We start from the raw sequence: 72,089 nt of genomic DNA on the forward strand, positions 1-72,089 counted from the left end.
ATTTTCGTTCAATTCCATATAATATTTTTTTTCCATTTATATTGAATTGGCAGGTTTTGTTATAATTCCATGATAACGAAAGTTACTTTTCCTGTTAGAAGGATGTAACTTCAACTTATTCACGTGGCCAGATCGTGGCTTGGCATTCTGTTCTCAGGGTTGTACTTAATGTTTCGAAATCATGACTAGCGGGGTAAGATCGGCAACATAAAGCCACATTAGAAGCAAAGGATAAAAATCAAACAGATGATAAATGAAAACATGTTTGCATTTGTTATTCATGTATATATGTCTTTGAACTTGCATTTCGTTGTAATAATATTAAATGGGTGTTGGATTTGTATTTCTTTGTTTTAATAGTGAATTCCAACTTATACATTGTTAATAACATAATTTTATATACGTGCCTATCTTGCCCCATTACTGTTGCCCCTATACCAGGGGCAACTTTAATAAAAATAATTAAAATAATTACAACTTTACAAAAAGAGAGAAGTTGCCGATCTTGCCCCTATACCCGGGGCAACTTCGTCAATTTCTCTCTTCTTGTAAAGTTGTAATTATTTTAATTATTTTTATTTCCAAACTGATTTTAACCAGTTCTATAGTAAGGTAACATTCCAATAGACAATATGCAAAGCTTTTTTTTCAGTTTACAGCAGTATTTATTACACAAAATTTAAGTAAAGCTTAACATGCCGATCTTGCCCCGGTCTCCCCTAAATAATATCGGAACAGACAAAAAAATTACACGAAATTTTACGAAAATTATAAGAATACCGTAATACACTGATGTAAAATGGCAAGCAGATTAAGTATAATGTTTGTTCCCTTTAAGTACAGATTCTCCCCTTCGAAAATTGTGTAAAAGGGAGGAGAATCCGTGAAAATTTGACAAGCCCTACCTCCATCTCCGCTCCCTATTGACCTTTAACCTCCAAAATTTACTAGCAGCAACGTCTTATATATAGAAATAAAACATTGAACACTGGTCGAAGGTTCGCGACTCACCAAATGGCCACGTGAAGTTTCTTTGGCTTTCTTCACGTCTAATACCTAAATAGGGGCCGATTTCCCATAGAAAACCCACCTATGGGTGCCTTAACCTCCCTTTATTGCGTGGAGAATTGTCCTACCCTTATTAATAAATTGAGTAAGGTTAGAATTATCAAAACTACATTTATTGTTAAGTCATCTTCCTTACACACTGCCCTGATACCCAATCGAGTGCAGCGAAAATTAGTTATTATATAGCGATACGTGATTGATATTATAAATTAATATTTTTTCAATCATTTTATTGAAAATACTAATTAATATTTATTATAAATACATGTACTGTATAAAGCTTAACATCCATACATGAGACGATAACTGCTAATATAACAGCTGAGGATCACTAAATACAAGATAAAAACTGTCGTGTCGTTGAATATTGAAGTACAGTACTATAACACTATACAACACTCAATATTATACAAGAAATAAATACCGTTTTGTATTTATGTACACTAAATTACAGAAAAACATTCTTAAAGATCAACTGTTTAAGAATCAACAAACTCATAATTTTCATTGAAATGATTGGTACCATTTGAGTAGAACCAGATCCAGACACGCCCTGCAATCTTCTACGATATCGTGGTTGGGTGTCTGAATGATTCTACCCAAATATTCTAATGCTAGAGATTTTAAAGATGGTCGATAGGGGAATCCACGTCTATCTGGAAATATGATAGACGTGTCCACAATTTTCTCGTGTATCAAACGAAGAGCTTTCAGATCGTTTTCCAATTCGTGTCCGATTATTATTGTGTCTTTGTTAATAAAACTTAACAAAGACCGTCTCATTTCTGTAAATGGCACTAACAATTTACCCATCATTTCCGAGCATTTCTTCTTATGCCCGAGTACAGGTGACTGTGGCAAGACGTTCGTTTCGTATATTAATGAACCATCGAACGACAAGAGAATGATCTTATTGATTTCCATCCCGAATTTTGTATAACACATTTCCGTATCCAATACAACGATGTTTTTTTCTATGAAATCGCATTCTTCTGTAGAAAAGAAAACGTCTGACGGCCTACATTTCGATGTGGATATGTGATAATTATTAAAGAAACACCCCATGCTCGCTTCTTCTTTCCTACAACAGGCGTATATTTTATGGTTACTTTCTGCATGGACAGTAATTAGTTTCTTTGGATGGTAAACGCAAATGTCGTCCGGATCGTCCATCCATATATTAAAATACGCGTGACAACGAATGCATAAGCGTTTATTTTCATCCCCTGTACAACTTTCCAAACGTGAAACGTTATAATACGTTTGTCCAGTTGTGGACGAACGTAATGGAAAGCCGTAGTCTTTCAAATCTCTTGGTTTTAACATTATATTTTCTAAAAATCTATAGAATTGTTCCAAGTACCCGTTGTTGTATTTTGTCTTAGACGCATAACGGTAGATGCTACATTCGAAATTTGAACCACTGGCCATTCTGGTATCTTGAGTATCTAAAAAATAAACATGAAAAAGAGAATTACTTATATTTTTATGGTAAAAGTTTATTCTTACTGCATAGGGCTTTTTTTTTGTAATTTTGCTGTCTTAAGACACCTGTCCAGTAGGCGTGTCCTAAACACATGGAAATTTTTGGGGGCGACGCGTATAATAAGAGCTATAAGCGAAAATTCATCGGATTATTTACCGACTATGCACGATGGAAGCCAACATTGCTTAACCTTGTTTCGTCGCGGAGCGGCACATTGTACGGCGGACACGTACGAAGAGTGTCACGTGACATTTGTCGGTGCCGTCCGGTCGCGTAATATATCATAATATACTACTGTATAATATGTATTTTGTAATAAGAAATGACTTGTCATTATGTTACTGGAGTTAATCTTTATCTATGTGCACCGAATTTTGGGCCAAGACTCGTATATAAAGAGTTACAAAAAAATTTCAAAGGACGACTTACCGATATTCAAGGCGATCAAAGCTACTCTTTTATACAATCTTCTCTGTATAGATGATCGTTAATAATTAAACTTGAAGTAAACGTTGTTGACTACGAAGAGGGCCAAAGCCGAGGCACAGTTGACTACTCCGAAGACACAAAGGAAACTACACGTAACAAGAACAAAGAATGTGTTCTTAAATACTATACGAAGCGAGTGGCATTAATACAGATTCACGGGCTAGCCAATAGAAAAACCCGTTTCATTTGAAACGAGTTATTCTATTGGCTTGCTTGTTCAGTCGAGTAACGCTTTATCCGGGTAACTTTTTCAGGGTACTATACGTTCGTAAAGTCAAACGAGTTAAACGCCTTAGTAACGAATCGTTCAAATAGTAATAGTCTCGCCCAGTGCACACGCTCTGCGGTGATGACGTTTCGAACGAAACTCTAACGTTGGTTCACTTCGTTAAGAAAATGGCGGCCGACGATATCGATGTTTCTAAATCTACTCGAAAGTTTAAACTGTGAATTAAAAGGTGAAATGATAGAAATAACTGTCCATCCGAAGCAATCTAAGAAAAATATTTCGGATAAGGCTATATTAGCAACATTCATATCTTGGATTTTAGAAACAGGCATCTATATATATAACCCATTCAACGGGTATCCGTCTGTCCGCGTAACGGTATGATAACGGGCACTAGAGGCGCCCTAGCGAAGATTTTAAATTAACAATAAATTATTTTTATTTGTAATAAGAATTTATTATTTATACCACGGAATGGTATAAATAATTATTATATGCCTCGATTAACCTTGCGCTGCACGTTTACGACATCCCGTCACTCGGTGAACGTCGCGCATTGACTCACGGGAAATTTGTTGAAAAAATGGCAGATACATTTAAAATCGGCGTTTATAGGCGAAATTAAACTATTTTAAAGTATTTATAGAATGTTTAATAGGTAGAAATATAGATCCGTATGACGCTATTGAAACGGTAAGATTTATCCTCCGATTGAAGAGGTGGCGACCCCCCTCTGTGCGAACAATAAATGTCTAATGAACCATACCCCTACGCGCCACCCTTCCCGAGATACAGCGCTTCGAAAATTATTCTACGTGTCACGTGACCACCTGTTTGACACAATTTACCCCGCCAATGAGCGGGTCGGCAAATCCCCGAGTGTGCGCCAGCGTACGTTAGTTTTTCTTTTTTTTCTTTTTCGCGCGGTAGGCTTACTTTTGACCACGGTGTTATGTGACCGGAAATGACGTAGGCGATTTTTCAGGAGCTTATATCTCGCGAAGGGTCGCGAGTAGGGCTATGGTTCCTTTGACTTTATTGTTCGCACAGGGGGCTACAGTTTGGGGGGTCGCCACCCCTTCATTCGGAGGGTAAATCTTACCATTGGGACTTTAACGCAGCTGTAGAACATATTGATATAAACGAAAAAGTGAAAGGAACTGTGCCTCATGGAAATTTCTAAAGAACGCCCACTAGGGGGCTACTAGTTTAGTTATAAACGAATCGTTCGAAAAGTCTAACGAAATAAGAATAACGATGACGTTATTCTCGTTTAACTCATTCAACTTTACGAACGTACAGTACCCTCAATAAACGGGAGCTCTATTTTTAATCTCTAGCGCACAGAAATGATATAAATATATAGTATCTGTGAGTTAAATGAAGCGGATTTATATTTATTTTGAAAAAAATAATAATAAACACATTAAATGACCCATAAACCCATTTAGCTTCAAATGATATTTAGACAGTAAACTTTGATGCCTGGCGACAAGCCTGTGTCCCATCAAAAATGCCCTTTTATGAATAAAATATCACGCTGAAGATCTGCATTTTATATAAATAATATCGAAACGTAGACAAAAAAATTACACGAAATTTTACGAAAATTATAAGAATACCGTAATACACTGATGTAAAATGGCATGCAGAATAAGTATAATGTTTGTTCCCTTTAAGTACAATTCTCCCCTTCGAAAATTGTGTAAAAGGGAGGAAAATCCGTGAAAATCCCTCCATCTCCGTTCCCTATTGACCTTTAACCTCCAAAATTTACTAGCAGCAACGTCCCATATATAGAAATAACCCTACCAAGTTTCAAAATTTTTGGTATATTCAGTGCTGAAATATAATGCAAAATAGACATCAACACGCAGATCCAGACAGAATTTTGTAAGGGTTTTTCTATACTTTTTGGTATCATAAGGGTCAACACATCGAGAAATGAAAAAAAAAAAAATGGAGGGGATTAAGATTTTACCGATCGTCATCCTTTTCTTCTGGTGTATACAAACAGAAACGAGTATTCGAGTGACAAATACAATTTTAATTTCCAGCAAACGATTACATTTTATATTTATTTAAATATATATTCTTATCATAAAACTTTGAAGCTTTTGTTACGTTTAGGTTTACTTGTTTATTTGCCAGCAGTAAGTGTAGAAATCACCATGGGAAGCACCTTTCCACAATAATTAACAAGCTGATTTGTATTTGCAAACAGTGGCAATGGGGGTACATTTATTCCTAAAGCGAAGGCTGCGATCGACAGTGCAACTGCAAAGAATTGTAACGGAATGAACGTAAAAAACTGCAAGCCTGCATTTAATATAGGATCTAGATTAAATGATTGTCTCTTGACGTCGCTCGAAGTATCCTGTCGAGTTTCAACCTGAAAGACAAAGAAATAAGTCTTAATTCCCATTCTTTAAGCTTTGAACAGAATTGAAGTTTTTACTTACAGAATTCACTCCGCCGATTGTCAACAACAAAGTAAAGCCTGCAACACAAANAATCCCTCCATCTCCGTTCCCTATTGACCTTTAACCTCCAAAATTTACTAGCAGCAACGTCCCATATATAGAAATAACCCTACCAAGTTTCAAAATTTTTGGTATATTCAGTGCTGAAATATAATGCAAAATAGACATCAACACGCAGATCCAGACAGAATTTTGTAAGGGTTTTTCTATACTTTTTGGTATCATAAGGGTCAACACATCGAGAAATGAAAAAAAAAATGGAGGGGATTAAGATTTTACCGATCGTCATCCTTTTCTTCTGGTGTATACAAACAGAAACGAGTATTCGAGTGACAAATACAATTTTAATTTCCAGCAAACGATTACATTTTATATTTATTTAAATATATATTCTTATCATAAAACTTTGAAGCTTTTGTTACGTTTAGGTTTACTTGTTTATTTGCCAGCAGTAAGTGTAGAAATCACCATGGGAAGCACCTTTCCACAATAATTAACAAGCTGATTTGTATTTGCAAACAGTGGCAATGGGGGTACATTTATTCCTAAAGCGAAGGCTGCGATCGACAGTGCAACTGCAAAGAATTGTAACGGAATGAACGTAAAAAACTGCAAGCCTGCATTTAATATAGGATCTAGATTAAATGATTGTCTCTTGACGTCGCTCGAAGTATCCTGTCGAGTTTCAACCTGAAAGACAAAGAAATAAGTCTTAATTCCCATTCTTTAAGCTTTGAACAGAATTGAAGTTTTTACTTACAGAATTCACTCCGCCGATTGTCAACAACAAAGTAAAGCCTGCAACACAAAAATTTCCATTGTCCATAACACAATTTTAGTATATAAAATCGAAAGGAATAACGTAAATGCACGACACAAATGACGTCTTTACGAAAAATCAAACACTAAAATCCTACTTATAACACTTACCGATAATACAGAAGAGGTAGAAGTTGCTCATCTCGTAGTTTGTTTATTATCTGGACGATGTCGAAGAGAAGTGATTGCCTCTTCCATTCCAATCTACTTTTATAACAGAAAATATTGGCAACGGGGACACGCTACGTGTAGTTCACACGTGCCGAAACAACTGTGATCTAATATTGATAATTATACAGATGTCGCTAATATTGCATCCCAGAAATCGTTAATTAATTTAGGTATTTAATTGTTTGGAAAATATTCTTATCGAATCTGTAGAGATGAAGAAAACGTCACACATTTGAGAGGAGAGTGAAGGGGTTGTCTCCACCCGCAGTGTGGTTTGAATATAAAAGTTTTGTATGGTTTTCAGCAGTACCGTTTCTTATTGGGTACTTCACCCGGAGACGAAGTTTCGCCCACAGGCCTATGGAGTGTGAAACAAACAACTAAATTCGAATACAACAGGCTAATATTGTGTTAACTAAAGGGCGAATTTAATTTCCGCAAAATGACAATGGTAATACTGAAAGTATTACCATTGTCATTTTCACTTGTGTCAGATTGTCTGAGAGTCCCTACAATTTCTTTCCGTGTAGTATCGTTATTGGCCAGATCTATCATAGCCTAAGTTTGTTACAACTAAAAATTATTTTCCGGTATTTACATTGTTATATACATACAGTATCTTTAATTAATATTATGACATTCTCTAGTCAAACAGCGTACGTGAACCTGTATTAATATAAACTGGCGTATTTATTAAAATATCGAATAAATTGTTAACAGATGCCTTTTTAAAATAACTTCGTTTGTATTTCTGCAGTTTGATTTTGTTTTAATTATTGCTTGATGTTCTCAACGGCGTCGGAATCTATAGAAAAACCGAAACAGAAAGCGTTTCTGTGCATTGTATTTATTATATTTAAAAAAATATTATTTATAAATTAAAGATTGTTTTAGAAAAAATGAAACTTGAATATGTTCTAGCAGTGCCGTAACTAACCATTCCTGTGCCCTGTGCAATAATTTTCATTTAGGCCCTTAATTAATTAGGTTTGGGAAAATAATAAAACAAATACATGCATTTTGGGCCCCTTCCAAATAGGCCTTGTGCGGGTGCACCTGCTGCACCTGCCTAGTCACGGTACTGTGTTCTAGTTTTCTTCTGTAAATTCAACTATTTGTGTGATCAGTTCAGTTCTGTTGGAAAGAATAAAAATTACCTGTCTCGAAGATTTGTTTACGTGTTAAGTAAAAAAGGGAAATCAGTTTAATCCTACCGAATTTACCACATGATGATAATAATCGAGTGGCCGTGTGTATTCGTTTGAAGAAAACACAAGTAAAACGTAATGCGTTCGGAAAATAAAGTTCATAAATATAACAGGAAAAATACAAGACAAAGAATATTGTGTTCAAAATCGAAGAAATTCATATTTAAAAATTCCATAAGAGCGGATGAAGAATGGTTTTCTAGATTTTCTAGGAATGTGTTTTATGTGTAACAGTAGAACACAGCAATGTGTATTCGGCACAGCTGACGACCGTGTTAGTTGTTGGGGAACGAACCGAACCCATTTTTAAAATAACGAGATTCTGTAAAAATGCCGGCATAACCAGTTTACTAGGCTGGAGAATTAGATTTAGTTTAATTGTAAACCTTCTGTCCTTAAAACGCTACCGACAGATGATAAGTTCCCCGTGTGCTTATTTAAAAATCTGGATTTTAGTAACACTCGACGACCGTTTTACGAAATTAGATCTATTCACGAACACCTATTATAAATGGGAACAAATAAGTAAATATCATTTTAACACATAAAGTACGAGCGCATTTATAAATCATGAATTTGGAATGTCGTAACACTAAAAATAAATGTTGTAATGTAAATAAATTCTGAATAAAAAAACTTTCAAATGGCGCTGAGAAAGTATTTGTACACGTTATGGATGGTACATATACGTGTACGTAAATTCAATATGTTAACCGGAAAAATCATTGTTAACGTTGATAATTGTTAAACCGAAATTACACTTGTCGATTCAATTACTAAACAAGAAAAAGTTGGTTTACGAACAACTGATAGAAGGATTGAAGGACCTTAATTAATTCAAACCAAAGAAACAAAGAATTAGTTAGACTGCTTTACAGAAATTGTGATAAATGTGAGGATTGAGTTTAAACTCAAAAGTATTTCTCTCCTAGTTTATTGATATAAACGGAGTGGACAGTTAAACTTTGTTTTAAAACTGCCTTTAAAAAATATAGTCATATAACGTTCGGAATTTATATTAACTTAAAAGAAACACGCGGTTATTGTGGCTATGTTCATCTCGCATCTTACCCCGTAACATTCGTAATTTCTTACGCAAGTAATTCTACGTTCGCAATTACAACTCCGATAAAGTTAATGATATATTTTTAATGACCGTCGAAGTATTATGGATAATCAATCGTTACCGTAATAATCGGCAGCTGGCATTTATACAGAAGAGACGTGGTGTTAACAGGTGAAAAATCAAATATATGCCGCAACGTAAATTAAGTATGCAATAAGTACGCGTTCTCGTTTATGAAAACAATTAAATGCGAGAAGAAAATTTGGAATATTTTTAACTAGAAAATCATTATGTAAGTAGATAGTTCCTCTTCGTGTTTGACAAGGAACTACGTGATTAATAGTTCGGTCTTTTGTCTGAGTCAGGCCGGTGGAAGACCCCATGTTAATATGTTACCTTAAAGGCGGCTATATACGTTAAGTTAATCCTGAAAGGATTGACCATGCATGCCTGACCTTGAGTAATTCCTGGTAGTGTGTGGGGGGAATTTTAATATTTAGAAAACTTCTCAATTCATTTCTTCCGTTATCATAAAACATCTCGATACTCGATATCATTTTCTTTTACATTTTAAAAAAATGTATTGTTTTAATATCCAAGTAAATTAAAACATGACAACTTAAAATAAGACAAAGTTTAATAAATTCTTTTAAATTATTAAATTATAAAATTAATTTGCGATAATAATGTTTACAATTTGTACTAATATCGGACGTGGCTGAGAATTATTAATATATATTCGTCTATAAAATTTAATCCATGAATTTATTTGGTAGTAAAATCGACTTGCCATTGTCTTTCGCTGATAATTGATGCTTTTTAACAGAATCTATAGCCCAAAATTTCTCTTGAAAAATTAAATTTGTGATCAGTGCTACCCAAATCACTACTACTACTACTATTTACACCATAGACTTCTATGCATACTTTGTTCCCGCGAGTTTTAATACAACTTGTTGCCAATAAACATCCAAGAACAGCCAGTATGTGGTCATCAGATGCCATGGCCACATACTGGCTGAGAGACAATAGCGTAGCGACTAACTGAGAGACAATAGCGTAGCGAACATAACTGGCGCCCGGGGCACGATACTATATTGGCACCCCCTTCCCCTCCAGAAACAAATCTTATTTTCTTGGAAACCATTTGGCGCCCCTCTGCGAGTGGCGCCCGGGGCAAGCTGCCCCACCTTAGCTACGCCTCTGTTGAGAGCTTTTCTTCTTCGTTTGTGGGCGATAGGAAATTCTGAAGTTCCTCAAGGTCAGGCAGTTTCAAAGGATTAACTTAACGTGTATAGCCGCCTTTAACATGGTGAAATGATTACATTTATTTATCATATTCCTTTAATGTGGAATATTCTTAATCAATATTGCTTTTCTTTCTCTTAAACATCAATACATACGCTCCTAAATAATAAAAATGGCGATGGCGCCGAATGGGTATGAAGTAGCGCCATCTGGTGAATAACTGGACTTTGGATATAATAATAATAATAAATTATCATAAATAAAAAACAAAGTAATTTTGTTATACATTAGCGCCATCTGTGGAGAAAGAAAGGAAACGAACAAACTTATAAACCCGCAGATTTCGATGTATGAATAATATTTTGTATTTTCTCGTCCATTTATGATTAATATTCTGAACGAAGACCTTCATAAAACCTTTATTATAATTAATTGGCCTATTTCGGAGTAAAACCCAAAAATAAGCATTAAAAAATATCCAATTTTTAATATAATCCTTCTATGATCGAAGTTTGGAAGCGCCATTTTGAAATCGAACCGCATTCGAATTGTAAATAATATTTAATTAATCGATAAAATAACATATTTTATTACATTTATAACTTAAGAGAAGGGCGCCACCACGGGGCCCACGAGACTTAGGGCCCAATCAGAGTGGAAGAAATGTTTTTGCCATTCTGTGTTTCGCTTTTGAATAATTATCCGCGTTTAGGGATTTTAGTAGATTCGTCCTATTGCAATTTTCCCCACGACTAACCACAAATGAAGCACCTGTGGACTTAACAATAGGGCAATAATGTTCCGTTAACAATAGGGTTATTGTGACATAAGTATGACGTCTTTAACCTTTTTAGAATTTCGAAAATTGTAGAATATTTAAATTCTTACTAATGTCTATTTGACACACGTACTTCCGGTTGTAATTACGTATTATCAATAATGTCAGTTTATGTTACAAGGTACTGTACTCCGCTGTACATTTGGAATATACATTCTTAAAATTCAAGCCAAGTAAAGTTCGATAACTAATCCAGTAATACGACACTCCACGGGGTGACATATGAAATTTTTGTGTTAACACTTGTTCAATGAACGACTGATTTACAGTACGTATATACTGTTAGCTAGGTGTTTGTTGCACGTGCAGTCAGTAGCACAGACCAATACAATCAACCAATTAGTGTACCAAGTATGTTTTTACTGTACAAGTACAGTACATACATACAAGGGCAGTAATCTGACACCCACCATGCCGGTCTGATATGTGTGGGACTAGAGAGAGACTACTGTACTTCCAATTCTTATCGGGCTGCAATTATACATTCCCACTGTCGTGATTGTCTGTCCGTCCGTCTTTCGTTAATCTTGAGAATGGAGTTAGTTAGAAAAAAATCCAGATTGGATACGAAAAGCCGATGACTAATTTCATATCTGATCTGGCATAGGTGATTTTGAATGACATTGAAGATGTAGTATGTGTCATAGGTAATTTTGAATTTTTGTTAGGTATGCATTTTCAAAACCTCACAGATGAATATAATGTGTAAAATATACCTGTAATGGCTTGCATTTAGCAATAATTATAATTATATCAATTATAATCACCAGAGATATTTCGTGACTGTACGAAGGCGTGCAACAACTCCAGTTACAATATTCAACTTATCTTATTCCATAAAATAAATTGAATATTGTTCTATTTTGTTTATGAAATATTGTGTAATATTAAATATGTATATAAATAAAAAAAAAAAATGTATTGAGAAGCTGTATTAAAAGAATTTGCGTAAACATTTCTTTTTGTTCATTAACAAATGAAATTTTTATAATAAATTACAATTACCAGTTACAAATATTATACAGTGAAACCTGTATAATTGCACGGTTTTCCTGATTTGGGAGGTTTCCGTCCTGGACGGGTTCCGCCGTACTTCGGCATCCGTTTTAAAAATGATATAAAATAGAAGGCGCCATCTCTTCTTCTCCATTTTCGTCGTAAACGGACACGGACAGTTCCGCGTGGTCTCGCCTCTCTTGGTCGGAATCTATCAAAGATTTCATTCTGAAATAAAAATTTAAAATTTTAGTGTGTAATTATATAAAACTTTTCACTAGTTTTGTAACTGTCAAATATAATTGATTATTCTTCATTCAAATCTGTCTTACATATTGTTACATAAGTTTATTGTTATTAAAAATTACAGGAATGTAGTAAACACTTGTCTGTGGAAGAAGGTAATGGAAATAATTACAGGCCTCATGTATCAATTTTGGATGAATTACTTGGTTTTAAAAGTATATTTGACTTTTTTATTCTCCTAAAAACTGTAAATGAAATTTCTTTTACAGTTTCTTGGGAGTTTTAAATTCCAAAAAATTTCTGTATTTTTAAGACTTAATGTTACAGAATGTGCTCTACCCAACCTTTCATTTCTTTGCACATTTGGCGTCTTCTTCAGAGTTGTAAACTCTCTTAAAAACTACAGGTCTTGGCAGCGTTATTTATCTCAAACAGTTTATGTTTATTAAGGTGTTTACATAATATTCATCATGCAAATGTTGAATGTTCTTTTAACACCCTAGAGTCTATGTCATGGATGGCAAATCTTTTTGAGTCCAAGTGCCATATAGTAAGCATACTTATCTTTAAAAATGTTTGTGCGTGCCAAAGTTCTAGACTTTGAATAACTGTGTTTAAATAAATAAGATGAATATGCTTTAATTAGAGTAAATGTAAACAAGCTAGTTGAAAAAAGAATGATCAGGTAATAAACTGAAAGGATGACTGAAAAAGACAGATGATAAACTGAAATTGTACAAAAAGTTGTGTGTCAATTTGGGAATGTGTGTCATAGTTTAGCCACCCTTGGATTAGATGATCAAAAGAATAGCTTAGAAGCAGTGAGAGAAGTTTGCTAACTCTGACTTGCAGTGTTATTGATGCCGTAGCCAGTGTGCAACGAGCATAGCCAAGCTCACAATGTCACTCAACTAACTAACAAATAACTCTTTGCATTAGTTCTAACAAATGCTGCTTTCATTTGATCACCTGGTACGTCTTTTTTCATAATTTGTCTTTATAAATTGTGACTGTGACGTTAATTGTGTGTGTTATATCTGTATTAGGGTTTCTCATTTCTTGGTCTTTTGGTTGTCCCAAGATTCCGAGAAAAAGTAAACTGTTTCCCAGAATACGATTAATTACTTTTAAGATATAAATTCATTTTTTAAGTAACTTAGTACGTCCTGCAACCTCCAAAATAATAATAATAATAATAATAATGCTGTGTAAAATATGCATAAGAAATTACTTTTGAATTACGTAGAAATTTTCACAAATAGAAAAAATTTATTAAACTTTGTTGGAAACTGCTTACAAAAAGAAATGCCTAATACTGTATTGAGTTGAAAATATAAAAAAAAAATGAACTTAGATCAAACTTCTAAGTTAGAAGGTAATTTTCATTATTTAAATAAAACATAATACAAAATATTTTTGTAAATTTTTATAATAAGATTTTAAAAAGCAAAGATGATCAATACTCCAATTACTCAATTTGATTCTTATTTTACTAAAGAAAAATCTTGCTACTGAGAATGCCCTTTTCGATTCAATTGATGTGGGTGGAATAATCTTTAATTCATTTAAGAGAAGACAGATGTTATGTGTTTTTTTCACCCATAGCCTGGAAGATTTCTAGTTCGTTTTCGAGATGCATTGTAGTACTTTTGTCGTCTAGTATTCTTGATTTGTCTACCTCGGCTGCTTTAATAGCAGCATCAAGCTTAGTCCGATAATTCAGCAGTTCATTTGGCCTTAATAATTGGGTTTATGAAGAAAAACTTCATACTTGCATACTTTTTACTCGTTTGTATCCTTGCCCAATTTGCACAACCTGGCATAATGCAGTTATTAAAGCTAATAGGCATGGTTAAAAATTAAGACAGCATTGATACAATTATTCAAAATATTAAAGGACAAGTAAAGAATTTTTGGGATCCTGCCACAAATAGGCTACATATTGATTATTGACAATCTGTGGCATGCCTTAATAAGCAAAAATTTAAAAAACTAATAAGCAGGCTTAAAATTAATAAATACAAATGTATTCTGAAAGTTTATGAGTTAATTATACCTTCTATTTGCAAAATTTCCTCAACTTTAACACAAAATAAGAAAAATGTGAATTTTTAAGAAATTTGCAGGATTTCCCAGGTTAAAAAAAAGCTGGGATCCTGTTGGAGAAACCCTAATCTGTATTAACTGAAGAAATATTGCTAACTGTATGTGTTCAATACAAGATTAATCAATTAAATTTAACTTATTGATAATTTTTTATGCATAATTTGGAAGATTTATTTTGCATTCATTGTGTTATAAATATATTTATATCTTAAAGCTTGAAAAAATTTTAGTTTCTTTTGAGATAGATAGATACAGAAGAGTGCAATAAAAATAATGATACATCCATCTTACAAGATCATAATATCAGTTAAATGTTACCTTCAAATGATTACACATCATACATATAAAATGGAGGAGACATCACGATGTCAGTTATTATTTTTCAAAAACTATTGCTTTTAACTGTTTTCAATAGTTCAACTAGAAGTGTCATTCATGATATCATAAAACGGTACTCGGTACCTTTTTCCTAACAATTGTGAATCTTTGACCTAATCATTTACATCTTATTTATAACAATACAGACTAATATTCACCCATTTTTACAAGTGGCTTGATACAATATGAAATATTATCAACTAATTAAAATATACATGAAATTTTTACTTACGTCTGTGACTTTCTCTTCTCGTACAAAGGTATAAGCGGTAACCATAATATTTTGGAGCCGTAAACAATCATGGTTGGTTCCAAATTAAAGTTTGCCTTGAAAATTAACAACGTTTATTATTAGTATTGTGTGTCCAACACAGTATCTAGTACTATGCTAGACCTGGGTCAGAGCATAGCTTCAAAAAAGCAAAAATGTAATATTGCTGTGTGTGTGAGTGGTGTTTTTGTTTGTTTGTATTTAAGAATTTCTTAACTGATATACATCACATTATGAAAAACAACCATTTTAAACACACATCTTATTGTTAAGACCTAACTTTTGTATATGTGCAAGAGAGGACTACAGTTACAGTAAGTGATCTATCCATTCTCCACGAGTGAGTTCTGAGTATTCACTAATTCTTCAATTTACATATTTTATATGTAATGACTTTGTTTGCCAATGAGATGTCTGGTGTATTATTATTATTACTTAGTTATGGTATATTTTGTGTGTTGTTTTCTAAGATCATCTGCAGTGTGTATTTGTAATGCAATAGTTGAGTCCATAATAGTTTGTTTGTGTGCAGGCTTTTCATGTTTGTTGTTTACTTATGTCAATGTAAGTTTTTATCACATATCTTGTGATATGTTGTTGTTTTATATGTGTACGTTTACACTTTTATACCAAAAAAATATATCTAATATTAATAAAGAGCAAATTGTTTTCAGTTATAAGAAACGGAAGTATAACCATTTATTATGGCTAAAAGTATTAAACAGGACAATTTTAAAATGGTCAATCGTTTCTACATTTTCAAATCTTTCAAACATCTCTGCTTTTGATTTGTATCAAGAAAGACAAATTATAAAATAATCTCACAACCTTATGATCTTTCTCTTTTGAATCTGTATCTGATAATTAACTAATAAATATAAAATAATGTTAGTTTCTTTTATTATGGTGTGAAAACTTTGAAAGTCATTTTTCTACTGGTTTAAAATCTAAATTCAAAGATTTAGCATTTTTATTTTCACTGGTAACGACTTTTGAGTCAAAATTCATTTGTAAAATGGATGAGATCACTTCATACTTTAATAATTATTATTCTTGTATATGTCTGAATGATGGTCACCCAATACAGTTAACCCATACTATATGCTTGGCAATCTTTAGAAAGGGAAATAGCTGGTATGTAGGTCAAAAAACGTTGATAGCATAAAAAGCAAAAAAATTCTTTATTAACATTGATATTGCACAATGCTTATATTAAATACCTTTAATAAACAAAATGTCATGTTATATCTGCATATATCTTATAAAGCTATTGCCTTAAACACTGTCAAGTGTATGGGAATAGCTTTATACTCTTTAACATCACAATTTAAAAAAAGTCAAATATTTTACACGATGTATCATAAACCTACACCTAGATTTTTGATGTTTCATGATTCTTGATATTGCATGATGAGTGCCTCCTGTTATATACCTTTGTGCAATGCTTGCACAAAGGTATATAACAGGAGGTACTCATCATGCAATGTTTTGCCTTGTCAATCTTTCTTTTGTCATGGTACAATGCACTCATGACAGTTGCTATCAGTCAGTTTATTGACTTTCACTGCAATTATTAAGGACAATAACTTTTTTGTTATTTACTTCCTAACTTTTCCTTTGTGGTAAAACCATCATCAGCCTTAATATTTTACAAAGATTACAAATCTTTGTAAAATATTAAGGCTGATGATGGTTCTTTTCTTGAGAAAGTTCATACCATACAGCCTATATTTTCTTAAATGATGAAACAGACATTTCGTCTTTTCAGGTGAAAAAACTGTAGTACAGCTCAATTATTTGGTATAACTGTAAAAGTGACTCATTTCCTTCTGCTGATTTGTCGGCCATAATTGATTTAACTGCCAACATAATGGCACTAAAGTTGCCAGAATTAAAGATGCAATTTATCTTATCTGCCATTTAAAATTATCACAATTGAGCTAAAATTCTCATACATATATACACATATAAAATTATTAATCTTGGTTCTTTCTCAATTGAAGGAATTTGAGAATGTTGTTCTGGTTTGCTTCAGTCGTAATAAAATACACAAAATGTCTTCAGCATATATATTGGTGTTAGACTCATTAAATGAAGTGTTTATGTGATAAAACCAAACTCTAAAAACGCTGACAAATTGAAAAAGTGGCCTGTGTGCTGACAGAGCATATATAATGCTGATGGTTGGCAACTATGATACTGACAATGAGCTATGCCAGCTCTCAAAACCTATTTAAATTTTCATTCTGCTATTTAATTAGAAAATAACAACGATTAAATACAACATATAAAGATGAAAATTTTATTAATCTGCAATGTATTTTATGCATGATTTATCGTTAATATTTTATAATGTAAAGTATTAAGAGAATTTTATTTTGTATAGCTGTACGAGGGCTGTTCGGAAAGTTCGCGGCCTTGCCTATATGCGGCGCTGCGATCAATTTAATTTTTGGCAGGAATAATTCAGCCATCTTTGCTAAAGATACGATACCAATTTCCGCTTGATTTTTCAAAAAGTTTTGCCATGACAGCTTAGCAGATAGTCAATGTGCACATGCTTTGTCAAAAATGGAGAAGACGGAGACTCGTGCGGTCATAAAATACCTGACGAAAAAAGGGTTGACCCCATCTCAAATCAAAGCTGACATGGATGAAGTTTTAGGAGAGTCTGCTCCTTCGTACACCACTGTGAAAAAATGGACAGCCCTTTTTAAATCCGGCAGAGAAAGTGTGGAAGATGACCCTTGCAGCGGACGGCTGTCAACTGCTGTCACTGAAGAAAACATCGACAAAGTTCACGATTTGGTATTAGCAGATCGCCGTTTGAAAACGCGTGAGATAGCTGAGACAACAGGCATCTCTGTCGACCGAGTGCACCACATCCTAACCGAAGATTTGGGTATGACGAAGGTCTCAGCAAGGTGGGTGCCGCATCTGCTGACTGCCAAGCAAAAACGTGTTCGCACTTTGATGTCAAAAAAGTGTTTGGACTTCTACCAGAAAAACCCACAGGATTTCTTGCGTCGGTTTGTGACTACTGACGAAACGTGGATCCATTACTACACTCCTGAAACAAAAGAACAGTCGAAGCAATGGAAACACCACAGTTCGCCACCACCAAAGAAGGCAAAGACAGTTCCATCAGCGGGTAAAGTGATGGCCTCGGTTTTTTGGGATGCTAAAGGCATCATCTTTATTGACTACCTAGAAAGAGGAAAGACCATTAATGCTGTCTATTACTGTGAACTTTTGGAAAAACTGAAGAAAGAAATCGAAGAAAAGAGGCCACACTTGAAGAAGAAAAAAGTTCTGTTCCACCACGATAATGCACCTGCACATTCCGCCAGAATCACTGAACAAAAGATAAACGAACTTCGCTTCCAATTAGTTCCACATCCACCGTACTCACCTGATTTGGCCCCCAGTGACTTCCACCTTTTTCCAAACCTAAAAAAATTCTTGGCTGGAAAGAGATTCCACTCAAATGACGAAGTCATCTCTGAAGTGAACGAGTATTTTGCACACCTTGACAAATCGACCTATTGTGATGGCATAAAAAAGCTAGAACATCGCTGGAATAAGTGCATTGCTAACAGAGGAGATTACATTGAAAAATAAAAAAAGTTTTAACATTATTTTGTTTGTTTTTCTATGTGAGGCCGCGAACTTTCCGAACAGCCCTCATATTTGGTTGTTTTCTTTTTCATTTCTGTTATCCTAAGTTTTGGGAGCTGCTTTTGTTTAAATCTCAACACTTCACAGCTTATTAATCAATCTGTGGAATCAGATTTGTCCATCAGAATATTGTAAAATTTTTATATGAATTAATAGAATATCTTTAATGTTTTTAAAAAAATTAATGTAAAGCAGACAAGATATGCTTTAATATACACTTTGCGCTTGTCAACTTTTGTTATTCAACACTGCAATAAAGTAAAGAATTTAAGATTTCCTCCTCTCTCCTAATTGAATTAATTCAAAATTCAACAAACACAATTAATCTTAAGTTTAAAAAGTTTAATACTAGTAAATAATCTAGTTTTTTTCTTTTGTTTCAAGAACTTTAGTCCATGGTTCTTTTGTCTTTTTAATAAGAGATATTTGGTTAAAGAGTGCAGTTATATTTTTCAGGTAAAAAAAACTTGGTACATTATACAATAACAAACTTACCTTAAATTTATTTATAAACTGCTGTAATGTTTCTTCTTTCTGTCCATAAATATTCCAACAGTCCCATACTGTATATGCTAAATCTTTTCTGAAAAATAACTTTTTCCATTAATTAAAAAGCTAAAATTAAAAATTGTTTAAAACTTGTTAAAATGCTTCATTAAACCTTATAAAAACATATGTGGATGTTAAAACCCACATATATTTTTTCTTGTACCATTCATCCAATTTACTAGTAAGAATTTATAAGAAAAGTATGACATGAGGAAAGACATGATGGTGCGACTTGACTTAACATTTGTAAGTTTCAGCTGATTATGTAGAGAATTGTGAAATACATTGTGAAACGAAGAGAAAAAACAATCTAGCCATACTGGTTTTTTTTTATCTTAGATGTAACATCAGATCAGACTATAGATTATTTATGACCTGATCTGAGTTACATTTGGATAAGAGAAAAGAATGTAAGGAAATTTCATATTTTCTATGTATTAACACCCAGAAAATATAAAAAATATTTTCTATATTGTCTATGTGTTTCTATATTTCTATGTCACATCATTCTCTGTCTGATGTCTTCAGTCCCTTTAGAATCAGTCCAAGATATTTATTGAACAGAAATTAAATTAGTCCAGACCCAAGTAGCAGACTACATTTAAGAAATTCATTTGGGTTCTAAAGATTGATGATAAAATCCATATCAATTAGATAATATCATATAGTTCTTTCTCAAATCATCTTAGTAATACAATTTAAATCATTTTATTAATGTATATCTGCCAAAACTATAGTTTCTGACATGTTGTAGACCTTTTCCAGTAAATATAAATAATTCCCAAAATATTATTTGTTACCAATGTAAATTCTGCATTATAATTCCTATTATTTAATTTTATTTTTCATTTCTGTTGGTTTCATATAAAATTATTTTTCATACATTTCTGTAATTATATAGATTTTGACTGTATTTTATTTCATTATTGATAGATAAATATTTAAAGAATTGTTATACTTGTGTAAAACAGAAATATATTTCAATTTTATTTCTAAATAATCATTAATAGTTTATTATTTACTTAATTACTGTTACTTTAATTTAATCAAAAACACTTATTCTCACCTTAATTTGTATATTAATGGCGATGCAGGTTCAGAAAGTAAAATACTTGGTTGTGAAAGGTCAATAAAGTAATTGGAATATTGAGATTTTTCAAAATCTTTCAAAATTTTCAATAATTCAAATACTGCCTGCAAAAATAATTTTTATTACCAGACAAATTATCATTGAATAAACTATGTCAATAAAAATAATATCAATAAGATTGAATTTAATCTTTGAAGATAATTGTGAAATGAACACAGTTGCTAAACACAGTGAAACCTCTCTAAAACAGACACTTGCAGGACCAGAGAAGTGTCCACCCAAGAAAGATTTTTGAAAAATTATTCTAAAATTATCCTTTAAACATAGCTTGTGCTATTTTACTTGCAAATTTATAATTTTTGAATGTTATGTGTATTATAATATGATGAACAACTACCACAAGAGGGTCAGTACAGTATTACTTTTTAAAAATTCAGTCATGATTGTTTGTAGCAATCTGTCTCTCTTTAAGCATACTTAAATCTTGTGCTAACTATGTATTGTCTATGTCTTTTCTATTGATGTGAAACTGTTCACATAATCCAGGGTCTAACTCATACAGTCTATTTAAAACCTGCTACAGGGCCACCAATTCCTATTGGTGGCCCTGTAGCTTGTGTCAGCTCTTGACTATAAAGCTTAAGTGCCACCAGCTGGATTTGTTGCTGAATGGGCTGTTTGGCAACAAATTCAGAGTAAGCCCAGTAGCTTACACTTCTACAGTAGTTTTTTTTTTTCTTACAACCTATTCAACCCAATAAATACAACTATGTCTTTATGGGCTATTTGGCTATTTAGAAAACTTTTAATCTATCATAAGTGACATAAGAATGTGAAAAAAGAAAAGGTAAATAGTATGCAAGACAAGTTATGACAATTGTGGGACTAAACGAATGTCCACAGAACTGTTTTCAACCGACATCAACAATATGATTTATGTTGTTCTTTGAAAAATGTTGTTTCTGCTAGTTACTATCATAAGGTGCACATGCTTCTTATAGACTGATTTGAACTTAGTAACTTGCTTTGACACTTAGAAAACTCCTACAATGGCAAGTTAGCATAATAATACAATAGACTCTCACTAATCCAGACACTCCTAGCACAAAGGAGTGCCAGATTACTGAGAATGAATAGGCCTAAAGACAGTGAGTGAGGCAACCTGCTACCTTACAGCACTCATTCTTTTTGGAGGTATTTCAAGCAAGCAAATAATATAGCATACTGACTTGCAATACTGCAGAAAGAAATAAAATAGTCATGTCGCACAACCTGTTTCCCTAACATTTTCATATAAATGGAAGCACAGATGATTGCACTGTAAGGTATGCCAGATAATCGAGAGTATACTGAATCTCTGTCATAATAAATTGATGCAGTTAAACCGATTCTAAAAACTCAGGAAATATTGTATTGAGTTTTTAGAATCGATTTTATTGCAACTGCAAAACTCCAAACAAGGAAGTCGACGCTGTGAGAATCTATTGTATTTATTAAGGAGAGATTGAGAAATCAACCTTAATGCATTTCATGTGTTCATGTCCATTGTGAAGTTACATATTTTTTTATACCAGACTGTGAAAATTGTATGTTACAGAGGGTGTCTATTAAGATTTCACTGTACATAATAATCCATTGTAATTATATATATAATTAATAATTTCAAACTACTGTATTTAATTAAACATGTAAAAATCTGATTTTACAATTTTAACAAATGACTAAAGTTATAATTACTTAATCTTACCAAAGCAGATATAACAGCATTAGTAGCAGGTAGCGATGGAATAATTTTTCCAGTCATAAATCGTATTCTTAAATAAGATTCAGTTTTGATATTATACATTAACGCTCTTAGATTCTAAATAATAAAAGAATAAATTTTATTAAATAGTTTCATAATTTAATTATTAGTATATATATTACTTTTACCTTAAATTTAATACAATAATTTAGTTAATTTAATGATAATATTAAGAACTGTTTGTCAATAATGACTTATTTGATTTCTTGCTGTCAAAAACTAGAAGACAAATGTCTCTTTCTGATTATTTTAATGTTCTCTTTTGAATTCAAAATCTTAATATTGTAAATTATTTTTAATATATTATTAGCAAACTTAAATATTAGAGAGGTTGAGGCAGACGTTTTAAACGTGTAAACGTGTAGGTCGGACGTTCAGCGCCGCTTTCCCGTAAGCCTAAAAGTTTGACAATGGTGTTTGGATAGTCGGTGAAATCACGCTCGACATTCCAAACACCATCGTCAAACTTCTATTCTAGGCTTACGGGAAAGCGGCACCGAACGTCCGTCCTACACATTTACACGTTTAAAACATCTGCCTCAACCTCTATATTACATAACTTAAACATTTTCATTTCTTTAAGAAACAAAATTCCATGGGTTAATTTGGTTTTATACACATTCGTATCAAGAATACTTAATATCTAATGTCATAAAGGCTTATAAAGCTAACGATTCATTGTTCTTTATTGGAACATTTAATATACTGCTTAATTATTTTATTTTAAGTCTTAAACAAAGAAATATACTTAACAGTTATGTTTTCTTTTTCGAATGCATACAATTTTAATTATACTGATGAAATTGGAATGTTTATACTTAATTTTCATTAAAACTAGTATCAGTGAAATATGTCACTGTGACTGTTCCTCATATTAATTAAGATTTATTGAAAATATAATCAATGCTCAATACATTTCTATTACTGTACATCATTAAGTTATAATTTATTTGTAAATTTTAATGATGCTAGCATATTAATATATTAAAAATATCACAGTAAAGATACAAATAAACACAATACTGCTTATAATTAATTAAGTAAATGGTCCAGAAAAATGTTTAATCATAAATAATGGTAATTTATCATCATATTAGCTTAGAATGAATATAAAACCTTTTGAAAACATTCAATGTTGATCTAAGGATATGTAAATCATCTTAAAAAAATTTAGCCATAATAAATGGATGACCCTTAAACTTTATTAACTATCATTAGCTTTCCAACTTAAGAAACATATTATTACTAATAGTTTCTTTTAATATTGTCTCCAATAACTAAGGAAAATAACTAATTAACTGTTTTGAAATATCCTTTTTCCTGTATTTACTTTTATGTTCTTTATTAATAAATGTCTGCATTTAAAATAGTTATGTTATTAACTATCATAATAAATCATTAAAAATCCAACTTACCGAAGCAGAATATATAAAGTCCATCTGACCTTCTGTTTCATCATATTTATTAAATTTTAGAGGTAACATTTTCAAGCATTCTATAAAAATATTAAAAAACATTTATAAAATTATTAAATAGTATCAAATTTCATTTACAGATAGTATATATAGTAGTAAAATGCACTTAATTTTAATATAGTATTGTAGTAATTACAAGTAAAAAGCTTTTATCTAATACAGAATTTAATCCAATATTAATTATCATTTCAGAGAAAACACCTCAATATAGCATTTAGAACTAAGCCAAATCATACCCATAATTAATCAGGCTATTATTATGCTATAATTAATATATATATATATATATATATATATAAACATACTTAAAATTNTATATATATATATTACTACTAAGTGTTAAACTATACAATTTTGTATAGTTTCACACTCAGCAGTAATATTATGCAGAATAACTAATAATATTGTTAAGACATGTTATTATCAATTATTTTGTTAATAATTTTAAAGTATTCATTAAAAAACAAATCTACTTTCATGACACTTTCAGTAAATTATCTTTCTGTCTTGTCATAATGCAAGATTATCATCAATAAAGTAAACTAATGCGGATAACTGTTTGTCAGGGGAACATCAAGTACATAGATGCCAATATTACAGATAACTTGGACAAATCTGTGAGAACTCTCTTATGTAATATGTATGAAAATGATTAGCCAAATTCTAGTCAAACAGTTTAGCAAATCTACGACTGCTTACAGCTCTTTGAGTTCCCAACCACATCATCATCTCGTCAGCACGCTTAACTGTCTTGTCCAACAGAATAGAAAGATATAACAATATGATGTCCACTTTGTAGAATATGAATTCTTTTGATGTTGTGTAGTAGATAAAATGTCAGTTCTGGTCTAAACACAAAGGAAAAGCTGACACAACTCTCTTGGGAAATATTTTAATAATATTGTTAAAAAATATACCGTAACTTTTTCTAGAGAATAAGCGGGATGGATGTGCTTCTTGATCAACAGTCTAAATGAATAGCTATGTTTATAGATTGGTTTGAACTGATAGGATAAGGCAATGCATTACTTGGGAAATCTACCAATGGGATGATACCCAAGAAGACTTTCTGCAGGAAACTTGAACCCTATTTAAGTGTTAGTCATGTGAATGAAACCCAGAAAACTCCACTTGGTCAGCCCATTGGTGAAGTTGCAAACTCATAATCAATTACTGATGTTCTATGGTTTTATACACTTGATCACTGGAGGGTGCCGTCTTTATAGACTCTTATGTCAAGGACTAAACGTGAACAAGCCACTGTTGTTACTATTATGAAAAAGTTAATAGGAAGATCTGAAATTTTAATGCTGTTTTAATTTTTCTACAGTTATTTGAACAGGTTCAATTGGCAATTCCTCCCATCTCATCAATAAAATACAATGAAAGTCCACCTCCTCAATTAATATAAAAACTTTAGATTTATCTACAACTAAGTGTTAAACTCAGTGATGTTATAGGTTGTTTTGTTTGATTAATCTGTGCCTTAATTTTGACTTATATACAAGCAAATGAATATTTCACTGTAAAATAACAATTACTGAGTTAGCCTTAATACACCCCAATAATCTGGCAGATCATTTGGCATTAATTCAATGTTTGTATTAGAAATTGACTTTTTTGCATTTTTGCTTCAAATAGTTTTAGTGAAAACATGTAAATACTTTGGTTAACTATATATTTTTAGCATATTAAAATTGTTTCTATATTTATATGATATTTATTTAAGATTATACTAACCATTATCAGTTGATTCCATTTCCTTTCTGAGAATTTCTAGAAAAACTGGAACTGTTTGATCTCCTTCCTCATTCATTTCAGGTTTTTCATCTTCTGCAATTACAACTTTCTGTAATCAATTTAAAACATTTATCTTATTAAAAACCAAAGGTAAACAGTGCATGTGATTATATAGCCATAGAACCATGTAAGAAATAATAATTATTTTAATTTTATAGTTATTTATCAAAAATATTTATTGTATATTATAGCATTTACTGCAATGGCCATTAAAAAACCATGCAGATATTGCAGCATAGATTTTCCAAATATATTAATTCAATAAAAATAAAATAGCTGTTCTGACAGTAAAGTGCATTCAAATATAAACATGATTTGGTTTATTTTTCTTCAAAACCAAATGATGACTCCCTTGTCCCATTCTGGTATCAAGAAATTAAGGTCAGCCTACTAAAACTAATTTGAATGCTCTACTATTACACATGATCAGTTAATTGTTATTTCTAAAATAGAATGTTCTGTTATCTGCCAAAAAACTTTCAGCATAATATTAATTGCTGGTTTGCGAGTGTAATGCAATTGAAGTTAATAGATATTAACGTCATGACAAATTTCTCATTGGACAGTAACTTTTCTATATGTTGAGGCTTTTCCCCACTTCAAAACTTGGGCAAAACTTTACATATAAAAACAATTTTATCTATTAACTGTATTTTTAAATTGTACTGTACCACTGCAAGAAGAAGCATTTTTATAGAAGTTTACATTAAATACATTGATTCCACTGCTTTATTGTCATTCCTGTGATGTGAAAATGACAAAGATATACAGGGTGTCCAAAAAGTTTCCATAAATACAAAGATAAAATGTAACTTTATTCACAAAACATTAAAATGTCAGCATTAAGATTTGTGTCAGTGGATTGACGGAGTAAGGCAAACACATGGGTGATCTGCCAATGGGGTAACTTCTAGCAGGACTTCCTACATGGAAACTGGATTCTGTTTAGGTATTAGACACATGAAGAAAACTCAGAACACTGCATGGTGGCCAGTTCATTGGTCAGGCACAAACCAATGACCAAGTACCAGTGTTCAATGGTTTTATTTATTCAGCTACTTGTGGGCTTGATTTGTATCACTGTATGGAAACTTTTGGGACACCGTGTATATCTGTTATGTTATAATCGATTTATGAATTTCAAATCAATTAATCATTTTCATTCAATAATTTTATTAATTATTTGATAACAATGTGTTATACTAAATTTAGTAATGAGACAAATTAATTAAAATATTTAAAATTCAAACTTTATTTACTTACTTTATTTGGATCCGGTTCAAACTGTGGTAGATTTACATGATTTAGTATCTGACAAATGTTGTTAATTTCTATATCCTAGCAAATAAAAATAATAATTAGAACATATCATCTTTAACCCAATTGATCAGAAATCCAGAATATTGTAAATTAAATTATGCATGGTAAAAAGAGTTGCAGGTTTGAGTTCTGCTCTGGGACAATTCTTTTCTTCCATTCTATATTAAATTTAATTTAAATTATGAATAAATAAGTTTTATCATGAGATTGCAGCCTAACTGCAAACTCTGGCCAAATTACTTTGTTTTGGATTAATAATTAGACTTACAATAGCACGACAAAAATCTGGCAGATCATTCGGTTGTCATCTTTATTTTGAATTCCATAAATTTAAAATTATGTCAAGCACATTTATTGTATAGAATTTTTAAATTATTTTAATCATATTAATAATGCATCATATGATTTTTATACTCTAAAAATCAAAACAATATTGAAACTTGAATTTTCTAATAAATTATAAATAATTAAACTGAAACTTCTGGGGCTAGATTCATAAGCATCTCATAAGTTACAATGAAATTTCTCACAAGTTGCTCAATATGAAGAGTTTAGTAGTCACAAAACAGTGTAAAATAAGATACTGTAGAAAGTCTTAGCCATCACTTTCCCAGTACATTGATTTATAAGTACTGTATTTGGCACTATCAGCAGATAATCAAAGTCATTATTAGTAATTCGAACACAAATCAATTATTGTATTTATTCAGACACTTGGCAAATCTCATCATTAAATTTTATTCAGTTGATACGTGTTCATTGTATTTTTACATGTTTCGGGCATTCCTTGCCCCTCTTCAGCCAACTGTAATAAAAGTTCACAAATTACAACAGTCAAGAACAAGTCAAGAAATACACATATTTGAAGATTTAGCTGAATTAAAAAAGAAATTTCTCCTGGCAGGTTACCCACAAAGACTGTTAAGAAAATGGAAACTTAAAATAAATAATCTTAAAATGCCAAGAGACAATAAAAAAACAAATGATATAAAGTATATTGGTTTCCCATACATCAAAGGACTACACAAACAAATTGATAATGAAATACGTAATATAAACTTTAAGTTAGCACCATCACACCAAAAAATGTATACAAGACTTAAACAACTCAACACTGAGGAAAAACAACAACTACCAACTGAAGCTAAGAATGTGGTATATAAGATTCATTGTACTTGTAACGATAATAAATATTATATAGGAGAAACTAAAAGGAAGTTAAAAACCAGATTAAAAGAACATATAGCAGATCTAAAATACAATAAAATAAATTCTGCCTTTCATGATCATTGCACTCTGAATGATTTTAACATTGATAAAGATAACGTACAAATACTTCACAAAGAAAAAGAAACATCATCATAAATTCAAAGAAAGCGTAGAAATTATCAAAAGTAATAAATGTATAAATAAAAACCTAAGTATTAAAATAAACGAAAACTGGCTCAATATCTTATAAAATTAAAAAACCTTTTAAAAAAAATATTCCTATATAAAAAATAAATATTTTTTTAAAAATGTTGCCACAAGGAGGCCTACTCGTCTTGTGACTGTGCAGTAGACAGTGGGCAAGCTCAACTGGGGGAAAAAAGGGGGACGAAAGGTCAGCGGAATATGTTTGTCTTTGATTTAGATGAAAGATGAGTATGTAAATTTTGGTATTGTTGTTAAATAGATTTGAACGTGATAATAAATGTATAAGAAAAAATTTTAAAATTGTTTAAATTTTATAACAATTCAAAATGAATAACTAGGTACGTAATTTGCAGTATTGTTATCAAAATAGTTGTATACATGATAATTAATGTAAAATCTTTAGATATGAAGTTAAATATATAAAAAAATTTTTAAACATTTTTTAGATAAGAAGTCGTGTGTGTAAAGGCATTTTAAAGGTACAAACCATACAAACATTTGTAATTTGATGGATAACAAGTTAAATGTGCAAAGAAATTTTATGATTTTAACTTTCAGCAATCTGTAATCAAAAAGGTATGTGTTTTGGAAAACACAACCTTATTTGTTTGTTTATAAAACTGTTGTAACTTGTGAATTTTTATTTTAGTTGGCTGAAGAGGGGCAAGGAATGCCCGAAAAGTGTAAAAATACAATGAACACGTATCAACTGAATAAAATTTAATGATGAGATTTGTCAAGTGTCTGAATAAATACAATAAAATTGATTTGTGTTCGAATTACTAAAAATTACTGGCATGGTTTCAAAAATATCAAAAAAGTTATTATTCTTAATTGTCTCTTTTAAACTATTTCTAACTCTAAACCTTTAAGAAGTCATTAAATGCGAAAAAAATTGATAAAATTCCTCACAGTGAAATTAAAACTGTTTATAAAATATAATAGCTATAGATCTCATTCATTATCCTTACTTTTTTTTGTAAAAAAAAACTATTAAGTTGTCAATTCCTTTCAACTTTATTCAATATTTTTATTAATATAATTGTCAGTATCAGTTTTGGACAGTTCATTCCACACCTACATCAGTTACAGTTTTCTTTTGTATTTAGTAATAATTACTATCTATCATATTTCTTCTCCTTAAGCTATTTATGAAGCATTTTTAATAAAATAAAATTTGATTATCTTTCCTCTGACATTGCAATGTGAAAAACAAGAAAATTCTGAAAATACGTCACTAAACACTTTTTCTGATTGTTAAAATGAAAGTGGTCATTAACGATATCATAATACACACACTCGTTAATAGTTTATTTTCTTTTGTTGTAAATGCTACAATATTTTTTGTGAATATAAAGTATACAACATCCTTAGTCTCTCTCCAATATCATAAAGTTATCAGAAACTGTCATATCTTATGAGATAGTCATGAATATTTTTATTTTAACAATTTTTTTCTATACACTATTACCATATTTCTTCAATTTTAAGATGTAGTCCACTGTTTTATCCATTTCTACTTATCAGAAACGAAGATGCATCTTAAATTTGCAATGACAGGTCATTGCAAATAGTTCATGTGTGCATGACAAATGTTTCCAGCTACACTGCTCAACAATTACATCAGTTTAAATGAGTTCTCTCACAAGTATTTAATTTAAACTCTCTAACATTTAAATGCACATTTCAAAACATCATAATGCAGCATTAATTTTGCAGCTCTATTTCTGTGCTATGCTTCTTTGTATTTATATTGTTTTCCAGCTTATTGCTACTGAACAAAACTAAGGGAAATTTTAAAATAATCGCCATAAAAACTTCAATTTTATTTCAAAATCATGGTGCATCTTTGAATATGAAGAAAATATGCATAAAATTATACTGTGATTTCTTTTATTCTATATTACAATTTAAAAGTTATTACAATCAATCTTTTCCGCAATTCTCATAATTCAAATTAAGAATTTGATCTTGCCAATGAATACAATGTACTGTATATGCAAATTATACAAAATTCATTATTGTTATTTCTTTGACAGTTAGAAATTAAGGCAATTTCCAATGAATGAACAAATTAGCATTTTGATTTGGATGTGCAAACTATTCATTTATATCACTAGAGTATGTCTATTGTATGCAAATAAACAAAAACTGGAAACTGGTTGTTCTGTTCATTAAAATATTTATTCTTAACTTCTACTTTCAGCTTTATCTACCTTCAAAATATTATTGCACATATTCAGATACAAAAAAAATTGTCCTATAGACCGGTTATTCGTGTGCTTAAGGGACATTCTGAGTATGGCACATTGTTTTATACTCAATCTGCTGGAACCAAGTCTGTAAAAGGATACCTACATAGAAAGGATTTTTTAGCTGTTGATGCTGTCTTGAACAAGTGATATAAGAAAACCCAGAACAATTCATAAGTGTTTTATAGTTTTTATTCACTTGGCCAGGTAGGCATATAAAAGAACATGACTATTATAAATTGGAATACTTACATCATTATCATAGGAAATATTCCATAATTTAGCATGTAATCTGGCTGTAGAGACAATGAACATTCTATGCCTAGAAAAGACAATTTTAAAAACCTCTAACTGTTATTACATAGTACTGTAGATAAAAATTGTATTAATCTTATGTTTTAAAAGATTTTAACTTAGCAAAAATTAAAAGTAATAATTATAACTGATAAATGGTCTCTATTTTTTCTTTAAATATAAAATAAAATTTTAAATTGATAAATAATGATTCTCTTTCTTCTCCAATATTAAATTAATTTTAAAAAATAATAGAATATGCATCCAAGAATACTTTCTATTCTTTAAATAATATGCATGGCCCAAATTCTGACAGAGACAAATATTATAAATTTTGTAAAATATAATTTGTAGTATTACTTTTCATTTAATACTTCAAAAAAATATTTTTTGTCATCTCAATTATTTTTATGGTCTTGGATATGTAACACAATTTAGTAATTCTGCTTTCCTGGAGAATTTAATATTACAAACAACACATAACACACTGTCTCTAGCCCTTTTATTCCTGAAGATACGCTAAAATAAAGCTAAAAAAAGTTGATTAAAAAGATTATTTCAAATTTTTTTTAATAACATTCTTTTATCTCTGAACATGAGCTTTAAAGTATGTTCAGGGAACAAAATATCTCCTTTTATCAAGCTCTCCAGTAAAGCAGATTAAAGATATACTAAACACTAATACTAATATTATATATATAAAATACTACTAATACTAATACTAATACTAAAAACAGCTATAAAAAAGGAGTTGCAAGTCTTTGAAAATGTGTTCACCATAACTGAAATTCTTCTGATAACATAGACAATTTAAACAAAAATATTAATTAATAGTTAAAACTCACTGTGTTCAGCATTATTAATCGTTTTTTCGTTCATTCGAGCCCTTTCGATGAATGTATTTCTGTCATCTTCAGACGAATAAAATGCTTTAATCGAACATGAACATTCGAGAGAAGAACACATATAAATTTAAATGTAAACAATTTTTCGATACGAGTCCGCTACGATTTTACGTACGATGTTACAAAATGACATAATATGGCGCATGCATGGTACTGCTTCCTGTTAGTGACGTAACATGTGATGTAACTCGCCATTTAATCATTTATATAGGGCGATCCATATATTAGGCAGCTCTAGAGTAGGTGTGTTGCACATTTCAAATGTTGTTATATACAGTGACTCCCATACAAAGAGTAGTCTTCGGTCGTTGCATGCCCTGAGTATAGTGGCGTGGGCCCATAATGGGTTATAATTCATGTCGCATACCCTTCTTGCGAGTTCAGTGCTGCAACTTCCTTTTGCTATATCATCCTGATGTTCAGTCAGGCGGGTAGCCAACATTCTTGCCGTGGCCCCAATGTATCTCGTGCTGGTCCCCGTTACAGGATTTTCTAATGGAAATGCATAAATTCCTGACTCCTCGAGAGTAGAAAACTTGTTACGCATGCGCCGTATTATGTCATTTCGTAACATCACACGTAATTCAAATTGTAGCTGACTCATATCGAAAAATTGTTTAAATTTAAAGTTATATGTGTTCTTCTCTCAAATGTTCATGTTCAATTAAAGCATTTTATTCGCCTGAAGACGACAAAAATACATTCGTCGAAAATGCTCGAATGAACGAAAAAACGATTAATAATGCTGAACAAAGTGAGAGTTTTAACTATTAATTAATATTACTTAGCATGAACAGCATATTAACCTATATAAACAAAAATAATTGAAAACTTGGACTTCTTTGTGTAAGTTTTTAAGAATTGATAATATGAAGTTAAACAAAGAATATTTATAATATTAATTTAAACTTACAAGGCATTTTTCCATTCAAATAGCAACGGAATAGGAGCACATTTGGGATACTGCCAAAATGGTTCTATAATCAAAAATTACATTGTTGTCATGTCACCAAGAAGTTAATATTCAGTTTCTTATCAATAATGAGACTTACTTCCATCGGAAACATAATCGAGGGGAAACAAATGTAACAACTGATGAGCCTAAAAAATTTTCGTTATAACATAATTCATAAAGCATTTTTCATTAGGCTTAAAATCAAGTAATTATTGGTTATTAATATACATTAAGTAATAACATCTATTTTATAATATATAATGAAGGCATATTTTTAAAATAAATTAATTAACTTCAAATATCTCTAATTTTATTGGGACATCTTTGTTACTGAGTAGTATTAATCAATAGTCTTTGGACTTGTACTTAAATTTATAAAAAGTTTTATATATATCAATTAATAAAAGTGCTAGCAAAAATTAAATTATATGAGGATGCCTAGAATAATGGCTGTCTTTTTGATTTGAATGTGACACCATGTTTCATCCATTTTCACAATAAAAAAATGTTAAACAATTTTATATACTCAAATCCAAAACATTTGATTATATAATGTATAAATCAATATTAAAGTTATTGAGGATGATAATCAAAATGCTATCAAAGAATTACCTGTAATAATTAGATAAATTTGGAGAGATACTGAAGATAAATAAAGTTATTTATATTTTCTTGAACTATGCAGAGATCTACTTTATTACTTACATCTATTTTATTGATAAATATTACTATATAAATCACTTGATTTTTAACATTTACTTACCTTATTACAAAAATACTTTTCAAATTTATGTCTAGCAAACTCAACACAATCCTTCCAAGACTTAGGCCTTATCAACAGTAACTTTATGGCTGTCGATAACCCATTAACTCTTTCTCCCAATTCCAATCTCTATCAATTAAAAAATCTGTTAATAGTGATGTATTTTTAAATATGTGTAACATTTTAAATAATAAATTTTAATTAGACTTGAATGACTGTTTAAAAATAGATATAGTAATATAAATGCTGGATTATGGAATATTCCCAATATAATTGAGATCAATGATGTCAAAACTAAACTGCTACAGCTAATTTAAAGCTTTGATAATTACATACATAGATTCCTGATTATTCAAATTATTAATTAATTAATTAACTGAATCACTGGTAAGAAATATGAGATCAACTAGTCAAACTCTCCACTTCTGAGACAAGCCATGTGGTCATTGCTGCTGTCCATTCAGTCTGTTATATGTATCAGTACATCATGTAGATGTTCCGTGTGATTGTCAAGCATTGTAAATTTTTGGGGTCGACAGCTATGACAACAGACTGTTGTCAGAGCTGTAAATAATTAATTTTCTGAAGAAAAAGTAATCAAGAAAGAAAATTGCTGAAAATTATGGTATCAAAGTAGCCAATTTCTGACACTAAAAAAAATAGAGAGTCAATTTAACTATTTGTTTCTTTATTAGAAAGTTAAAATGGTAACTTGCAATATTGAAATATAAGAATTATACAAATATTTATGTAAAATAAAATGATCAGCTGGATAGCCAATTTCAGAACCATTTTTATATGAGAAAGTTTTAAGAGATATTAGTAATGTAAAAGTCAATGTTAAATTACCATGTAACTTTAAATCTCAACATGAAATTCAAGAGCTTAAACTGTCTGTTAACAAAATATGTTGAATGGTTCTTCAATAAACTAGCTTCACTTATTGAAATTGTATATAAAACTGAGATTGTACTTCTCAAAGCTAATAAAGTAGGTTTACGCTAGAGAGCACTGCCTCAAAACATGAATACATTGCTTTTAATTATAAACTGAATAAAGATGAGTGGTAGTAACAGTTCATGCTATTTCAAGTGCAATTAAAAATGATTTGACTTTCCAATTAGAAGCAAATGCAAATGTCCAAGAGTTCTAAAGAATATAAAATAAAGCAGTATGTGCAAATAAGACTAATGAATTTTATTATTAAAATTTATACTATTTAATTCATTATCTTATCCAAATCACTAACGTTTCAACAAATAAAATTTTAGAGATTAATAAGAAAAAATAATTATTATACCTACCTCTATGATGCCATTTATACCATTATTTTTCTTCCAAATTTCATTATAGGATGACGGTTTGATGATAAATAGATTCAAAAACTGCAAAAATAAAAATTCTATATAATTCATGTAACATAATTAAGTTTTTATAATTTTTATGAAATGGAAAAGTCAACATATTCTGTTGTATAACATTTAAATAAATTTTATTGTAATTAACAATAACATTTTAATTCAAATGAACTTTTTCTTCCTTATTTAAATAATGATATAATAGAAAATAACTTACTTTTTCATAAGCCCATTGAACAGTATGTTCTATTTGCATTGGAAATGATTTTATGGTACAGTAAGGGTATTCAACATCAGAATAATCACACTTTTAAATGAAATTTCAGTAATTATTAATTTTACCACATCTAAAATCAGAATTATTTTGATAGAAACTTACAACTGCAGTATAATTTTCGGTTAAGTGTGGTAAAATAACTTGAACATGTCCATAAAATCCCATTGATCCAGTATCGATCCATGGTTTACCATTTCGTATGCAACATCTAAAAGATAAATACAAAAAATCAAACTCAACAAATAAACTAATTAAAAATTAATGTTACATAAAAGTTTTGAATTCCATAATTAATAAATTAAAATAATAATTCTATATTATTATATTTTTTAAATTTGTTCATAAAAAAAAAATAAGCATCTTCAAGAATTTAGTTTGTTTGAAAGGTTAAACTCAAATTTTGTTTTTATTAAAGTATTTTGAAACTATACACAATTCTTAATCTCAGTCATCAAAATACTCTGCTTTAGTAAAGAAAGTAATATAATAAAATATTTTAAGACATGAGATTTTTTTTCAATAACAATTAAAAAAAGAAATCACTCTGTGAAAGCAAAATTTTATTAGAAATTTTTATAGAAACATGAAATATATTGTCAAAAGACAACAAACAGAGAAACAAGATATAATTGAAGTAAATATTGGCAACTTAAACATCTGTACTATAAACAAACAATTAACATTTAATGTTTGATGTACTGGTTGAGATTGATTTTGCAAAAAAGATTATTTAAAAATGCCTAATAGGAGATGATAATAACTATAACCAAACACTGATTACAGTAAGCAGTGCTATAATGTGTTTTAAGAAACACAGTAAACAACTGTCTTTTGGCATTAAAACTCTTTAATAAACATAAAATATATATACAAGTACTTTCAATGGTGCATTACTAGGGTTGCCAGATGTCCCAGTTTTTCAGGATTCTCTCCCAGATATTTTCCAATCATCATCTAATGACAGGAAGACTTTGTTGTAGGAATAGCTTTTAGAATAAAATAATTTTTCCATATTCTAAATAAATTTCTGTCATTGTCAGAGTAAAAACACACATCTTCCATATCCTGTAATTGAAATGTCCTGGTATCTTTCAAGAAGAACTCATTTTGTCCTGGATTTTATCCCCAAGTATCTGCTTATCCTATGTATTACCATCTTCAGGCAAAAGATTTTTGTAGAAATGAAATATTGAATAAAATTTTTAAGTATGAAAATGCAAGTTTAAATTTTTCTTATATGCATAAATACTTAACAATCCTTTTGGTAATTTTTTTATGTTTGATTAAACACTAGAGAACACAAATTGATATAAAACAAGTTTACAAATAATGAAAAAGATCATATTAATACCTTTTTAAGAATTACAAAAATAAAAATTTCTTTTCTTTGCACTGTTGAAAGTACTTGCAAACATATTTTGTTTATTAAAGAATTTTAACACCAAAAGGCACTTGTTTATTGTGTTGCTTATGTAATTTGGCATCAAGTGTGTGTTCAAATTTTGGTAATGTATTTTAACTTATATGTTTTAGAACATGCTAATTAGATAACATATAACAATATCTGCAATTACAGTAAGCATATTATACTATATAACAATTAAACATACTTATCCAAATATTTTCTGGAGTAAACATTATCCACATTTGCTATTATAATATCTTGATTTTTAAAAAAATTGCCATCATAGATTTTATCAGTTTCCATAGATACTATAAATTAAAAAGAGAAAGAGATAATTCAGTATATGTATTTAAAAAATATACACAATATCAAAATATCTATGCTTCATTTCTTATGCAATACCTAGATTTTTAAACATCAAAAATACAAATTATAGATTAATGAATTGAAAACAAGTAAAAATATTTTTTATCATGGATAAATACTACGCTAAATACAATTGTATATATTAATAAACAAAGATGAAAGTTTATTAGTGAATTTCCACTCCATGAAATCAGTTTAAATATTAAGCAAAGAAAATAATTTATACTTCTTGATCTGAGTAAAAATCTAAATAAGTTAACATATAAAGCATTTGTTCTATTATCATGAGCTAAAAAGATAGTCCAAGGTTTTTTCCTCCAAACTAAATCCCATAAATTTGAAGAAAACATTACAGAAATGTAGAATAATTCTGTTACATACTGAGAATTATAAAGTTTGCCATCAACTTCACTTAATTAATCAATTAGAAGATATATGATTAAATGTTTCATATCAATTCCTTCCTTTTTAATCTATACTATCATCAATGATGTGGAAAATTATTTAAAGCCATATTATCTACCGAATTATAAGACTATGCTTCAGTAATTTTAATTAAAATAACTTGACCTGCATTTTTAATATACAAGGGGTGTTCAAAAAGTATCGGACCTTTATTTTTCCCGAGTAAACCAATGATGCATGGGAGGTCTCTTTCGGTGGAGTTGTGGAGGGGGCAGTCATGCACAGTCTTGAATTTTTTCTCGCCTGCAGGAAGCATCAGTTGCTGGCAGTCAGCCTATGAGTGAGGACGTGTAGTGAGCGCTCGTCGGATTCCATTAAGTTGGAAAATGACTGAACAACGTGAGCAGCAATAGTACATCAAATTTTGCCAAAAGCTTGGCGATACCCAAGCGGAAACCATTTGCAAAATTCAGCAGGCTTTCAGGGACAATCCTCGAGGCAAAAAAAGCACGGCAGGTCCACAGAAATGTCAAGGTCATGTTGACAGTTTTTTCGACTCCCGTGGGGTGGTGTATCATGAGTACGCACCACAAGACCAAACCATCGCAAAGGAGTACTACCAGGAGCTCCTTCGTCGTCTTTGTGATGATGTGGGATGCAAACGACCGGATCTGTGGTCAACCAAAACTTGGCAGCTCCATCATAACGCACTCGCCCATTCTGTGCATCTGATTCAGACTTTCATCGCCAAACACAACATTCCTGTGGTTTGTCACACTCTGTACTCTCCCGATATGGCTCCGTGTGACTTTTGGCTATTTCTCAAGCTGAAAATGCCACTAAAAGGAGCCTGATTTTAGTCAAAAGAAGACATCATGTGGAATGCGACGGACCGACTGATGGCCATTCCAAAAGATGCATGTCAGCAGTGTTTCCAGCAATGGCAAGAGCGCTTGGAGAAGTGTATACATTACCAAGGAGACTACTTTGAAGGGGATTAGGGTTTTATACCTCAAAATCAATAAATGTATTTTTGCCGACCAAAGGTCCAATACTTTTTGACCACCACTCATATTTTTGATTTACAATAAGAAAAATTTGATTCTCTGGTATTTTAAATGGATATTATCTTTACAAATATAATACATATATTAAATTTACTAATAGTAATTTTAATCAATTTTGAAAATCTAAGAACATTAAGAAAAAACTATTCTCATGTTTTATATATTATTTGCTGATTCAGGAAAATGAAACAAAATAAAGTATGCCAAAACAGAAATAATTATAATAATAGCAATAAACTTTGTAATATGAAAGTTTCAATATTTCTTTTGAGTAAAAATGAAACTATTTGATTTAAAATGATCAAATACTTACATTTGTTTGTATTTGGAATAATCTTCATTTCTAGAAAAGATTAAAGAGCTGAATAAATTTATAATTAAGTTAAATACAAATATTCAATGGGCAGCCTCCAATTTATGATGGTCCAAATTATGACACTTCACAAAAGAAATTCCAAAAATTCATTAAAATCCAAATAAAATTTTAAAAATACAAAACCTGGCAGTGATATAATTCTTAAAACATTTATACCAATAGTGCAGTTCTCTCAACAGATGTCACACCACTATCAAACAAGATCAATAAAGAGCTTGGCAGTTTACAACAAGAAGAGATTGAACTCAACCTAAGTGTTCTAATTTAATTTTTGTCACTTTTAAACAATTACAGTACATTATCATGTTATTTATTAAAGTATAACTATTTATAATAGTTCTTTTTCCATCCCCAAAATATTGTAAACTCATTCAAAAAATACATTGTAACTTGTATTCCATTTCTGATAATTCCAAAAACATATCATCATCATAAATTGGGGCTGCCTATATAATCTAAAAATTAAAATTTCAATAAACAATTTTTTATGATTTTATTTAATTTAGAAACTACAAAATTATAAATTTTTTCTGTTGTTAATTAAAATATATTTAGATAACTAATTTTTGATGATTTCTTTTAATTTTTACAAGAATATTTTCTAAGAAATTTCCTCTACAACATTTTTTTAAACTACAGAATGATCAAGTGTAAGCTGGAATCACAAAAAATAGGACAAGAAGTTTGGTGATGCTTTGAGCTGGCTGTGTTTGTCACTGCCCCACCAGAAAGCACATTAAATCTGATTACAGACTTGAGAGAGGATATTTGAAACTCTAAATACACAAACAAATATTCATTATTATATTTAAGGCCAAAATTGATTATTTTTTGTTAGCTGTGTGAACAGAGTCATGAGATAATCTGATCTCTTGAGAAGCACTTTAAAGAATTTGCGCAACTCACTTCTAAGCATATTCGAATGTCTCAATTTTTTCCTTAAATAATTTTTGTTTGCTTTAATTATTTTTGTGAAATTCAAATTTTTCTTGATCAATATTTCAATTAATTAAAGTAAAAGGCAAAGTTAATGATTTCTTAATCACAGAAATCAATTAGGAGTTATAATAGATACATAATTGATGGATGAAGATACAATTTTGTTTTATATACTGTAAATAAATTAAAATAATAGATTCGAAATTAAGACATACTTGAGTTAACTTTCAAAATTTCCTCACTTGCTGCAATGCTCTTATATTGCTTGAAATATATATATAAAAAAAAGTTTGATTATATAAAATCTGAGATACATAAAAGTTCAAAATTTTTTCTAGATTTTGATTTACAATAAAATTCATTTTAATAATTCAAAAACTTAAATGTTTTCAATAATAATGTAAAAATTTAAGAACCTTTTTCATCAAGTTTAATTATTTTTTTTACATTTCTTACATTAAAATTAATAATCTGTAATAATTTAAAATAACAATAGCTATAAATTATATCTAACAGGCATGTAAAGCATACATCTAAATTAAATATATATATGTCTGAACTTTTCCTAAATAGATTTTAATCTTTTATTGGACTTAAATTAATTATAATTTCAGAAATAAATGTAAATATATACATTTATACGATTCCTTGAATAAAGAAAATGTTGCGTCACATGCGATTTTCCAATAATACTGTCATCAGAAATTATAATCTGTAAAAATAAAAACATAAAATTAAGTGACTTCTGTCATACATTTTAATTTTTGTTAACTTTTTATAAAAATGTATTATACATATTTTTATGATTACAAGAAATTTGGCAATGTTGAAAGTCAGGATGGCTCTGCTAAGTTTGACTCGGAGCATCATCAAACTCCTCACATCTCTCACGAGTCCTATCTATCTTTCAATATTGATCACCCAATATTGGAAGATTTAATCTAACTTTCTATGTACCTTTAATGTATTTTTTTCATTTTAGAAATTAATAAAATTTTAGATTTTGAAGAATAAATACATACATAACACTAAGTATGTAGCAAAATGTATAATCATTCACTTATAATATTCTTTGCTAATGAAAACAAATTTAATACTGTGATAATATCTACTATACATTTTATTCCAAAGTTAGATAAATCACTTTAATCATGTTTGGTATGTTATAACATACTTTGTAACACACATTTTATATAAATAAACAACTATTTATTTATATAAAATGTGTTTTACAAAAAAATATATATTTTAAATTATTAAAATATATTAATTAGTAAATTCAAAGCAAATCCTTCCTTTCAGGAACATGGTTTATAACTCCAAATATGTGTTAAAAGCAATTCATGAAGCAGTACATGAAACTTTAAGTGATATCAGGCTTTATGTGTAGATTAGTGATATATTTATAAATTCAGCAGAAAGTAAATTATTTTATACAACTTTTTCTTCAACATTTAAAATTGGTTTAGAAAGAAAAAAAAACATGTAATGTTTTTAAAAACTTATAAGAAAATTTTAAAAATTTTCACAAAAAATTAATTGAAGTAAACAGGGAGGGATTCTTCATCTTTTGTACTTTTCACACCTCAGAAACAATCTGAGTTGACCTTCTATTGAAGGCTCTTATCTACCTCAATATATAAAACATGTAAAATACAATTAAGCCATTGCCAAAGGAAAATTTAAGTATATTAGTAATTATTTGTAAAAAATGAAGATGTATATGGTTATGTGAAAAATTGTGTAATCAGAAGGTACATAATATTTTTATAAAAAAAAGACAGGATGCTACAGTAGCCCCATACAGCCCTGGTCTTGACCAGAACCAAATCATATATTTGTATACTTGTGGGCCTCAGAAATACAATCACTGACATCAGCAGTCCAGATTAAACTTAATCATTATTCTTTTAAGGCATATAATATAAAGAATAAAATATAAAAAAATGTTTTGCTTTATTTAATTAAAATTTTACCAGATTGATAACAGTTTATATTTAATTAAATGATTTTAAATGTTTAACATACTTTATATAAAAATCCAAACATTTCTGGGCTTATAGATCCATCCTTAGAGAGGAAAGAATCAGTCTTGATCCTAAAACGTTTGGGATACTTTATATAAAATCTGAACAAAAAAAGCAGTGTTTTGTAATTAAATTTTTTGAAAAAAAAAAATGTTTGTTTATTCTTGTGTTATAAATTTATGCGTACAAATGGTATTTTTTCTAAAAATAGGGAAAAAAATTAAAAATACAATGAAATAAAGCAAAATCTTTCAATATATTACAGACCAATGAATAATTAGGGAATTTATTATTAGTATTATTTATTACTTTCAACATATTTAGAAATAAATTTGTGTAACAGCTTATTTTTATAACAGACTTATGATAGCATTTACTGAACTTTTTAATTAAATAAAAAAATTACCAACTGAAATAAAAAAGAAATAAAACAAAAATTAAAATAATTATAAAATTTATCAAAATAAATTTCATTAAGTATTATGAACACAGTATAAAATATTTATATACAAAGTGAATAAAATTGTTAAATAAACCATAACTAAGACACAATTTTTAAGTTTTGCATTAAGTGGAACCTAAATTTACACTACTGTATTTACTTGCATGTAAGACGAAGTTTTCATTCATTTTTCCCTACTTCAAAAACCTAGGTCGTCCTATATATGTGAACGAATGATTCTTTGCATTTTCAATAATTTCTGTGAACTATGTATAGTTCATGCTGCCATTATAGGTCTACAGTCTATTTATTGTAAGTTTGCATCTACTGTAAACAAACTAAGATACACTCCCCTTTGCTTATTGGTTGAAACGTATGTCCATCAATTAAAAACCATATTGCATCTCATTTGTCCGAAGAAAATACTTCCTCATTACTTATCAAATCATTAATGAAATACAAGTCACTTAGCAATGATTATAAATGTAGTTATTTCATATTAGTTAAATTTTTATTTTTAATGAATATTAGCACATTCTGAATCATTAAAAATTTAAAAATAAACTTTTTCCAGTCATGCACATTATGTTTTGGTTTTGTTTTCCATTCATCATGTATTAAAGCAAACATGGTTGTTTGCCTTAACACATGCATTTGGTAATATTTTATTTGTGATTAAATGATCTTTATTTTGACCTTTAGAGTCACACCTCGTCCTATATGCGAAATTATCTTATACAAGAGTAAATACAGTATTTGACAATGTGCTGAATGTTTTAATCACCTAACCTCTAGCGCACAATTTTTTTTCTGTCTTTTATCTGAATTTTATTTATTTTTTGATAAATATGCAATTTATACATTAAAATGTATAACAAATATTATTTGTTTATTTATAATAAAATCCTCTACCAGTAAATAATTTTTAAATATATAATTATTATCATTTTGAAGTCTAATAAATCAACTTTATTAAGTTTAACCTTTAATTACGTTAACATATACACTTATTTGTTTTCTTGGAGATCAAATAAATCTTTCTTAATCTGAACACTCTTGGACCTTTCAACCTATTGTTAGAGATACAAAAATTGTTACTATATAACAAAATAAAGAATCCAAATCCAAAACCATTGAGAAATTCCAAGTTACTTTTCTGTTACAACAATTTTTGTATCTGTAATGATGGGTTGAAAAACTTGAAATAACTTAGGATTAAGAAAAATATGTTTGATGTCCAAGAATTTTCAAAAAGTGTAGATGTTGATAAAGTAACTATTTAAGTTTTACCTTTCCTTGTCCAATAGATGCATTTAACAAAGCAAGATTTTTCAATATTTCACAGCTGATACTTCCACATCCAACCTATTCAAAAGACAAAAATAACTGTAGTTTTATTCAAGAAATTCAAATGTATTTGATTGAATTAAGTACATATACACCAAAATATCTTCTAATGTAATTTCTAAAATCATTTAATATCTTTTTATGACTTATTTTATTTATATGTTTCTATCAAAACATACTGAAAGACTTCAATATTTTCATCAGAGTTACTGTTTCATATTTGTTTAATATTCTGTTATTATACTTTTGATATGTATGTTTTAATAATCCTTTTGGCAAAGATATCGTCTAGTCCTAAAGTACTAAAACAAGTTTAGATAAAATATAACTGCGTGCAGATGATGTAAACAAATGATACAGTGCAATACAACACAATAACTAATGATCAAATTGTAAAAAAAGTCTAGACCAATAGTTCTCAACTTGTGTTCCACAAAACTGACCCAAGTGTTCCATTAAAAAATTTTCTGAAGTTTTATTGCAAATTTATTCTAATGTACTACAACATATTACTGAATTCATAGAAAATTCCATTTTTTAAATTTCGCTGATGTAAAAATTTTTCAATAAATAAAAAGACAGTCAATTCCAAAAAATTTTTGTTAAAACTTTGGTCGATCACCTTTTATTTCCGTTAAAATTTCAAGATAAACTTCAGCGACCGGACCTTCCTTTTTAGGCTACACGGTCGCCTATAAAACAATCCTTTAAAATACAGAAATAATCCAATTTAAGCATTAAAAGTTGTAAAAAATTGGAATTGGTGATCTTTTGACGTCTTTAGGTTTTCATCCTTCTTCCATTCGGGAGTTTCGGATCCTTATATTCAAGGAATGCGCTGTTAAATGTAAATTGTTCTTATTCTCCTCCTGGCGGNTAAATCTTTCTTAATCTGAACACTCTTGGACCTTTCAACCTATTGTTAGAGATACAAAAATTGTTACTATATAACAAAATAAAGAATCCAAATCCAAAACCATTGAGAAATTCCAAGTTACTTTTCTGTTACAACAATTTTTGTATCTGTAATGATGGGTTGAAAAACTTGAAATAACTTAGGATTAAGAAAAATATGTTTGATGTCCAAGAATTTTCAAAAAGTGTAGATGTTGATAAAGTAACTATTTAAGTTTTACCTTTCCTTGTCCAATAGATGCATTTAACAAAGCAAGATTTTTCAATATTTCACAGCTGATACTTCCACATCCAACCTATTCAAAAGACAAAAATAACTGTAGTTTTATTCAAGAAATTCAAATGTATTTGATTGAATTAAGTACATATACACCAAAATATCTTCTAATGTAATTTCTAAAATCATTTAATATCTTTTTATGACTTATTTTATTTATATGTTTCTATCAAAACATACTGAAAGACTTCAATATTTTCATCAGAGTTACTGTTTCATATTTGTTTAATATTCTGTTATTATACTTTTGATATGTATGTTTTAATAATCCTTTTGGCAAAGATATCGTCTAGTCCTAAAGTACTAAAACAAGTTTAGATAAAATATAACTGCGTGCAGATGATGTAAACAAATGATACAGTGCAATACAACACAATAACTAATGATCAAATTGTAAAAAAAGTCTAGACCAATAGTTCTCAACTTGTGTTCCACAAAACTGACCCAAGTGTTCCATTAAAAAATTTTCTGAAGTTTTATTGCAAATTTATTCTAATGTACTACAACATATTACTGAATTCATAGAAAATTCCATTTTTTAAATTTCGCTGATGTAAAAATTTTTCAATAAATAAAAAGACAGTCAATTCCAAAAAATTTTTGTTAAAAGGTGATCGACCAAAGTTTTAACAAAAATTTTTTGGAATTGACTGTCTTTTTATTTATTGAGAAAATTCCATGTTTACCATTTTATTTAATATAATAAAGTTTATTAGCTTATTGCCTCATTGTTTTGTGAGAATAGTAAATGTGAAATTGCTTATCAATTTTTGAATATATTAATGCAAATGTTCCTGCAAAATAAAAAGTATATGAATTGTGTTCCACAGATGTAAAAAGATTGAGCACTACTGGTCTAGACCAGCTGTTCTTAAACTTTTTGCTCATGTGACCCAAATGCTTATAATAAAATTTTAAAAAAGCCTGATAAACAGGAGCCACTGTATATTATATAACAACACAAAATTATGCATTATTGATAATAATTTCTATGTGTGAAATGTAAGATTGAGTACATTTCTATTAAGAGTGGTTTGGGCCAATTTTGATTTGTAACAAATAACTTACTTCTATTTCAGCCTTTATTATTGAAATTTAACTATTAAAAAATGTAAGATGGACAATTTTATATTAAACAGACTCTTACTAAATTATTTAGGAGTCTTTTTTACTTTGAAAAATTAATGTATGCTTAATTTTAAAACTTAATAAATCCTTTTTTAATATATAACTTGTTAGTAAGAAGTTAAGGTTGTAAGAAGATTTTGTCAATTTCATTTTGTATTAATATATACTCAAAAATAATTAATTGATCCATTTGTGCCAAAATTCATCCATTATTTATTTTTATAATTTATTGTTATGTATGACAATAAACCTAAAGTTTAAATAAACAAGGAAATGTTTTCAAAGCCATTGCAACTTAAATAGCTTTATCACTACAACCTTATATATAATGATTTTTTCTTTTGATGTTATTCAAAATTAAAAAGAGAAATCAATTTCATATACACACATTCTCTGATTTTAACTTTATTACTAAATGGCAATAATAATTATCTTTTAATGATATGAAACCGTGCTTTGCAATTTGTTTCTGCTCTTAACACAATGAAGTGCTATAAATTAAGACACTTGGCGGGTTTCCTCAACTAAATAAAGATGAGGAAACCCGCCAAGTCTTAATTTATAGCACTTCATTGTGTTAAGAGCAGAAACAAAATAATAATTATAACAAGAAAGTTCTTCACAGTTTCAATACTTAATAGATGCATCTACTGTTGTCAGTTCTTACAGAATATTTCAGTAATACAAGTATTACAAATATTCCTATGGAAGATAATGTCATTTTCCAACGCAACCCAATATTGGGTTGCGACCCATAGTCTGAGAGATGCTGGTCTAGACCATGATGTTTTCTAAGTGTTAATTATAGGATAATGTTTAAATCATTTTTTTATATAAGAATTTGCACAATTTAAAAAAGTAATAAAAATTCTAAGCTTAATTAATTCTAAATAATTTATATTATCAAATTAAAACACAAATACATACCAATAATCAATGATTTCATTATTAATATAATTTGAATGTTACATTCTTACCATAAATAAATTAATATTTTTTAATTTCTCCAATAATTTTCCATCAATGCAGATTGATGACATATTCTTACTGAAAAAAAATTGTTTAATTTTAGTATTTAAAAAACAATTATTTTACTTTCACAATTATTATCACTGAAAAAATTTTATTTTATTTATTGACAACTGTAAACTTTTTAATTAAAATTACATAAATTTAGCTTTAAGAAAAAAATCTTTAAAAAAGTGGTCAGATATGCATTATATAATGGGACCTTTGTCTACCATTATATAAATACATGTGAGCTATTCTGCAGAAATTATAGATAATATAATCTGCAATACTGAAACACACACAGACCTCTTTCTGTGAGAAAGTACAGATTAAAGAGTTGAAAAGAGTAGAGATTTCAAGAAATTCAAGAAGAGCAGTTAATATTTCTACAAATTATTGTATGTACATTACTTAGATGAATAATAATACATTTTTAAATAACAGGCTCATTAGATCATTACTTCTGATTGGACAATAGAGTATCACATAGTCATTATGGAAATATTTTTAAAACATTTGTTACAGAAGTGAATGATGCAGTTATTTTTTTAATTTAACAATTAAATCTTAAAATTTCATTTCAAATTCTTCTTAAAGTTGTATTTACAACAATAATTTAGCTGTAAAACTTCTAAAGTTTCATCAGCAAAATCTCTTGGATAAAACATAAATTGATTTTATACTTAAAATTTATTAACTTTTATATATATTTTCAAATTAAGTAGCCTATATCTTTTTGTTGAAACAAAGAGCACCTAAGCAAATTTTCGTATGGATTGGACAAAGACAGCAGGAATTATAAGGAACTCACATATACATGCATTAAGGCTATTATACTAATAATAAACAAATTATATCATCACGAAACATGTACAGGGAAATTTACAGCATAAATAATACCAGGCTTTATTAAATAATTTGTATAAATGCAAAAAAAAGTTTTGAAAAGTTTAATATTCTGATGCATTAAGATTAATTTTAATATAAAGCAAACCAAAATTGTAAATTTATGATTTGTGTTTTTACAAATTTATTAAATGTGAAATTCATTTAAATTTAACAATAACAATAATTTATTCCTTTAAAATCCAGAACTGTTTATACTAATTCACACTATTACTCAAACCATTATGATTCAGTCAGATCCCTAATGGTGCAGGTAAGTAAGGAATGATCAGATCAGAGATAACATCCAGAGTAGAACATCTAAGAAAAATTCCTGAAGATTTAAATTGAATTTAAAGCCAAATCTCTCAGAATGGTACTTGTAATCTTTTGTCTCCTTAGCATGCAGTTGGCTAATATTAATGTTTTCAAAAACATTTTTATGTTAAATTATTGGAAGCAGTAGTCAATGGATTCACTTCATATTTGTAGATAAATAAATAACATTTAAACATTTTTTACACAGTTTTCATTAATTAAAATTACTGCTGTCTAATACTAATCTATTATTGCTTAATTTCAGTAAACAGAAAATTCAGCTTATAATAATTTGACATACCATTTGAAATAATGTAGTACATGTTTTGTTAATCTCAATTATCTAATATTTCATATTATTATTTATAAATAATTTTTCGAGTAATTAACTTTTAATTACCTTCCAACATTCACTGGATCATCATTTACAATTTCAGGTGTACAGAAATGAATCTGAAACATATTTTAAATTATCAATGTTCATATCTCATTAAAAATTTCTCATATAGGTACTATGAAAAATGTATATTATTAACAATTATCAAATACTTCGCATAATTAAATAATATTTAAATAAAAATATTTCTAAATAATTTCAGGTTTGTAGTAGCTGTATATACACATTATCTGTTAAAAATTAATCTATTATATGATAATTACCCAATGATTAAGATGATCAAATTTCTTTGTTATTGATTTTAAAACCTCTTGTGAAACAATACCGCCCACAAATGTCGAAAGAATTGGTAGGGTTCTTTTTGAATTTGATAGTAATAATTCAAACAAATTTTTATCTATTTGAATAATCTGAAAAATAAACATGAAGTTATTCTCTTATAATATATGTATATAGACAACATATAAAATGAAAAAATATGCTGAATAGCATAAACATAAGAGGGCAAAGAGATAAGGATATAGAAAAGAATGGTAACTAAGATTAATGGAAATTTTAAGTTGAGATGACTTCCAATAATGAGGAAATCCTGAAGAAAAAAAAAGAAAAAATATTCAATTGCCTTTACAGCAAATTCAATTCATTCTTTATAACTAAGATATACAGTATTTTGTAAATAATGTGCATTGAGTAAAATATATTTTAAATTTACATAGCTTAAATAAGTGAATGCTAGATAACATATAATAAAAGATGATAATAAATTCTTCTAAAATGTTAATAATTATACTAACTGAAAATTTTTCTTTTAAACTTTCTGCAAGGTTTAAAAATGTATTGTGATCTTTTTCATTCCTATATAAAAGTTAAACAAACAATGAAATATAAATTAAACATTTTGTATAAGATAAATGTACATATTAATAATACCCAATATATGGATGTCTTCCAAACTCCTCTTCAAACTTATAAAGACATAATAATCCCAAGTGTAGAATCTCTTGACTCTGTATAATAAATAACATTAAATTAAATTTTTATAAATATTTTTTATGTATTTATTATCCTAAACAAGTTTCTTAATTATAAATATTTATTACTGGATTACAGCATATCTTATTTACACACATAGAACATACAGAAAATGAGCATGGAACCTGCAAAACCATAAGGTAGAACCATAAGATACAGATAGATGAGACGACAAATTGTATAATTTTAGAATTGTAACTATACAAAAGCATTTAAGTTTAATTTGAGTATTAAAACCAAACAGTCTACTAGAAAAATTCCACACAGTTTTAAGTATAATATAGTTCCCCAGAATGTCTGTATTGCACTTAAAATTGTGTGGGATTTTTCCAGTACAATATTTTGTGGTTTTTAATACTCAAACTTTAAAAAAATTATGTAGGAAAAAATAAAATATACATAGATATATTTTTAACAAAATAATGTGTGAGAAAATTCCCATACAAGTGGCAGAATGTCAAAATTATATGTAGACATTTTGAAAGCAAAGTATCAACAAGAGATATATATCTTGGATGTTGTTAAGATATCACAATATCATACCAACATCTATAACAAAGTATAAACTTGCTTTCACAGTGTCTTTAATAATAGTCAATCAATTCTACAGTTTGTAGAAGTACCAGAGACAGAGACATTCTTAAAAATTTATTGCAATTTACTCCTTATTATTTATGCCCATTTTTTTCTAATAAATTTATTGCTGGATGTTATTTGCCATGCCATATTATAACACTTGTAGTATTTCACGCAGACTACATATGTTAATGCATACAAAACAACTTTGTTTACAACTACATTAATCATTTGGTGATCATAAAGCAATGTTTTAAGCATTTTACTTATGATATGATAGTTTGTTATAGTCTGTAATATATAATAACTGTTTTTTTATTTATTTATATATATATATATTATTTATAAACACAATAAAATATATATACATATATATATATATTTTATTGTGTTTATTGTGTATATATATAGGTGTTTTAGTAATGATTTTGGAAAATAGTTGAAAGATTTAGTTTGCCATGACACATTATAATTTCTTTCTTACTTTAAAGTAATGGAAAATAGACTTGCAGTTAACATTTTCCAACAAAATGTCTGATTTTCAAGAACAAGTTATTGACAGAAAACGAGGAATGAAGTATAGAGGAAAAACATATTAAAAATATAAAAATATTTTTGATATTTTTCTTAATATTATGCAATCTAAATATTAATATTAATCTAATGATATTGATCTTTGGCTAAATCAGTATAAAGTTATGAATTTTTTGTTAGAAGATTAATAATAATAATAAACAAATAATAGAATCACTCAATTTGTATTTAAATTAAATAACTCTTTATTAATAACATATAAACTTTATTTTTCATTTCAAAGTGTAAAAAATAAAGTAAATTGCACAATAATACAAACGTTTTGTGTTATGTTTTTCATTGTAATAAGTCGTTATAGGAAATATAAAAAAATAATCTTTAATGCAATTCTTTTCAACAAAATAAAATAACCTATAATATATATTATTAATAGTGACAGAAATTTGTGGAAATATCACTAACGTAGCATTATGTAACTAATTATTTAATTGAGAAAATTAAATAAAATGTAGGCCTACATTACCTGTATTCCGGAGTTATCATTTATTAATCTTGGATTCCATATTTGTTTTTCTATTGTCTGAAAAATAAATTATAATAGCATCAATGCCCCCTTATATACAAGCTACCATGCCAAATTTTATTTCATTATCTTCACCCCGTCCTCAGATATTAAGTGAAATAGATGCCAACATACACACACATATCTACAGAATGTTTCTGCCTTTTGTTTTACTTTTTTGGGTTCAGGGGATCTCAAAACGTAAAGATTTGCATAAAACTGGGAAGGTCAAATTTGACATGATTCCCATACTTTCTCTTGTTATGTATACATAACAGTCAGGAAAGTAAAAGTGAATGGATAAAACCACTGAACACTGGTCATGGGTTTGCACCTCATCAACAGGCCAGCTGCATGATGTTTTCTGGATTTTCTTCACTAACAAACATCTAAATAAGAGCATTTCTTATAAAAGCCTCTCTCAATTAGCAAATACCTTACAAGATGTTAATTTATATTAATTATTCAGTTAGAAGCTTTCAAAATAAAATTAATTTATTTATAAAAATCTAAAGTAAATATAGAAAAAAACTAATTTACATAAAAATTTTCAATGCATATTAATATTCATAATTAAAACAAATACATTTTATTCTGTAACAGTAATAAAATCATTATAGAAAAATGAATAGTAAACTCAACATAGAAAATAGTTCATATTATAAATGTAATCATTTATATTTAGAGAAAAATAAATATTTTAATTCAAGCTTATCTTCTGTTAAAATATACTGTTTAATTGCAAAATATTTACCTCATATTCATTTTGCATTATTTGCTCATTATTAATGCTTCCTTTATTACATCTCAAATCACAGAATACTGAACATAAGATTCCAAATGTGTTTGCAGAAATAAACTGAAATATGAAATTAACATTAATTATTTTTTGGAAGTATTTAATGGAATTAGTTTTTTCTAATTGGTTCAGAATATCTTTATTTTTGAATCAAATGAAAAACTTCAGAACCCTTCCAAAACATTAAAGAAACTGCAGAAAGTATTTTTAATATGTAAAAACATTTCTTATTGTTTGTACTATTGCGACTACTTATTTTATATCACAAAATTAATTTTTACATTAATATAAAATATTGTTGATTTTTATCTCATTTGAACATAAGATAAAAATTATTTGTCTTGTGAATAATTTTCATTTAAACATTTAAATAAATCAAAAAAGCTTGTTAACATATCACAATTTTATGTTAAAATTTTCTTATCCTTTAATTAAATCATAACAAATCAGAAAATTTTATTTTAAATTATGTAAATTTTAATCTTTAAATGCTTTCAAAATTCAGCATTTAATTTTCAGAAGTTTTAACAGAAAATATGAGGAAAGAACTGTCCTTGAGTATTCCATTATTTCTGGTTTCTTCTGAAGACAAAATATTGAATTCCAAATTAATTATGTGAAAGTAATTGTAATTTTCTAAAATAATGCTAACTGATTGTATTTTTGATTTCACTAAAAATTATTTAAATAAAGAAGTTGTAGAAGTCATTTATTCAAGTATCAATCTAGAAAGTTTTACTAAACTTAGGTCTGAATTCTTTTCTACATTAATCTCTTCTAGACATTTAAAATTCATTTTAATTCATTTAATACTTCTATTATTATTAAAATATTTATGAGATAACATTGCCTACTTCAGCCCAAATCACTAAATAAGTTAATTAATTTAAAATCTTATAAGAATTTAGAAAAATTCCAACAATAATCAGATATTTAGTTTAAGAATTTAACACTGAATTAGTTTTTGTATCCAAAAAAAATCATAATAATACCTTTACTCTGAATTGTAATTGTTTATAGTATCTTTATTTTTCCATATTAATTATGTAACACAGTAGAAATTCAATTATCTAAAATCCCAGATTAGCCAAAAACCTGGAATATTTAGTGTTGTACTGTACATACCACAGAGTATAATATAGAAATGTCAGGAGAAGTTTGAACTAAATAGAAGAGAAAGCTGATTGAATTTGAATGTTCATTTTATAAATCATTCTGTTTAATAATGTAAATAAAAATAGATATATTTGGCAGATTTTAAATGAATTTTGATAATTGTTTTATGGGTTTTCATGATTTTTTTCATTTTTTTAATAATTTTTTCTTTTGTATCTCCTAAGATGCAAGAGCATTATAAAATAATAGCACCAAGATAGTATTATATCAAAAAACTTAATAAGAAAATTAAATAACTGAAAAGTTAACACTTAATTTGAAAATATCACAATGTAGTTTAAATAAACTTACTTTAATAGGAGGATTTTGCAAGGTACAAAAATTATTTACAGTCATTTGTAACATTAAGGATTGATCACATAAAATTACAAGCTGAAAAAGAATTTTATTATTTATTTAAATATTAAATATAATTATGCAGATTTTTATTATTATTTAATATTATTACCTGATAGCATAATAGAGAATTCAAGTCTAAATTTTCAAGACCTTGTGTTTTCACTTGCACTTCTGCATTTGGATTCATTGTCTTTAACTTTTCATAGCAAACTACAGCTCTGAATAAACATTGTAAAATATTTATATAAATAAAAATTAAAATATATAAAAATTAATTTAAAACACTGTAATTGTTAAATTAATATTTAGTAACATCCAAAATATAAATATTAGTGTATAAACCAATCTCTAACTATAGAATTAAAACAAATGATCAAGAAGGAAACTGTATTAGATCCAATACGAATCAAACAGATCTTTTTTTTTTATTCTGATACAAATATACTGATATAAACTTCATATATGACACTACAGATCTAATATATAAAACACCCTTTATTAATTAACAAACCAATTATCACTTATTTTATGTAAACTCTGTGAGATTTGGAAAATTGTTTTTCAGTAGAATGTTAGCAAAAAGCCAAATTATAAGAAACTTTTCTTCATTTCATCCATTTCCCATGGAATTAAACAGAAGAGATGATCAGATGTTATTTTAATGGTCAACAAACGTCCAAAGACACTCAGGTTAGCCGGGGTCTTCGAAACAACCAGCCACCCTCCCCTCTTTTGACCTAACAAAGTTTTGTAAAATAATCTTAACAACTAATTGTCAATCACTGGGAACATCGACTTTTAAACAATTCCATGATAAGAATACAAGTGAAAAAGAAATAGTAAACTGTCCAGCCAGATTTGTTTAATTCCCACCATCTTAACTGACCCACCAATGACAGCTTTGGAGTGTCATCATGATCAAACATTGAATCATTTGACCAAATTCCCATACTGGAAGAGAATATAACAGCCACACACCCGCTCTTTGGGGCATTTGTTCACCAAGAAATCTCTTTTACCTTGTTCCTAAAACTCTTTCTTTTAGTGGTAGCAGTTCTCATGGCTTACTATGGTGGAAGATATGTGGTGAGGCTCCAATCTCTTCCATGGTGACTGTCCATATCTCACTTTGGATGCCAAGAATGTGCCCTTAGTATGTCACCTACTTTGCTATCACACCCATTACACCATTGATCTTTGATAGTAGATTCTTCTGCTGCGCTGGCCATTCCAGACTTCGTACACTATTGAGTGGCACACCCTAACTACCAGTAGCGGATGACACTACTGATATCCTCACTTAGTCTAGCCCACCAGCCAAGGCAGTTTCCCAGGGTATGGCCATTGGCATGCACTACCAACTACTTGGAGCCATAAGTGAGAGTTGGGTCCTCATGGGGAACAGTCTACAGTGTCCATTACTTCAGTACAGCTGGCACTTTCAAAAGTTAGCTCTCTAAGAACCCCATACACCCCAAAAACATAAAATAGAATTTAAAAAAATAAAATAAAATTCCATTGCCATGTTTCCCAACCCAACAGACAGAAAGGCTATTAAAACTGTATGACTGTAAACAGTTGATAATGTATATTGAACTGACAGATAACCAACTCTCAGTGATTATAAAAATGTTATGATCATCTTTCATAATAGACTGCAAAAAATAACTCTTGTTCTTTAAGGATGCATTTTGCAGAAATATTCTGAAATATGGCATATTATTTAAAGATATGCAATTATGTAAGAAAGGTAACCTGAGAATATGAAACTAAAGTCACAAAAAGACAGAAATAAAACATCCGCTAAACTCTAGCTCATTGGAGATTTAATAGCACATACTAAATTGTTCTCATTAAAATGTCTTTTAAATTTATTTGAATTTTAAAATGTATCTGATAGTATATTCTTGTTCTTCAAACTATCTCAAAAAATGTTTTATTGCATTAATAAAGCGAGTCCTTGAATGCTCATTAGCATTCTCATGTTGTGATGTTATTTATGGAATTGTTACCTACTAAAAAAATTACAATAAAATATATTTGAAGAGCTGAAAATGCAATTTAATACATTCAATATAAAAAAAAGTTAAGATAAAATACTAAAAAAAATTATTTTTTAAGTTTCATCTTTTTCAATTTGAATTCAGATAACATCAATCATCATTTAATAAAATATGAAAATAGGAAAATAAAATAATCTTAACTAATGATATATTGTCTACCTGTTAACATTTCAATAGTCATTTTTCTAAAAATTAAAAGTAATAAAGGCAAAATAAATTATTTTAACCATACCTATTTGTATTTACATGATTATTTCCCCATCTTATCAAAAAATTGTTTTCTATATCACTTTCTGATATATTTTGACTGTCTTGAATAGTAATATGCTAAACAAACAAAACACCACATTTTGTTAAATTTGATATATAAAATAAAATGATTTTAATAACTAATTGTAGATAACATAACATAATACATACTTTTATTCCACTTAAAATAAGATTCTTTGCTGTAAACAAAAATAAAATCAAAAGTATATCTAAATATGTATACAGTAATACCCCAACTTACGCGAATCCGGAGTTACGCGATTTTCAAATCTCGTCGATTCGTCTTTTGTTTGAGCGCCACGCAACTCTTAATTACTCATTTCCCCCACACTATTATTCGGCTTACATGTTCAGACGTGTTCGACATATAGCTACAATTTATTTTGTGTTATTTGTATGTATTTATATGCAAAATTATACCCCGACTTACGCGAATTCGACTTACGTGGTTATCGCTCGGTCCCACCTATCGCATAAGTTCGGGGTATTACTATATAGTATTATATAGATAATGACATTTATGTTGATTTGATTATTACCATTAATGTATCAAGATCCTTAATATACAGGATGTCCCACTTATTAACGAATCCAGCTTTTCTTTAAAAATTTTGACACTATTTGTGCAAACAAAAATTCCAATGTGATATATGAAGAACTCCTTCATTCCGAGAAAATTGTGTTTGGTGTGGTGAGATGTCCCAGCAGCATATAACTGGCCCCATCTTCTTTGATACAATCATCACAACAACTGCATATATGGAAATCTTTAACACCTTTATAAATCAACTGGATAAAGAACTCTCCATTGGATACTTCCAGCAGGATGGAGCAACATGTTATACATCACATACCAGCAAGGCCAAAACTCAGAATTTTTCAGTGACTGGATCATTTCAAAAGAACTTTGGCCACTCTGCTCACTCAATCTAATGTAGCCTGATTATTTTTTATGGGGATATGTGGAAGGAAAAGTTTACACAAACAAATCACTAACCATAGACAACTAAAAGCAAACAACACTGAAGCAATTCACGCAGTCACAGCTGAAGTATTGGCAAGGACATTTCAAAATATGATACAATGGGTTCAATGTTCTCTGGACATAAATGGTGGCCACTTCCAACATAAAATATTTCTCACAAATTGAAGTAAGCCCACTTCAAATTTCATTGCAATATCTTCATTACTGTCAAAATTTTTAAAGAAATACCAGGTTCAGTAGCAAGTGGGACACACTGTATAAAAAATTTTTGAAGAATTTCTTCTATTAGATATAATTAGTTATAAATACAGGTAGCCCTCGGTTTACGCCACAGTTCCGTTCCTACAAAAGCCGGCGCAAATTGAATCGGCGTAAAACGAACCCATATAGATATATTTTTAACAAAATAATGTGTGAGAAAATTCCCATACAAGTGGCAGAATGTCAAAATTATATGTAGACATTTTGAAAGCAAAGTATCAACAAGAGATATATATCTTGGATGTTGTTAAGATATCACAATATCATACCAACATCTATAACAAAGTATAAACTTACTTTCACAGTGTCTTTAATAATAGTCAATCAATTCTACAGTTTGTAGAAGTACCAGAGACAGAGACATTCTTAAAAATTTATTGCAATTTACTCCTTATTATTTATGCCCATTTTTTTCTAATAAATTTATTGCTGGATGTTATTTGCCATGCCATATTATAACACTTGTAGTATTTCACGCAGACTACATATGTTAATGCATACAAAACAACTTTGTTTACAACTACATTAATCATTTGGTGATCATAAAGCAATGTTTTAAGCATTTTACTTATGATATGATAGTTTGTTATAGTCTGTAATATNGGTCAGCATATCATAACTAGATACAAATGTGAATTATTTTGATCAATTCTTGGGTCTATCAAACTAATTCACTTCTGTATCGTCTGATCTCACAGTGCTGAATGAGTTGTAAAACTTAAAACACTTTGGCCTGGTTTGGTTCACTTTGATAGAAAACAATAAAATATATGGATGATCTGCTGAGGAAAAAATATCTTTCAGGACAACTTTATATGGAAAACTGGCCCCTATTTTGGTGTTAGATGTGAAGAAAACCCAGAAAACTCCCCATAATCAACTCATTGGTAAGGCACAAACCTACAACTAATTGCAGCATTCAGTGGTTTTAGCCATTTTGCCACTGGTGAGTCAGAAAACTCTATAGATGATCTGCACATCTTGGCAACAGGTAGACAGACTAAATTAAAATAGACTAAACTTCTTTGGACTGCAGATATGTTTCTAGCATCTCACTTTCCAAGTAAAGGTATAATTAATAATTAGAGTATTTTGCAACTGAACCAAAGTATTAAAAAAAAAAAAAAAAATTCAGTTAATTATTCTTATTAGAGATGTTGCAGCCAAAGTTTTCATCTCTAAAGCGTAAACGTCAAACGTTGTGTGCCACCATCTTGTAAGCCTAGAAGTTTGACAACAGCATTTGGAACATCATGCATGATTCCAATCATGTTCCAAATGCCACTGTCAAACTTCTAGGCTTACAAGATAGCGGCATGCAACGTTTAACATTTACGCTTTAGAGATAAAAACTTTGACCACAACCTCTCTATTACTTAAAAATCTTAAATATAATTAAATATCAATTAATTATACTTAAGATTTTTATTTATCACAAAATCACATTAATGCACTGGTTACAACTTCACTTTTTTTTACATCCTCTACATCTTTCACAGACTATTCAAAATCCTTTGGTGTGTCACATTGCACAGGCTTGCTTTGATGGGTCACATCTCACAAAGGTTGCTCTTGTTTCTATGGTTACATTTAGTTTTGAATAATTACACCTCTAACGAGATGGCTGGAACCTTATCAGAGCTGTAAACCATACCTACAGGAGAAAAAGTCAAAAGTCAAAATCTATGTGCGACCCTTGTCAAGATAAGGCTCCCAATTCAATGCATGTAATCGGGAGTTGTGCTGTGCTCTCCACTAAAACTATTGCATTTAACTATTTAGCCCTGACAACTATGCTGGCTTAGAATAGCCTGCTTGACCATTCGTGTAGTACTCGACGTTATATAGTTTTACGGAGTGTGGGAGCTTGCCACCATTGTGTCGAGATGTGAGCAATAGCAGGAAGTTCTGTATGTCTTTTCTCTGTAAAGTTCTGTGCCTTTTCTCCATGTTCTGTATGTATTCATGCACCGAAGTCCACGACTACATACAGAACATGGAGAAAAGGCACTATACCAGTACACGGTAAAAACTGGACTTCGGAGGTGAATATCTTGCAAAGGGTTGCACATACAGTTATGGTTTCTTTGACCTTTTTGCTTGTAAAGGGGGTCCACAATTCTGGGGGTGAAAAACCAGTAAAAACTGACCTTTGGAGGTGAATATCTTTTGAAAGGTCACATATACAGGTATGGTTCCTTTCGCTTTTTTGCTTGTACAGGGGATGGGAACCTCTCATTCAGAGTTCACATCTTACCTTCACTTTTTGTTCATACAGGGATTGCCTGCAACTTTAGCAGGGTGTCAATAGTGTCTGATATAAGTTTATCATTTTGAAATGTTGGTCAAGATTCTAAGACATTCTGATTTAATTTTTACTACATGTCCATTTATATATATATAGATTATGAATATGAAGTATATTGATAAGAATAACTTACCTAAGATATAATGATTGATCCATATTAATTAAGAATTCTATGATGATCTTACATTTCCTAAAACAAACAAATGTTTAATTCAAATGTCCTTTTAAATGATAAAAGAAACAAAATTATAGGTAGAGATTATTTCTTCCAATAGCAAGACTAGTGATCTTCATCATGTCTCTCTTAATTATCCACAATAAGTATGATAACCAGCGATGTGATAATGATCACTAGTTTCACTATTGGAAGAAGAAAACTTTACTTATAGTTATGGTATATCAACACCATTTTAATAATTTTATTAAACAGTTTACAAAAAAATATAGACTTTGTACAAGTTTACAAAACATATGTCAAGATATACTCTGGGCCAAGGGTGTACACAGCGAGGGACAGCTGCCGCTCCCTAGAAGAAAAATTAAAGTGTACACAGCACACATGTATAAATTTTGTATCAATTGACACACAGCACAGATGTATCAATTTAGTATCAGTTTTAATAATGAATATTGTGACTAGACTAGAGCCTAGAGCCATCTGTTGTAAAATCTTACAACTATTTCGCTGTTCGCTGCTATTCTTGCACTCAAAGAAACTATGAGTTGACCCTCTAGTTCAGATCCTGGGTATGCCACTGATTTTGGCTTATTTTTTTTATATTGAAAATGCATTGTATGTGTATATAATACTATATAGAGATGTAAATTAAAAGATTATGTAAAAAAAGTTTGACAAATTAATTATACTTTTTTCTACAATATTATAATGACACAATAATTAGAAACATCTGGTAAATTATAAAAATCAAAATATATTTAATTCAGAAATATATAAATTGATATAACTTATTCAGAATTCCTGTTCAATTCATACATTATTTAAAGATAGATATATATAGATTACACTCATTGACAAAAAAAAAAGTTAAGCACCCAGACAGACTTATCTGATATAAACAAAAGCAATAAATAAGCATGTCATAGGCAGATATTCAACTGATGTTGGTTTGGAATTAAACAGAACAGAAATTTCTACCAGAGGGCTTAGATGTAGCTATCTGATAAAACAGATTACAGCCACCATACACACTCCTTGTGTACTACAGTGAATGTATAGTACACTTTAAGAGGAGTTCTGTAAAGATGAGAGATGCCTAGAAGATGTAAGACATCACTATCAGCAACTAATGAACTTTGAAAGAGGATACATCATTGGAATTCACAAAGCAGCCTGCTTTCTGAAGCTATATGACATGTCCTTTCTCATAATGTGACTATGTGAAGATGTCAGAACCAGTGGGTAACATGAAGGAACTCACACTTATCAGGAAGGCTCTGGTCAGCATATCATAACTAGATACAAATGTGAATTATTTTGATCAATTCTTGGGTCTATCAAACTAATTCACTTCTGTATCGTCTGATCTCACAGTGCTGAATGAGTTGTAAAACTTAAAACACTTTGGCCTGGTTTGGTTCACTTTGATAGAAAACAATAAAATATATGGATGATCTGCTGAGGAAAAAATATCTTTCAGGACAACTTTATATGGAAAACTGGCCCCTATTTTGGTGTTAGATGTGAAGAAAACCCAGAAAACTCCCCATAATCAACTCATTGGTAAGGCACAAACCTACAACTAATTGCAGCATTCAGTGGTTTTAGCCATTTTGCCACTGGTGAGTCAGAAAACTCTATAGATGATCTGCACATCTTGGCAACAGGTAGACAGACTAAATTAAAATAGACTAAACTTCTTTGGACTGCAGATATGTTTCTAGCATCTCACTTTCCAAGTAAAGGTATAATTAATAATTAGAGTATTTTGCAACTGAACCAAAGTATTAAAAAAAAAAAAAAAAATTCAGTTAATTATTCTTATTAGAGATGTTGCAGCCAAAGTTTTCATCTCTAAAGCGTAAACGTCAAACGTTGTGTGCCACCATCTTGTAAGCCTAGAAGTTTGACAACAGCATTTGGAACATCATGCATGATTCCAATCATGTTCCAAATGCCACTGTCAAACTTCTAGGCTTACAAGATAGCGGCATGCAACGTTTAACATTTACGCTTTAGAGATAAAAACTTTGACCACAACCTCTCTATTACTTAAAAATCTTAAATATAATTAAATATCAATTAATTATACTTAAGATTTTTATTTATCACAAAATCACATTAATGCACTGGTTACAACTTCACTTTTTTTTACATCCTCTACATCTTTCACAGACTATTCAAAATCCTTTGGTGTGTCACATTGCACAGGCTTGCTTTGATGGGTCACATCTCACAAAGGTTGCTCTTGTTTCTATGGTTACATTTAGTTTTGAATAATTACACCTCTAACGAGATGGCTGGAACCTTATCAGAGCTGTAAACCATACCTACAGGAGAAAAAGTCAAAAGTCAAAATCTATGTGCGACCCTTGTCAAGATAAGGCTCCCAATTCAATGCATGTAATCGGGAGTTGTGCTGTGCTCTCCACTAAAACTATTGCATTTAACTATTTAGCCCTGACAACTATGCTGGCTTAGAATAGCCTGCTTGACCATTCGTGTAGTACTCGACGTTATATAGTTTTACGGAGTGTGGGAGCTTGCCACCATTGTGTCGAGATGTGAGCAATAGCAGGAAGTTCTGTATGTCTTTTCTCTGTAAAGTTCTGTGCCTTTTCTCCATGTTCTGTATGTATTCATGCACCGAAGTCCACGACTACATACAGAACATGGAGAAAAGGCACTATACCAGTACACGGTAAAAACTGGACTTCGGAGGTGAATATCTTGCAAAGGGTTGCACATACAGTTATGGTTTCTTTGACCTTTTTGCTTGTAAAGGGGGTCCACAATTCTGGGGGTGAAAAACCAGTAAAAACTGACCTTTGGAGGTGGAGGTGAATATCTTTTGAAAGGTCACATATACAGGTATGGTTCCTTTGGCTTTTTTGCTTGTACAGGGGGATGGGAACCTCTCATTCAGAGTTCACATCTTACCTTCACTTTTTGTTCATACAGGGATTGCCTGCAACTTTAGCAGGGTGTCAATAGTGTCTGATATAAGTTTATCATTTTGAAATGTTGGTCAAGATTCTAAGACATTCTGATTTAATTTTTACTATAAAAGTTGTATATGTGTAAAGGTGTGCATTTTCCATCTTTTTTCATTATAAAATGTCTCTTCTAAAAGCAATTTAATTGATGTTATTTCTAACGAAGACAAGCAGACGACTTAAATTTACCTGTGAAGTCTTTACGATATCAGCGCCCTCTCTAAAATTGTTATCTCGTGTCTACATACACAAATATTTTTAATGGGGAAAAAATTTATTTAGATATACACAGTATTAAGTTTAAAGTACTTAAATAATTTAAATGATAATTATAATAAATTTTAAAATAAATTTCCAAATACAGTATTTTCATGTTTTCTAAGAGTTTTATGAACATTTCCCCCCTTTCTTTTTTAATGGTTCTTTTCGATAGCTTACATTAAAAGACAAATGACTAAATAAAAACTCAATAAAAATAAAAATTAAAGATTTTCAAAGAATTATTTTTCCAAACATATATCAACAGCGTTATTTGACGCCATCTTATACGTAACCACTATGTACTGTACGCGCGTTTCTTTACTGTGTTGACATTTGATAATTCCCTGTTCTACTACGCACATGACCAATGCCCGAATGGTCGAGCGGTCAAGGTGGCAGCCTATCGCTCTGTGGACCTGGGATGGAATCCGGACGGGTCGAAGAAGCCCCGGAAATTTTTCCGGTGGTGGTCCGTCCGGCTATGTCGGGCCGCCTGGCGTTTATATTTTTATTTATAAATTACTTTATAAGTATTTGTATATAATTTAGCGTATTTAAAGTTTAATTTTAAAATATTTGTTCAAAATATAAATTATATTTTATAAAATATTTTTTTAATTTGATATTTTCCCGAAAATTATTATTCTATTAAATATTTTAAATTATTAGTATTATTTGTATTTAATATTTTATAAATTTGTCTACAATATATTTCATATTTAAAAATTTTTTGTTTATAATTATCGATCGTTATGTCGCCATCTGGTGCTGAAATTCTATTTATGTACATTACAGTCCATGTGGTCCCATTTGAAAGGTTATTTATAATTAAGTAATTGTTAAAGATGGATGATTTGGACACTCAAAGTATTTCACGTGTTCAAGTTAAATTCTTCACTAGACATACAGAGTAAGCATAAATTCTATCGGTTTAAAAATATAATTTTAATTATCTTCTGGATGATTAATAAATTATTTAAAAAATAAATGTAAATGTAACTGTAGAATGGAGAATCAATTACATATCCAAGATTTGTAATGGGATAATTTAAATATTAAATACTCTTAATCAATCATCATCTGAATCTACAGATGTGTTTATGATTAGAAATCATTATTTTCTTTTGTGTAGAAGATGAATGTTTTATTAAAATTATAAAATATTCATTTTGCTGTATAATAGCACTAAATTGATATTCATCTCNGTGAAGTTTGTTACGGAGACAACATTGTTATAAAAAGGTTTCGTGGATTGTTATTACTCAACACAGTGTTAAGTTATTAGAAGTTGTTTTGTGTGTTTTATTATTTCATATTTAAAAATTTTTTGTTTATAATTATCGATCGTTATGTCGCCATCTGGTGCTGAAATTCTATTTATCTACAATATATTTCATATTTAAAAATTTTTTGTTTATAATTATCGATCGTTATGTCGCCATCTGGTGCTGAAATTCTATTTATGTACATTACAGTCCATGTGGTCCCATTTGAAAGGTTATTTATAATTAAGTAATTGTTAAAGATGGATGATTTGGACACTCAAAGTATTTCACGTGTTCAAGTTAAATTCTTCACTAGACATACAGAGTAAGCATAAATTCTATCGGTTTAAAAATATAATTTTAATTATCTTCTGGATGATTAATAATTTATTTAAAAAATAAATGTAAATGTAACTGTAGAATGGAGAATCAATTACATATCCAAGATTTGTAATGGGATAATTTAAATATTAAATACTCTTAATCAATCATCATCTGAATCTACAGATGTGTTTATGATTAGAAATCATTATTTTCTTTTGTGTAGAAGATGAATGTTTTATTAAAATTATAAAATATTCATTTTGCTGTATAATAGCACTAAATTGATATTCATCTCCAGTCATTTTATGTGGATTTATAACCAAAGTGGAATTGACATTGCTGGATTTACATTGAAATTTGGTGTGGTGAACTTTGAAAATATAGAAAATACGATGTAGAATTTTATGCGAAATACAGTAAAATTTCTATAACGCGAATATTTCTTTAACTATTTGTAGGTTTCAATGGAATAGCATATGGGTTTAACATCTCCAAGTTGAAGGTTCTCGTAGTCCCCTGACACTAATTTATGTTACTATCAACTTCCCCGAATCAAATTTTAATATTTATTCTATCAAAAGTGATCTTGATTATAGGATTTCCATGAAACTTTTAGACAGTTGTATCTACTATTCAACACCCATTTGCAGACAATGTTCCAATCCAAAGTGAGAGGACCTCTATCTTTATCTCAACAAGATGTACCTGCAAAACTGTTCAATTCCATCAGTTACGTTGAACATTTTGCTGAAATGCAATATAATGGCATGCCCTCTATGGAAGCTGTGGAAGCACCACTTCCCTTGTATTTTCTAAAATATAAATACATATTGTGTGATTATTTTCATATTATAACATACTTTGAATTAATTAAAATTAATATTTTATTATAACCACATTATATATCTTATTTCTATACTACATGTGAAAAAATGATAAGATCGCTATTGTATATTCGAATATAAATTCGTATATGCATATTTCCAATGGAAGTGTTATATTGTCAAATACAGAACAGCTACCACAGCGAAAATATTTGAATTGTGTAAAGTGGCCAGATTATAGGCATTCGTGCATGCACTTTACAGAGCACCAACCTCACGCGATTAAGTTTGTGGATGCTACACACCAAAATATTGTATAACACTTCCAATGATTCTATCCAGGGCCAGCACAGCTTCCCTATTATCAAATGTCACCACATGCAACAAAAAAACTATCCAAGATTCTTTATATAATGCATGAGAGATAAAAATATAAATCTATTCAGAATTGGCATTTTTTACTCTATTGTTCTCTACTCGAAGCTTTTTCCGCTCCTTGGAGTTTTGAGGTAGAGAAATTTTACTGAAATGTATGTTATTGCCTATTTCTTGTTATGTTAAATTGATAAACTGGCTGCTTTACAAGGTATTGGCTTACTTTTATGAGAGATCCAGACAAAAATCCAGGCAATATTCTTTGGATAGGAGATTGGAACATCATTCCTCATTCCTCACTTATACTGATTATTCTTAGGTTAAGCTTGATATAAGATTAAATATTATAAATGAGGGATTTTGTATTGTTATACAAATACATGTAAATAATTGATTTTTGAAGTCAACTGTGTAAGTATTTTACATCAGTAAAATAATCCTTAAGGGAAGGTTTATAAGGTTGATATAAAGTATCAGATTTTACAGTAAACAGTGTAAAATTGCTAACTTACTTATCATTGCTAATATTGTAATAATGGATTTCCATTGATTGTATTATTACATGTTCATAATTTAAGTCTCAAACATCCACCAATTAGATACTGCAATTGACATCAAATTTAAATTAAAGAATTGCTTTCATTCATCTTCTAAATAAATCAGATATCTAAGAATAAATAACCATATTTCATATAAAAAAATTATTCATTATATATATATATGTTTAACACTTATTCTTGTAAGTACTATTAATTTTTATTTATGCTGTAATAGGTTGCTTAGCACTATTCTGTAATAACACTGGAACTTTATTAACTTAAAAATTTAATTATTTCTACTTTTGTTATATAACGGATTGAGAAAAAACGATCTTAGCTGGGAACATTTGAAACTCTTGTTTCATAACTGTCAACATTCTATTGTTCTCACACAGCTTGCAGCTCGACTTGCACAAAAGTTTATAATTAGCATCCAAATTTCGTCATTTGCTTTGGGTCCCGGGAACACCTATAACCTTTATCTCCTATAACAACTGACCACATGACCGATTTTCCCAGCAAAAAGCTATAAAAGATGCTTCCTTCCCCCTCTCAGGGGAGTCTCTTAACAAAAGCCAGACCTACGTCATCTGATACCATCGAGTTGAATCTCCGAACATGCCATAAATTCCAAACCTCTAACATCGAATATGTCCATTAGTCGCAAACTTTTATATTTGTGTCAATTTGGATTACCCTAAAAACACCACTTATTGGATATCAATGTGCATTAATGAATGCAAATCCTCATGGAAACCTACAAAGAGGTATGAAAATCTGTGTAAACTCTCTCTTGCACTCTTAGGCACGTTTAGCATCACGATTCGAATTAAACCAACAATTGCTAGAAAGGAATTTAACCTTAAAGCCGACACGACCACTGATCAACTCACTACGTCACCAGGAGAGACACAATTGACTACATCACAACAAATCACTTACCTTGATCCTTGGGATGAGTTTATTTTGGCCTCCATACCCACTCCACTACTGGAAGAACAGGCAGAACCATAAAGCAATAGTGAGAGTGAAAGTGATGAACCTAGTAGTAGCCGCATACCTTGATTTATTTCTCCCGCCACTAGATGATATCGCAGATCTCACATATATGTTTATTTTCATTAACATACAAATAATTGAATTAGTGAATTATATTCTTGTTGGTTTGTCCTTGTACAAATCTTTATTAATATTAAACTGATCTGGACTGAAGTTTGTAAGAGTCTTGTTTGATATTTGTATTTAGCCAATGCATTTATTTTTTACAGATATTCAATTCCAGATACAACATATTCGATTCCAAGTCACGTATCATGCAAAGAACTTTGCACTTTTATTAATAAATTACTTTCAGGTAATTTTTTTTAATCATTTTTCTATGGATATTATTTAAAATTTTCATTTTGTTCCATAATAATTCTATATATTTCAAGCTACATTTTGAGTTAATTAAAATATAGTCTGACCTTCACAGAAATGTGTTTTAACATTATACTTAAGTACAGTGTGTCCGAAAAGTTACTGTGCAGTGAAAAGTTTATAATGACATTACAGTTATACATACAGCATTGCATACAAGACCCGTAATTTGTATGTCTCATGTTTCCACTTTACTGTAGATGGGGTTACTGTTTGCTCATAGATGTTCTTGTTTTTAGACTACAATTTTTGCAAGACTTATTTGCTAATCGCATAATTTCCTATGGAATCTGGCTTGCTAGATCTCTGTACCTTCTGGATTTTGATGTTTCTGAGGGATATTTTCAGCATTTGGTGTAGGAGAAACTGCAATTTTTATGCAAAACTTCACTTTTATTAAAATTTCACATAAACCATTTCCACTGCACAGTCTTTTTTCGGACACCCTGTACAAAATAAGGTAGAAAATGTTGAGTTTTTTCATATGAATATAATGACATACTTATTTTTTCTTCCCAAGTTTATTGAATTTCTTATTTTATGTACTTTTGCAATTAGATGGTTCTGAAGAAACTAAGAAAATTGCATTTGATTTTTTGATTAATGGAGAAATATTAAGATTACCTTTGCAACAGTTTCTCGAACAAAAAGAAATTTCATTGGTAAGTTTAATAATATTAAAATTAATTAATTTTTATTGCCTGATGAATTGCTGCTTGTATTTTGTGAGTGAAGCTAACTGTTTCTTCAAACACTTATTACTCTTCATAAAAGTTCAATAAATTTATATATAAAACAAACACACACCAATGTATGAGAAGAAATTTGACCTTATTTGTTTTCAACACTTTTACTTCTTCCAAAAACTGGTTGTATGTAATAAAAACACACCAAATATAATCAAAAACCAGTAAAATCATTTAATAATACAAACATTTTTGTCCATTATCCACAAATATCATCAAATATCGTGTATATTAACAAATACCGAACAGAACAACTTTAAGCAGTCAAACACATTTAAATATAAAGGTTATGTATTTAAATATTACAAAGCTAAAAGATGGCCAATGCCCTTATTAGTATTGCTATGAACACATGGGGCATTGGTCCTAACGCTACTAAGCTCATTTACAGGGGTGCAATTCAGCCAGCATTCCTCTATGCTGTACAAGTCTGAGGCCACGTGGCCACCAAAGTCCATAACCATAAAAAACTGTTATCTGTTCAAAGGATTACAGCTCTCCACATTTGTAAGGCTTATAGGACCACACCCACTAGTGCCCTTTTGGTAATGTCAGGATTGACCCCCTATCAACTTAGAAATGAAATGCATTATTTGGCAGGAAAATCTCAACACCTTACCCTGGTGAGATTATAGCAACTCAGATGTCAACAAATTGATTAGATTAGGTAGGATTCCCCCCCAGTTTGAACTTGATCGATGATATAAAAACATTCAGCATTGCCCAAAATACCTCATGACTTACAATTACCACTCCTCCCATCAGCTTGCCCCTGGCATTATGATAACAAAATATCGAAAAAATGGAACTTATTGCAATAATGCCTCTTTAGATTGATTCTTAGCCTATCCTGGAAGTTAACTAGTTTGGCATTTTTTTTCTGATAGGATTTCCAGTCCAATCTGGAACAAAGAATTTTCTATTTCCACCAGTTTTGTTAATTCAGAATATAGTTACTTCCTGGTGTAATGAATGGGTCTGTTTAAGCACATCCTCCTGACTTTACCAAGGATGGGTTCACTTCCCTGAGGGAGGTGGATCTGGAAAAACAACATGGGTAAGATACTGTTCCTTTTACAGGTGATCATCCCATGTTTAGGATATACACTTATGGTTCCAAGATTGCTGACAATGTGGGTGCTGCTTTTGTAGATTACTCCAACTTAGGCCGCGAGCTTCACAGTGCTTGCTTCCATCTAGGTACACACTGCTCAATAGCACAGGCAGAAATTTTAGCTATTTATATGAGTTTAATTCACATTATGCTCAGGAAGGACAAAAGACACTACTTACACTATTGCATTTATTTTGACAGTAGGGTAGCTTTACACAGGATTGCGATAGCCACTTAAAACTCATCCATCTCATACACCACATTCTCAGACACTTACAGTAGACAACAACATTATAATAGAATTCCAATGGGTCACCAGTCATGCAGGGGTTCCCAGCAATGAGACTGCTGACCATCTTGCCAAACAAGCTGCAAAGTCTTCAGTCACTAGTACTTTCAGCTACATTCCTACCTCGTACATCAACAATCATGTCAAGAAGTAAATCATTCTATGGCAAGACAGCTGGGACCATGACACCACTGGTAGGCTCACCTACACTTTCATCCCCAAGGTTGACACTACTGCAATTCTTCACCACTTTTACCCTAGTTACACCCTCACTCAGCTACTTACATGGCACGGCAACTTTAAGCAATACTTACATAGATTTAACCTTGGGGACAATCCACAATGCGATTGTGGTATTCAGGAGGACCAAACACCACTTCATGTAGTTTTTCACAATAAGTACAATCACATTACGGATAGTTTAATGAGAGCTGCTATTCTTGAAGGGTACAACTGGCCTTGTGACCTGCACCAACTCATTCATACATGTACAATGTTCCATCATCTACTCACATTCATATACCTTAGTGGGGCCCTTGAGAGCACTCACTCCAGGGGCACGGATGGCAATTAGCTCTCCCTTGCTTAGTTTCGACTGTCGGTATATATAGCTGCTTTTTAACTTTGTATTTTAATTCTTATTTTCTGTCTTCTTTTTTCAGTTTGTCCTAGTTGTAAGTTAGATTAGGAACTCTTAGCTTGGTTTCCAGTTAGGTTAAATTAGATTAGGTTTTGTTAGCTTTAGTCATCTAGTTAGGTTTGTCCTCGGTTATGGTAGGTTAGTTTAGTTAGTGAGTAAGTTAATGTTTAAAAAATAAACAAATAAATTTTTTGGGGGGTCTTGCTTGTTTGTATTTGTCAGTCCATTCAACTCTAGTTTGTGTGATCATTTCCTTTTTGCACTGTCTGTCTAGCTGTTAAGTAGTATTAATATTTGCGATTGCATTCCGTTTTATAAGTATTAAGTAGATATAAGTCTTCCTACTAACAGCCACTTGACACTAACTTCTACACTTAGCTATTCATGGCAGCACTCAATTATTTTTTGTTCACTACACTCACATTTTCTTTTAGACCCTTTGGGGACTACGGCCTTGCAGCCTAAAAACTGCATGCCAGCATCAAACATATGTAGCCTTATGTACACCATTCAGAGGGATCCTACCTTGTCTATCTCCTCTCCCTCCTTCTTCCCCTCCCCTTTCCCTTACTTTTTTTCTGCCAGCTAAACACTTTGTATATGGTTGATGTCTTTCTTGTATGTATGTATTTAAATATTTAAATTACTTAAAACTTTTATATTTAAATGTTTTCAATTGCTTAAAGTTGTTCTGTTTGGTATTCTTTAATATATATCTGATAATGTTCATGGGCAACAGATGAAAATGTTTGTATTTTTAAATGGTTTTATTGGTTTGGGAAAATTTTCTGCATTTTTCTTATGTATTTCTTATAATCTGAGCACTTCTGATGCACTCACATTAACTTACGGAAATGTCAAACAGGTTTGAAAATTACATAGCTTTTGTTAGTTGGTGACTATATACATTGAATATTTGCTTTTATTGTATTGCCAATGAACCTCATCATTTTACTTTTTGATCATCTCTTAAAATAAATTTTGTGATATTGGATATGAAAAAAATGTATAGGACCCTATGTACCTTTCTTCTCTTTTATACCTTTTCTTTCTGCACAAACAGAATGTATAAAAAATAGAAAAATAATCAGTTTTGTATACAAAGTTTAGAATTTTATAGTAGTCATTGCCTACTTTTTTATTTTAATCAGGACTTATTACACTTGTAGTATGGAAGGAAGAAAGATTTCTAGGTTGTTTCTGTTTTTCTTTTTATTACTCAAATGCATTTTGAACATTTTCTCTTCTTCTTCAGTGGGTACAAAGGTAAAATTATTTGGCACAATATTTTGAGGCTAAAATCATAAAATATTTTATAATTCAATAATACAATATTTATATAATAATAATAATAATAATAATCATATAAACTTTTCTACCTACATATTATACAAATAGTATACAAAGTTTAGGACTTATTAATATCAATTTATACATGAGTATAGGTGATTGTCTGTTGTGACATCATCACTATAAAGTGACAAACAGTATGATGAGATAAAGTCTTTCATCGATGCTGGAATGAAATTCTAGTGACTGGCAAAGGAATGGTATTGTCAGTTTACAAAAACTAGTTGTAAATGTGGATTTCATTGTTTATTAGAAATCAGTGTTTGTCTCTATAACAGAAGTACACATCCTGGATTTGGAGGTCACTTACCTTTAGGTCCAACATAATGTTAGGAAGGTGTCATCATCAGTTAATCTGTAGCCATTACAAAAAATCTACAATTGTCTTTGGGAATTTCTTCTTACTTTATCACCAGTAGTTATACATAAACAACTTTCTCATTGATCCATGCAGTTCCTTTCACTTTGTCGATACAGGAATAAAACAAAAATAGATTTATGTGCAAGAGTTTGGAATTTAT

The 72,089-nt window shown here is 29.8% G+C and overlaps 2 protein-coding genes across 2 annotated transcripts in view; one reads left to right on the forward strand and one right to left on the reverse strand.

Moving 5' to 3' along the window:
• Nucleotides 1–12,064: 12,064 nt before the first annotated feature.
• Nucleotides 12,065–55,868, reverse strand: LOC111624266 (ubiquitin-like modifier-activating enzyme 6). The gene is made up of 32 exons (XM_023367075.1): nt 55,845–55,868; nt 55,657–55,751; nt 53,471–53,579; nt 53,314–53,394; nt 51,802–51,906; nt 51,009–51,065; nt 49,444–49,500; nt 49,274–49,350; nt 49,138–49,198; nt 48,607–48,753; nt 48,347–48,399; nt 46,710–46,779; nt 43,356–43,430; nt 40,231–40,308; nt 39,812–39,860; nt 38,595–38,624; nt 36,649–36,751; nt 35,141–35,246; nt 34,979–35,068; nt 34,708–34,788; nt 33,404–33,532; nt 32,738–32,786; nt 32,599–32,662; nt 30,739–30,808; nt 26,762–26,836; nt 25,439–25,547; nt 23,639–23,718; nt 22,167–22,280; nt 20,396–20,523; nt 19,276–19,363; nt 15,064–15,158; nt 12,065–12,329 (listed from the first exon to the last, which is right to left on the reverse strand). The coding sequence occupies exons 3-32, from the start codon at nt 53,546–53,548 to the stop codon at nt 12,212–12,214; spliced, it is 2,517 nt and encodes an 838-aa protein (XP_023222843.1). The 5' UTR covers nt 53,549–53,579; nt 55,657–55,751; nt 55,845–55,868; the 3' UTR covers nt 12,065–12,211.
• An 8,270-nt stretch (nt 55,869–64,138) lies between these two features.
• LOC111624293 (ribosome biogenesis protein WDR12 homolog) overlaps nt 64,139–72,089 on the forward strand; it is a 30,898-nt gene continuing 22,947 nt past the window's right edge. Inside the window, exons 1-3 of the mRNA XM_023367103.1 lie at nt 64,139–64,273; nt 67,279–67,364; nt 67,988–68,091. Coding sequence (XP_023222871.1) covers nt 64,209–64,273; nt 67,279–67,364; nt 67,988–68,091 — 255 coding nt within the window. The 5' untranslated portion in view covers nt 64,139–64,208. The remainder of the gene's footprint in view (nt 64,274–67,278; nt 67,365–67,987; nt 68,092–72,089) is intronic.

Source organism: Centruroides sculpturatus, unplaced genomic scaffold, assembly GCF_000671375.1.
Source record: "Centruroides sculpturatus isolate CEXI.00-Female unplaced genomic scaffold, Cexi_2.0 scaffold242, whole genome shotgun sequence".
Taxonomy (NCBI): domain Eukaryota; kingdom Metazoa; phylum Arthropoda; class Arachnida; order Scorpiones; family Buthidae; genus Centruroides; species Centruroides sculpturatus.

What these genes read in the sequence shown, in the direction of transcription:
- LOC111624266 (XM_023367075.1), bottom strand. Translation starts at nt 53,548, where the DNA reads ATGAATCCAAATGCAGAAGTGCAAGTGAAAACACAAGGTCTTGAAAAT. An exon ending in GATCCAGTGAATGTTGGAAG is followed by an intron (nt 46,780 to 48,346) that starts GTAATTAAAAGT and finishes ATTTTTTTTCAG; the next exon opens with TAAGAATATGTCATCAATCT. An exon ending in ATATTTCCTATGATAATGAT is followed by an intron (nt 26,837 to 30,738) that starts GTAAGTATTCCA and finishes TTTATTTGCTAG; the next exon opens with GATATAGAAATTAACAACAT.